This window comes from Coregonus lavaretus (genome assembly GCF_964263955.1).
Source record: "Coregonus lavaretus genome assembly, chromosome: 26".
In the NCBI taxonomy this organism is placed as follows: domain Eukaryota; kingdom Metazoa; phylum Chordata; class Actinopteri; order Salmoniformes; family Salmonidae; genus Coregonus; species Coregonus lavaretus.
The window spans coordinates 13,554,166-13,615,113 of record NC_140013.1 but is presented as its reverse complement, the minus strand read 5'-3'; the positions used below and the strand labels follow the sequence as shown (position 1 = coordinate 13,615,113).

At 44.2% G+C, this 60,948-nt stretch overlaps 6 protein-coding genes across 12 annotated transcripts; 3 read left to right on the top strand and 3 right to left on the bottom strand.

The window, feature by feature from the left end:
* The first annotated feature begins 233 nt into the window (after positions 1 to 233).
* On the top strand, positions 234 to 1,953 carry LOC311101772 (endonuclease domain-containing 1 protein). Its single transcript, XM_084142958.1, has 3 exons — positions 234 to 623; positions 892 to 1,048; positions 1,390 to 1,953. The coding sequence occupies exons 1-3, from the start codon at positions 324 to 326 to the stop codon at positions 1,791 to 1,793; spliced, it is 861 nt and encodes a 286-aa protein (XP_083999084.1). The 5' UTR covers positions 234 to 323; the 3' UTR covers positions 1,794 to 1,953.
* A 1,160-nt stretch (positions 1,954 to 3,113) lies between these two features.
* On the bottom strand, positions 3,114 to 9,537 carry LOC311102254 (TRPM8 channel-associated factor homolog). The gene is given in 17 exon segments (XM_084143529.1): positions 3,114 to 4,319; positions 4,529 to 4,866; positions 5,478 to 5,696; positions 6,620 to 6,626; positions 6,630 to 6,833; positions 6,988 to 7,057; positions 7,059 to 7,071; positions 7,343 to 7,531; positions 7,534 to 7,789; positions 7,792 to 8,036; positions 8,039 to 8,072; positions 8,076 to 8,214; positions 8,216 to 8,317; positions 8,592 to 8,968; positions 8,972 to 8,982; positions 8,985 to 9,246; positions 9,458 to 9,537. Coding segments are annotated over 16 exon segments (2,685 nt in total). The 5' UTR covers positions 9,223 to 9,246; positions 9,458 to 9,537; the 3' UTR covers positions 3,114 to 4,076.
* Positions 9,538 to 9,695: 158 nt separating this feature from the next.
* On the top strand, positions 9,696 to 20,212 carry LOC311102250 (bifunctional polynucleotide phosphatase/kinase-like). Of its 5 annotated transcripts, none has more exons than XM_084143521.1 (19): positions 9,696 to 9,900; positions 10,199 to 10,233; positions 13,163 to 13,286; positions 13,618 to 13,664; positions 13,781 to 14,038; positions 14,241 to 14,507; positions 14,781 to 14,860; positions 14,989 to 15,046; positions 15,182 to 15,289; positions 15,431 to 15,502; positions 16,004 to 16,052; positions 16,219 to 16,289; positions 16,620 to 16,712; positions 16,804 to 16,900; positions 16,982 to 17,043; positions 17,126 to 17,235; positions 18,975 to 19,062; positions 19,337 to 19,404; positions 19,728 to 20,212. In XM_084143521.1, exons 3-19 carry the CDS (start codon positions 13,163 to 13,165, stop codon positions 19,846 to 19,848), a joined length of 1,773 nt encoding a protein of 590 aa, XP_083999647.1. In that variant the 5' UTR covers positions 9,696 to 9,900; positions 10,199 to 10,233; the 3' UTR covers positions 19,849 to 20,212. The 5 variants fall into 5 exon arrangements, with proteins under 5 accessions (XP_083999647.1, XP_083999648.1, XP_083999649.1 ...); XM_084143522.1 differs by having other exon boundaries at positions 9,801 to 9,900; positions 10,199 to 10,228; XM_084143523.1 differs by lacking the exon at positions 10,199 to 10,233 and having other exon boundaries at positions 9,801 to 9,900.
* Positions 20,167 to 37,633, bottom strand: LOC311102249 (complement factor B). The gene is made up of 18 exons (XM_084143518.1): positions 37,525 to 37,633; positions 36,262 to 36,510; positions 35,963 to 36,148; positions 26,968 to 27,141; positions 26,708 to 26,812; positions 26,449 to 26,579; positions 26,080 to 26,230; positions 25,746 to 25,877; positions 25,536 to 25,640; positions 23,672 to 23,809; positions 23,387 to 23,502; positions 22,499 to 22,634; positions 22,145 to 22,298; positions 21,880 to 21,956; positions 21,269 to 21,375; positions 20,875 to 21,007; positions 20,704 to 20,753; positions 20,167 to 20,510 (listed from the first exon to the last, which is right to left on the bottom strand). The coding sequence occupies exons 1-18, from the start codon at positions 37,580 to 37,582 to the stop codon at positions 20,346 to 20,348; spliced, it is 2,367 nt and encodes a 788-aa protein (XP_083999644.1). The 5' UTR covers positions 37,583 to 37,633; the 3' UTR covers positions 20,167 to 20,345.
* Positions 37,634 to 37,733: 100 nt separating this feature from the next.
* On the top strand, positions 37,734 to 46,044 carry LOC311102251 (membrane frizzled-related protein-like). Its single transcript, XM_084143524.1, has 13 exons — positions 37,734 to 38,707; positions 38,832 to 38,940; positions 39,215 to 39,346; positions 39,889 to 40,053; positions 40,221 to 40,440; positions 41,395 to 41,525; positions 43,207 to 43,332; positions 43,581 to 43,657; positions 43,799 to 43,947; positions 44,349 to 44,479; positions 44,621 to 44,755; positions 44,891 to 45,018; positions 45,470 to 46,044. Exons 1-13 carry the CDS (start codon positions 38,654 to 38,656, stop codon positions 45,692 to 45,694), a joined length of 1,782 nt encoding a protein of 593 aa, XP_083999650.1. The 5' UTR covers positions 37,734 to 38,653; the 3' UTR covers positions 45,695 to 46,044.
* Positions 46,045 to 46,147: 103 nt separating this feature from the next.
* nudt8 (nudix hydrolase 8) lies at positions 46,148 to 49,605 on the bottom strand. 3 transcript variants are annotated; one of them, XM_084143526.1, is made up of 5 exons: positions 49,326 to 49,605; positions 47,571 to 48,476; positions 47,244 to 47,376; positions 46,948 to 47,025; positions 46,148 to 46,830 (listed from the first exon to the last, which is right to left on the bottom strand). In XM_084143526.1, exons 2-5 carry the CDS (start codon positions 48,473 to 48,475, stop codon positions 46,645 to 46,647), a joined length of 1,302 nt encoding a protein of 433 aa, XP_083999652.1. In that variant the 5' UTR covers position 48,476; positions 49,326 to 49,605; the 3' UTR covers positions 46,148 to 46,644. The 3 variants fall into 3 exon arrangements, with proteins under 3 accessions (XP_083999652.1, XP_083999653.1, XP_083999651.1); XM_084143527.1 differs by lacking the exon at positions 49,326 to 49,605 and adding an exon at positions 48,606 to 49,308; XM_084143525.1 differs by lacking the exon at positions 49,326 to 49,605 and adding an exon at positions 49,199 to 49,248.
* Between the last annotated feature and the right edge of the window lie 11,343 nt (positions 49,606 to 60,948).

The window sequence follows — 60,948 nt, the reverse complement described above, 5'->3', positions numbered from 1 at the left end:
AAAAGCATTACAGCTGGTCTATGTAACGTACACACCACCTGAGAGAACCATGTATATTTGGATCTACCCAGTCCCTGTGACCTTCACGTGTCAAGCAAGCAGAGATAGAGGAAATTACAGTGTAACAAGTGGAAAAGCCGGTTAAAGGGGCAGTGCTGTTTAAAGGGGCAATGCTGGTTAAATGGACTATATAGGTTCAACCATTGGGCTCTGCTTCAGAGGCACAGCTTGGTGCAGGACAGGTGAGTGGACAGACACATCTAGTCGAGACCAGAGAACACGAGGAGAAAGCAATCAACTAGGAAGTAGGAACGTCCCATCCAATGATGCCAGTCCCGGTAGCCCTGTGTGTCCTCCTGGCTGGAACCCTGTCCCTTGTTGAGGGGGATGTGGTGGCCAACTTCGAGGAGGTCCCAGAGTGTGTGGAGTATTTCTACCAGGGGAAGGTACCGGGCTGGGGCGCTGCCACTCCCGGCGCTGCCCGCCTGTGCCAGCGCTTCTACAACAGGTATCACTTTGCCACGCTGTACGACACCAACCACCACATTGCTGTGTATTCAGCCTACCGCTTCCAGCCCAGCAGCGGAGGGGGCAGGGAGAAGCACTGGTTTGTGGAGCCACAGGTGGGTCATGAGAACAGGACAGATGTGTCTGTGGCTAGACACTGACATGCAATAGGACGGTCTCAACAACTCACATCAATAACTATGTTGGTGACCCAAATACAAAAAAGCTCTAGATCATCATGTTTGTTGTGTCCTGTGTTGTACGATATGGAGGCAGATTGTTGCCAAAATAAATGGCTAAAAAGTTTAGAAAAATAAAATTCTATTTTCTGTTTGAATTGATCTGAAGCGTGGGGTTGTAACAGCAGTTTATTTTCCCTCCCAGCTTGTGAACCTTACGTGGGGTGCAGAGATGAAGGATGAGTACTGGCTAGGGAAGGATCACCCTGGGGTTTACCTGGGCGAGAGACAGGCGCTCAACGAGGACTACACCCACTCTGGCTTCGACCGCGGCCATCTCAACCCCAATGGACACCATGCAGGTAGTCTCCTACACAATACAGACTCTGTTTTAAAAAGATTTCATGCAACAGCATTTCAATGCTAATGTTGTTAGGATTGTTTCTTAGTTCACTGTGGACTACTGTGATGATGGTAGACTGTTGAACTTAAAGTTAAGTACAAGGTAAACCCAAGTATGAATGCAACCCAGCAAACACGCAACGTTGCCTCAAAGTTGACTCCAAGTGGGCCTCAACATGCCATTGCTACTTTGTAACACTTAGTAATTAATCTCATGACAAATTGCTTAAACCTACAGTATATCTCTCCTTTTCCTCTCTCCTTAATCTCACACGGTCACTCCCTTCCTTTTCTCCCCAAGTCCCCAGTCGTAATGCCACCTTCACCCTGACCAACGTGGTGCCCCAGAATCCCAAGCTCAACCAGAACGCCTGGGTCCGCCACGAGTCCCAGCTCACAGACCTGTTCAAGGCCCAGTGTGCCCAGGCCTACGTGCTGGTTGGCGCCATCCCCTCCACAGACAACTGGATTGTCAAGAACAACGTCCGACGCGTCAACATCCCAGAGTACATCTGGAACGCCTACTGCTGTGTGGACAACAACGGTAAGCCTGTCCGTAGCGGTGGCGCCACCGCCCTCAACACCGAGCAGAACCGAGTGGACCAGCACTCACTGCTGGAGCTGAATGGTTTCCTGCAGCAGTACTCTAACACACCAATAGGGGAGTTGTTCCACAACAACTGCCAGGCAGTGACCGAGGAGTAGTATCCCACTCATTTCTATTCATGATTTGACAGCAGCAAGGTGAGCTAAAACTTCAGTTCACATATCAGTACCAGTCTTTCAGCCCAGTCATGTGCTTCCTACTGTGAAAATGAAATGATGAACTACAGTGGATAAATAAAGAACTATGTTTGGAGAGATACACATTTTATTAGTCTTTATATGTGCTTTCTGGGAATAAGTGAGAATAATACAGTTGAAGTCAGAAGTTTACATACACTTAGGTTGGAGTCATTAAAACTCGTTTTTCAACCACTCCACAAATTTCTTGTTAACAAACTATAGTTTTGGCAAGTCGGTTAGGACATCTACTTTGTGCATGACACAAGTAATTGTTTACAGACAGATTATTTCAATTATAATTCACTGTATCACAATTCCAGTGGGTCAGAAGTTTACATACACTAAGTTGACTGTGCCTTTAAACAGTTTGGAAAATTCCAGAAAATGATGTCATGGCTTTAGAAGCTTCTGATAGGCTAATTGACATAATTTGAGTCAATTGGAGGTGTACCTGTGGATGTATTTCAAGGCCTACCTTCAAACTCAGTGCCTCTTTGCTTGACATCATGGGAAAATCTAAAGAAATCAGCCAAGACCTCAGAAAAAAAATGGTAGACCTCCACAAGTCTGGTTCATCCTTGGGAGCAATTTCCAAACGCCTGAAGGTACCACGTTCATCTGTACAAACAATAGTCTGCAAGTATAAACACCATGGGACCACGCAGCCGTCATACCGCTCAGGATTGAGACGCGTTCTGTCTCCTAGAGATGAACGTACTTTGGTGCGAAAAGTGCAAATCAATCCCAGAACAACAGCAAAGGACCTTGTGAAGATGCTGGAGGAAACAGGTACAAAAGTATCTATAACCACAGTAAAACGAGTACAATATCGACATAACCTGAAATTCTGCTCAGCAAGGAAGAAGCCACTGCTCCAAAACTGCCATAGAAAAGCCAGACTACGGTTTGCAACTGCACATGGGGACAAAGATCGTACTTTTTGGAGAACTGTCCTCTGGTCTGATGAAACAAAAATAGAACTGTTTGGCCATAATGACCATCGTTATGTTTGGAGGAAAAAGGGAACGCTTGCAAGCCGAAGAACACCATCCCAACCGTGAAGCACGGGGGTGGCAGCATCATGCTGTGGGGGTGCTTTGCTGCAGGAGGGACTGGTGCACTTCACAAAATAGATGGCATCATGAGGAAGGAAAATTATGTGGATATATTGAAGCAACATCTCAAGACATCAGTCAGGAAGTTAAAGCTTGGTCGCAAATGGGTCTTCCAAATGGACAATGACCCCAAGCATACTTCCAAAGTTGTGGCAAAATGGCTTAAGGACAACAAAGTCAAGGTATTGGAGTGGCCATCACAAAGCCCTGACCTCAATCCTATAGAACATTTGTGGGCAGAACTGAAAAAGCGTGCGAGCAAGGAGGCCTACAAACCTGACTCAGTTACATCAGCTCTGTCAGGAGCAATGGGCCAAAATTCACCCAACTTATTGTGGGAAGCTTGTGGAAGGCTACCCAAAACGTTTGACCCAAGTTAAACAATTTAAAGGCAATGCTACCAAATACTAATTGAGTGTATGTAAACGTCTGACCCACTGGGAATGTGATGAAAGAAATAAAAGCTGAAATAAATCACTCTCTACTATTATTCTTACATTTCACATTCTTAAAATAAAGTGGTGATCCTAACTGACCTAAGACAGGGAATTTTTACTAGGATTAAATGTCAGGAATTGTGAAAAACTGAGTTTAAATGTATTTGGCTAAGGTGTATGTAAACTTCCGACTTCAACTGTATAATAATACAAATTATTTAACAAGAGGTACATTTCTTTAGCTTTGTATACAGTATCAAAAACATATACGACTTCAGAATAAGGTGCCTTACTGGGCACATAACTACATTTGGAATGAAATTGACCCTGTAAAACATCCAACTTATGATGAATAAGGCACATGCGAGGACTCTTCTGAAGTGCAATAGAATATACAATTGCATTTATAGAAACAATAGACCCCCAATATCCTCAGCCAGCCCTTTGTGATGACTTCGAAAACCGTTACAATTATTTATTTATTTGCACAACAGACGCAACCATGATTCTTGCAGTAGCATTTCTACACCAGGCCAGCAAAGCCCTAGTCACTACTCCTTTACCTTAACCTGTCACCAAACGGTACCTACCCTTCACCAGCAATCCCTGACCTGTTACCCCCAATATAAGGGGGTGACCTCCTCTATAGGTCAGCCATACTGGGCCATAGGGTGGTTGCTCCACACCGGAAGGTTAGAGAGCTTTTCCTCTGTAGCGGGCTTAATGGGCCAGCCCCAGGCCTTGAAGAAAGGAGCCAGGTTCCTCTCTACCGTAGGGGAGAAGGTCTCAGCATAAAGGTTCATCTTGCCCTGGTTGTCATTGGGCACGTTCTGCATGGTGTGGTAGGCAGCAAATACCTTCTTGAACGCGTCCCAGACAAACTGGTCCTGGAGCTGGTGGGAAGGAGGATGACAAAGAGAAACTGTTTACTCAAACTCAACCCTAGATAAAGTACATTTTTTGTAGATGTTTTACTGTAGCATCTATACTTTCCTATCTATCTACACATGCCTTTTCACAAGCACTAATTGTAGGGTTTGTACACAACATACTCTGCAGCAGGGTGTACTATACAGTATATGTCACTACAATCTCCTGTCACCTGCATGTAGGTCTCCAGTGCCACCCACATGTCCCAGCTGGCCAGATTCCTGCCCTCTTTAGCATACCCCTCGGCACGGCTCTGTCGGTTGGCCAGCACCATGTTGGGGTGGGCCTGATCCTGATTCACCCCCAACACCTCCTCGTGCACGTACACGGACCACAGGTTACACGTGCACTCAGTGGTGTGCGAGGGGAACTCCCAGACTACTCTCTGCTGGTTGTGGCCCAGCTCGTGGATGGCTCCCCACAGGCCCGAGCTGCAGGCTGCCACTGGGTTCATCAGGTCTGGGGATGAGGATGATTGTATCATGATAGGGTAGCCTGCATGCATGAAGCCTGTAGGGGGGGGGGGGAGAGAGAGAGGAAGGAGAGGGTCAGCTCAATGTCTGGATACTGTCAGGGCAGAGGTTGTGCAGCCCACTGCTATACACTCTTTTTTTTTTTTAAGGGTTCCAAAAGGGTTCTGCGGTTGTCCCCATGGGATAATCCTTTTTGGTTCCAGGTAGCTCTGTGGAAAGGGTTCTACATGGAACCAAAAAGGGTTCTACCTGGAACCAAAAGGGTTCTACCTGGAAACAAAAGGGTTCTACCTGGAACCAAAAGGGTTCTACCTGGAACCAAAAGGGGTTCTTAAAAGGGTTCTCATATGGGGACAGCCGAAGAACCCTTTTTGGTTCTAGATATAACCTTTTTTTTCTAAGAGTGTAGGTCACTCTTGCGTACAACACATTTTCTACAGCACAACAACTCGCGCATTTAGAAACTGTAAAGGTACTGTCCTACCTGACTCAAAATACATTTTAGAAATGTTGGGTCAATGTCTTTTCAGATAATCTCTCTTTTTCCTGTTCATATCCAACAATTACACAATCCCTAGTCCCCTACCATAGACAATTCCAGTCATGACTGTTTGTCCATGCTAAGAAATAAGAGGGACAGACGCTGACCGGCCACAAAGCGCTCCTTGCAGGGGAACTTGGTGGGGACGGCGGCCAGGTCAGCTATCCCCCTCATGATGTCATCCCAGAGCGCCGCCACCAGGTCAGGCCGATCCAGACCTCGGACCACGTCAGAGTGGACAGTCAGGATGATGTTCTCAAACTCCATCTCTGCACAGGGGGAAGGGGCAGTCCGCTGAACTGCCCAGTCTGCAGGTGTGGTCACCCCTAGAGAGAGGAGAGAGGCAAGGTTTGGAGGAAAATCCTGGATCATTTGACAGAATGTATCATTTTAATGAGGTGTTATGACCAGGATGTGTGTGTCTTCATGATCAATCAATCAATCTCATCTCAGCTTGGTATGCCAATTAGAGGAAACCCATGGGCCTAGCATAGGTGAACAACATACATTAAATGGCCTTCATGATGACAATTACCAGACATTTGGTACAGTATCATTTCCTACCACAATGATGAGTAGCACATTGCAAATCAATTCTCATAACAGCAGGGATTTCAGTTTTAGTAACACAGCTGCAATTACACAGTCTATCTGAGAGCATAGCTGTTCTAAGCTTAGTGTATCTCTGTATTCTACAGATGTTTCATGCAGAACAAAGGCTGTGTCATTTCCTCTTTAATCTCTGGCAGCCGTCATTATCGTACATTCAAAATGGCAACAGCGAGCAGGAAGCAACTTAATTATGTATTAGGAATACATGAATAGCAGATCTGAATACATGAATACAACTCCGGGAAATGAATAAAGCTTCCATTCAATTACAAGAAATTGGGTACAAAAAGAGGTTAAACGATGTGAAATATTATGCCTGGATGAAGTCAAAAGGGTTCCAGACAGACATATTGTAAATGAGTAAATGAGGGGACTGGATGGAGTAACGTAATTTGTTCTCTTTATGGTGTATGTACTTTATGTTATATTTTATTTACTTGGTATTATCCAGGTTAGTCTCATTGAAATAAACTCTCTGTAACACTTTTATAGTGCATTATAACACTTGCTATAAACTGTCATAACAACTCATGAGTTATAACAACTCATAGTTATAACACCCTTATAATACATCACTTGGATGCATTATAAGACCAAAGTGTAAAATGCATCATAGACCCCCACCTCCCCGTCCGACCAGTCTTTTAGTAGGGGGCTGGCACAGCCCCTTGAATGATTACCTCCACCCCCTCCACCTGGGTCTTAGGAGGGGCGATGAGATAGAGGAGTCCGCCCCACAGGTTCCACACCTGCATCATCTTTGAGTCTATGGGGAAGCGCTCATGAACCACTGGTGCTCGCCTCAGCTCGTTCGAATTCCCAATGTTGTCAGTCTGACAGCCTATCTGGACCTGATGGTAACAGGGGCATCAGTCAATCAATCAATCAATTCACAAAGTGCTTTTACATCAACATGTAAAGGGCTTGATCTCAAAACAAATAAAACATGATTTGATTCAATAGATTTTAGAATTATAAGACAAAACAAAAAGCAGTATTGGATACCTTCCAGCCCTGGTTGACGATTTCTGGTGGCATGGCCATGTATGTCCTCATCCCAGGGGAAAGGTACAGACCACTCTTCTCCTCCTAAGACACAATGTTCAGTAGCGGTTATATTCAAACATAACTATATATAATAGTGATTGTATGGTTAGAAACATGTATTCCCACACTAACCAATGAACTTGCACATAAGCAGAGAAGTTATGGCGAAAAATATTTTCTCGCACCCATTTTAGCTAAGCCATTACTCATGGTGTGTTTCATATTGGTTCCCAAGACTAAACCATCTCCATTAGACCCAGTATCCTCAATTTTACAGGTCATGTCCCATAAGAGAGAACAAGAGCCAACTAACCTGCTGTTTTACAGTTGATTATGAGCCTGGCATTGGACAAGGCAGGCATCATGGGCTGGTCCTTGATCAGGTAAGGCAGTAGGGCGTCTGGGTCCTGGCACACCTTGTACACCTCCGCGCCCACACTGAGCAGCAGTTGGTATTTGGCGCTTATCACCGGACAGCTGTGGCACACCTGGGGAATGCCGCTTCCTTCAGCACGTCAGTGAGCATGGCCACCACCGAGGTGTAAGAGGCACAGTCATGCGCCCACATGTGCAGGTATTTGGCGCAGTTGCCGCCAAGCTTCTTCAGACCCGCCTCCTCATGCTCCGTCAGCGTCTCGCCCTGGGTCACGTGACCGGCAAAGCGGTGCAGCAGGTGGCGGAAGTGGAAGCCCTCGGAGCAGGAATGACCCAGGACTGGGGCCTTGTAGCAGCCTGCGTCCAGAGTGTTCCCCAACAGGCCTTGAGGCCCATCTTGTTGAGGATGTGGTTGCCTGCGTACCCTGTCATGGCGTTGTGGCGCGGGTTGGTCTGGGCCCAGTACCAGGTGATCAGCAGGACCCCGCCCTCGGCCTTAAAGTCCTGGATTTCGTCGGCCTGGGCGTCGCTGTAGGAGGTGCAGACGTAGACGCTGAGCTCCTTCCTGAAGCCGCTCTTATCACAGGGCAGGCCAGACTTGCTCAGCAGGGTGTGGGCGGCGCCGAGCTGAGCAGGACGCCTACCAAGCCGTTACGACCCTCGTCTAACTAGCACACAGCATTGAGCATGAAGGGGGACAGCTGCTCTCGGCCCAAGTATCCCTCATGGGTGACCACGATGACTCGGCCCTGGCCATAGTATGCCCCGGCCAGAAAGGCCCTGCCGTCCTGTGTGGTGCCGATGGGGAATGCCGTTTACCAGCACCTCTGAGCAAATAGCCCCGCGCTGGATATCAAACTCAGTCACGCCCACCAGCAGGAACTCCAGGTCATCCTTGAAGTCCTTGCCTATCCTAGGGAAAGAAGAGAGTGAAAGTGTAGATATGATGTGTCAAGAGAACTTAGACACATAAAAACAGCTCAAATAAAAAAAAAAATTCAACATTGATTTAACCAGGTGATTTCTGGAGTTAAATAAACTCTTTCTTTTTTTTACACCTGGTTATAGGAGGAGGTGATATGAGGCAGAAAATACCACCATGTATACATTTCTGTTTTACTACAGTATCTCTATATTAATATGCCACCGCCTCCTTCTCTTCTCTCTATGAAGTGCCCAATACTTACGCCACAGCCAGCCAGCTGGAAGGGATCTGTGGAGGCACAGGGAGGGTACCCAGCTCCCCAAGGTGCTCCGAGAAGTAGATGCCAGCCACGCTGGACACCTTGTTCCCAGGGAAACACAGCAGGGTGTTGTGTTTGAGTTGTCCCTCCGCCCAGCTCCACACCTGGCCAGCCATCAGCAGCCTGCCCCCCGCCTTCAGGAACCCCACCAGCTCCTTCACCTCTGGGCCCACACAGTACGCATCCATCACATACACTCCCAGGCCCTCGCAGAAGCCCCCCACCTTGGGTTGGAGGCTGGAGCAGCTCAGGTTGTCGGCCACAGCCTTACAGCTCTGGTGGACGCCCACGGTAGTGCTGTCACAGGAGGAGCCTGTCAACTAGGTCAGGGCATCTCCACCAGGGCAGGAAAGGCGGTGAGGTAGCCCTCGTGGATCAGCACCACCACCCGACCTCGGCCGTAGAATGAGGCAGCCATCAGGACCTGGACATGGGCGTTCATGGCCAGTGGGAAGGCTTGGTCGCCGATCAGAACTAAGTCGCTGGGTACGTTTGGCCCGCTGAGGTCTAGCTCCTTGACCCCCCTCATCAGAACAGTATAGGCCTCCTCACGGGACATGCTGCTTTGGGTCATGGCTTAGTCTGTAGGCTGCCGATCCTGTAAGTGGTGGAGAAAATAATGATTTTAAATGACAGATATGTATAAAACAGTATAAGTACTGGAGGTTGACAGTCCATGTACATGCATTTAACTCTTTAAAACTATTGCTATGACATAAAAACAAGTTTCTGATTTTTACTTTGGAGTAATCTCTACAACAAAGCATCATAAATAGTTCAGAACAAACAAAGGCATCTGTAAAACCTACCTAGATACAAAGGAAAACCAACAGCTGAAGATCAGTGTCAAGCCGAAAATGGAGTTCAGAGCAAGCAGAGCACTAAGCATACCTGGAGCACAGTCTGAATGAAGGGAAGAAAGAGATCATCACAACATTGGCCACTGTGACCTGAGGAGACAGGGCAGGGGAAAGGGAGGCATCTGTCAACAGTGAGTCCGTATGAATACAGTGTGCTCACATGGGTGGAGTCAGTCAGATACCAGAAGAGTTGCCTAATACATCAGACTGAAAAGAAGTAGCCCTAAAAAAGAGTCTCTACATCCACAATGTTGAATACAATGATATTTAAACTGACTTTACCGGTTGTCCGTCCTTTTGACGATAGGAAGTGGAGATAAAATGTCCACAGGAAATTATTATTAACCAGAGTTTTTGGGTCACCGGTCTGGCTCTGTCGGCTTGTATTTCCGGTATGTATTTTTAATCTCCGATTCATTGCACATTATGTAAACAATAGCCGAATGTACGCGAACTTTGGACCGAAGCACGTTTCCTTGCAATCAACTGGATGTGCTTGCATTTTACTGCAAATTCAAAGTCGGCAACGTTCAGTCTGTGGTTCGGTTAGGCCATTATTTACAGATTGTGCAAGTGTTTACATCGGGTGCGAATTGCATCAGTCATTGAAACTACAAACTGAAAATACCATACAGACCAGTGTACTGAAAATCGAGTTAATAACATTTCCCTGTGGATATGTTGTCTCAGATTACCTCCGACGAAATCAGCGGACAACAGGTAAAGTAAGTCAAAATGAAGTTTATTAAACATTCTGACAAATGGGGGACTGTTCGAAATGTTGAGCCTACATGTTAGAGATCAGTGTGTATTCCACTCTCGGATTCTAAAATGGACTACCAGAAGAGCTATTAGAAAACCCTGCCTGCCAAAAAATCGGGTTGTCTAAACAGACATCTGACTATCCAGGTTAATGCAGTTGGGCAATTCCACTGTAATGGAAATACACAAGACACAAATGAATGCCAAAAAAAATTTTTTATTTCAAAAGTTCAATTAGTAACTTTCATGAAGAATAAAAAAATATTAATCGAAAACCAGATGTTTTAGGCGTAGTTATAGGGAAACACGTCAATTCTGGTCTTCATTTTGACAGTTTGTTGCAAAAGTGATATTTTTGGTCTTTTAGTAGTAAATCTAGCTCTTTTTGCACCTAGCTGTCAAACTCATCTCACAGACTGGGCTCATACACTAGACGTAACATAGGAAATGTAAATCCGGGACACTCAAATTAGTATATGTTACGTTTGGCATGGTTACATGAGATAAAGGTTACTTAAGGCAAAAACGAAAGGAGGGTGGGCCTATAACTCGAACGTCTAGCAACACAAAGGTTGCGTGTTCGAATCTTATCATGGACAATTTTAGCTAATTAGCAACTACTTATTACTATTTAGTTACTTTACAACTACTTTGCATTTTAACTAACCCTTTAACCTATCTCCAAGTGCTGAGCGATTAACCAAAATGTCAGTTATTTTTCTGTTTTTAAACAACAAATTGACTGATGTCAGTTAAATTATTTGAATTCTATGTCGTTCGTTTTTTTTCTGTGATCCCACTGGACACATTGTGCTGCAGTTTCTCTAGAGATAAATCAGATCATGCCCGAACTGTGTGAAGTAGTAGGGAGTTGTAGTTTCCAACAGGCCAATGTTCTACATAGCGCAGAAAACGTGATAATAAACTACAATGACCACAATCCATTGCGTGGCTACTTGTCTGGTCTGTTTCTTTTACGCCTGCCATGTAAGAGAATAATGCGAGATCAAGGGATACATAGAGACAAGGTATTGGTATTCATCAGTCATAAAAATATGCCTTATTTACTTTGAATAACTACTAAAAATAGTGATATTTGTCAGACAGCTGTCTGACAAAAAAGTAGTCAAAAAACTAATATAATATACACAACTGAAATATTGTATTAAAGTAATGTGAGTAACTGATGGTTAATAAGTGATAAGCAGTCATGGGAAGTCACTACCATCATGGGACTTTTTATTAATTGTTTTATTCTGTGTTACAACATTCAACCCACATAATGCATAGTGTCAAAGACTCCAGTCACCAAAGTCATAGACTTTCTCTCTGCTACCGCACGCAAGCGGTACCGGAGCGCCAAGTCTAGGACAAAAAGGCTCCTTAACAGCTTCTACCCCCAAGCCATAAGACTGCTGAACAATTAATCAAATGGCCACCCCGACTATTTACATTTGTTTTTAAACTGCTGCTACCAGGTGTCTATTATTTATGTATAGTCACTTTACCCCTACCTACATGTACAAATTACCTCGACTAACCTGTACCCCGCACATTGACTCGGTACTGGTATCCCCAGTATATAGCCTCGTTATTTTATTGTGTTACTTTATTATTTGTTACTTTAGTTTATTTGGTAAATATTTTCTTAACTTGAACTGCATTGTTGGTTAAGGGCTTGTAAGTAAGCATTTCGCGGTAAGGTCTACACCTGTTGTATTCTGCTCATGTGACAAATTTAAATTTGATTTGATTTGAAACAGCTTAACCAGCTCTGCTAGGGCGAGTAAAATGGTCAGAGTGAGGTGTTCTCTCATTTGTGTCTGGAAGTAGCTAGCCAGTTAGCTTGGATGCTTGACTGCGGTTGTGAGGCCAGAACGCTCGGATCAACCCTACTCCTCGGCCAGAGCGTCCAGTGTACGCTCCGAGAGCGAAACGCTCTGAATTTACGAACGGAAAAGCGCAATCTGGCACTCCAGATTTAATTTACAAACGCACCTTTAAGAACACACCCGAAGTCGTAAAATGTCTAGCTAGTAATTTGTTATGCTAACAAGCTAGCAAGAGGTTGCATAGCAACAGCATCAACTTCCGGTAGACAGCCGAAGCGCTAGTACGCTCAACTGAAATGATACCGTTCGTTTACAGTATACTAAAATGAACTAATAGTATGTAGTATATACTAATTAAGTATGTAGTATACAGTATGTTAGTATGGGTATTCGATCAGAAGATACTATGTCAATGTGCTAAAGCAGTTAGCGTCTATGAATGGGGTAAACCTCGGCTAGTCAGATGTCTGTTTTGACAAACCGGTTTTTCGGCAGGCAGGTATTCTTATAGCCCTTCTGAGACTGACTCCACCCATGTGAGCAGTCCTATTGAGGAAAACGAATAGTTAACTTTAGGGTATGATGACAGAGTGACAAAACATGGGAAAAACAAGCCCAGACTAGGGTCGGAACCATAAATGAAATGGATGTTTCTAAACGAAAGTGTTTTTGTGACGGACCAATTAAAGTTGGCAAGTGCCACCTTTAAAGTGTTCTGCCTATTTCTCGGCAATATTCCCTTCTTCCTCGTGTGTGGTTGTGAATTGAAAACGTTGAGTACACTTTTGAATTCACCATGCAAAGCTTGGCTTTGGCTCATGCATGACTTAAGACGAGAAGAATCCTCTTACTCATACCAGTAGCTAGCGTTTAATTTATAAAGCTACAGTAGCTATAACGTTAATCGTTCGACACTTCGCAAAGTTACGTTTAGAATTGCTGCTCAGCTCTTGACTTCAGTCAAATTTGGCATGGTTAATTGACGTTACACCCATTGCAAACCGATATGTTATGGACACCCTTACGTTATTTGTTGTTCTCTACTGTCTCGTCTTTGCAGATGCAGCAGTGCACAGTAGTCAGTGCATCCGGAGTTCGTGTCCCATTAGCAGATGGCCGAGCCGTGATCCTAGGTCGTGGTCCAGAGACTGGAGTTGTTGACAAGAAGTGCTCCCGACACCAGGGTAAGAGGACTAGCTAGCTAACGTTAGATACGTATCAATGGCTATGTTCAGATTATTTATATTTACTCCCCAAATGTGTACTTGTTCACTTTCCTTCATGGATTTAAAAGGAAATGAATGGTATATGGAAACTCCATCTAGCCCATGCTTACACCGATTCAATGCTTTTAAATATGTGAAGAGTAGTGATTGAGTGTAGGCTTCAGGAGAAAGGAGAGATTATTGGATGCATATTTCTGTCCGCATAATTTTAAATGCGGTGTCTGGTGGGATTACTCCAGCCAGCTATCTAAACTGCACAACTATCTAAAATGTTTCATATTCCTTCTAGTGAAGCTGGTGGCCTGTTATGCAGACAAGGAGGTACTTGTAACACAGGTATGACATTATTACATTGTGCCTGTTGTTGAGGCCAACACTCTCTTTTCTTAATTTTACACTCTGCTTAACCTGTCTGTAACTGCTGTCAAAGTAATAATAGTTTTCCTCTTCAGCTTGGTCCAAACCCCTCTTCCTTGGGCAGTGAGAGTCTTGGTAGAGGCCAATCTGGCCGACTGACCCATGACAGCACCCTCTACCTGGTCAACCAGAGCCACCCCTTCAGAGTGCAGTTCTCTGCTTCCAATGAAACCTCCTCATCCTCTGCCCAGAAGGGGAAGGCTGTAGAAATATTGAAAGCGTCGGATAAGACAAAAGGAGGGACAGGTCCCAAACGCAGCATCAAAGACTTCTTTCCTTCCTCTCCCAAGAAGGTATGAGAACACGTTCATCTTTAACAGAGAAAATGGCATGCATTATGCATTGTAATTTGTCTAGCAATATTTTGAGTAACCAAGAGGACTGAACGTATCACTTAAAATGTTCAAAATACACCCATGTTTTCTCAATGCCAACCTCAATTTACTTGAAGTTTCATTTGACCATACCGTGATTCTGTTTTTGTTTTTCACGCAGTCATCCAAGAGGCCACACAGTTCTGAGGAGGACCCGCAGGAGAAGCGTCTGAAGACTGAGGGCTCAGACAGTGGGGGCGAGGACGAGGCTGAGAAGCTTGCTGAGGAGAAGCTCCGACAGCTCCAGGAGATGTCAGAGAGGGCTTCAGGGGCTAGCAGAGATGGTGTCCAGCAGCAGGCATCAGCCTCAGCATGTTGTCAAAGCCACTGGCAACAGATTGGAAACCTCATGCTCTACACGGCTGCTGGCGTCACTGGAAGCACCAAGGTAAGAGCTAACTAGGTAACTCTGTACAACTCCATATTTGATTTAAGCCAATGAGTCTTTGTGTTATGTTTGAATGAGATGCTGAATAGAATATAACTTTTATTGTCCATCCAAGGATGAATATTCTTTAGGCCTATATTTGAGCACTTTGGTCATATTGTTGCCACCAGCAATACAGTTGTTAAAGTTTGCTTTCAACCAAGCAGTACAAACATAATTACTTTTAGTAACGTCATTTTTTAAAAAGCCGACCCATCTTTCTTCCTGGCCCAGATTGCTGGATTCGACATTGACGGCTGTATCATCACCACCAATTCTGGCAAAGTGTTTCCCACCAGCCCAGATGACTGGAGGTCAGCCAGTATTCTGTTCTGGCTTTGCATACGACCTCCTCTCACTTTGCTCTCTCCTCATCACTCTTCTTCATCTATTGACTTGTGTCATTTCCTTGCCTCTGTTTGTTCTCTTATCTCCTTCACAGGATTCTCTTTCCTGAGATCCAACCCACACTGGCCAGCTTATTAAAGAAAGGCTACAAGGTAGAAGCAAACATAAATGTATTGTCAAGCATGGACACGGCAAAGCTGTTTTATGAGACCTATTTCTTATCCATCCCTTTAATGGTAGTTTGTGCGTAGATTAATAGCTAATGATGTTCCTGTTGTCCCTCCCAGGTTGTGTTCTTCACCAATCAGATGGGTATCTCTAGGGGGAAACTGAAGCCTGAGGATTTCAAGTCTAAAGTGGAGAACATTCTGAAGACATTACAGCTCCCCGTACAGGTTAGTCAATAAACATTTACACACAAAGATAGAGCTTGGAAGCAGATACTGTATTGTATCTGTGTTTTTCAGTGTTTTATTGTTTGTAATTCAGACGTTGACACCTCGAACTGTGTGTGTGTGTGTGTGTGTGTGTCTCAGGTCTTTGTGGCGTCTGGTCCTGGGATCTACAGGAAGCCAGTGATGGGAATGTGGGAGCACCTTTGTGAGAAGGTGAGACCAGAAGACACGCCTCATATCAGACATTGTGAATAGGGATTACAGGTAGACGATGATTGTATCCTTCTACAAAAGACCACAACACGGGTGTGTCCCAAAAGGTTCACCAAATCAGCTCCCTTTGGCATTGTCTAGTTGTGTTTGTCATCCACTCAGACCACATTACCCTGGTGAGTCATGACAGACCAGTCACTGCTTCAAGATTTACACTACATTTTAGTCATTTAGCAGACACTCTTATCTAGAGCAATTTACAGTAGTGAGTGCGTACATTTTCATACTTCAACAAGGGCATGGTGTGGGAAATAAATAGAATAGAATGGAATAGAATAGAAATATCAGATTAGAATACAGTAGAAATATTAGCATAGGATAGAAAAGTACTTTAATTTGTCCATATGCTTCCAGCTAGAAATTTATTTTTCCCTGCTCCCAACCCCCCCCAAACAACAAACAAACATGGTACACTATGTTTCTGTGTTTTTCCTCTCTCAGGCAAATGGCGGTGTGGCTGTAGACAAGAGCCAGAGTCTCTATGTGGGAGGTGAGTCAACAACAACACCCCATAGCAACATAACGTCTTCCTCTTACTTAGCCTATTCTTATCCTGACTCTTGTAAGTGATGTGCTGCTTATGGACACGTTTGATGAACGTGTACTCGCCCTCCAGCAGCTGAGAGCCTGAGACCTTTCTCTCTCCTCTGCCACAGATGCAGCGGGACGCCCTGTTAACTGGGCTCCTGGCAAGAAGAAGAAGGACTTCTCCTGCAGTGACCGACTGGTGAGAGGACCTGTACTAACCTCTAGACCAGTCTGTTCAACCGTCCACCAGTCTGTCCTGACCTCTAGTTCCAGCGCATCTTCATACTCACCAAACAGAAAAGTGTCCCAAATAGTGGGTTGAAATAAGGAATTTGAATATGATAAAAATCAGTGGAGACAAATCAGCAGAGAAAAGTGTTCTGTGTCCACTGACTGTATGAAAGGTCATTCTTGCTATGGTGTAGATACACTTTATGACCAGGTGTTGCACAGGCATGCATTGCACATCTTAAAAATGCCTGACTGTCACTGATTTTCTCTCTCTCTCTATCTATCTATTCTATACTAGTTTGCACTGAACCTTGGGCTGCAGTTCCAAACTCCAGAGGAGTTCTTCCTGGGTTGGAAAAGCGCCCCCTTCAGTCTTCCTCCATTAGACCCTGTGAGTAACCTGGTGGATATCAGTGGTATTCTGTCTGCACAGAATACATATCTGAAGCTTTTTAAGCCTCTGTATGTGTCTCTCTCGCCAGAGGAAATGTGACTCCAACGCCCGTCTGTATGACCCGCCCAGTGCCTCCCTCACCTCCACCAAGCAGGAAGTCATCATTGCCGTTGGTTTCCCTGCTTGTAAGTGTGTGTATATATATATATATATATTTTTTTTTCCTCTCTCTTTACTGACGACTATCTCCCTTCTTTTTTATCTAGCCGGGAAATCAACCTTTTTCCACACACACATCGTCCCCAAAGGTTACGTGTACGTGAACAGGGTGAGTGGATTAGTGCGCTGTTGGATCTCTTAACATCCACACACGCGCATATACACACACTGACCTGACCTGTGTTTGTCAGGACACCCTGGGCTCGTGGCAGAGCTGTGTATCGGCCTGTGAGCGGGCTCTGAAGGAGGGCCGCAGCGTTGTGGTGGATAACACCAACCCAGACCCTGAGTCTCGCAAACGGTACTTGTCTCTGTGCTCCTACTAGTGTGTGGAGCACTTTTGGTTGTAATTCATGAACAACCTCAACCACATACAGTGGGGAAAAAAAGTATTTAGTCAGCCACCAATTGTGCAAGTTCTCCCACTTAAAAAGATGAGAGGCCTGTAATTTTCATCATAGGTACGTGTCAACTATGACAGACAAAACGAGGAAAAAAAATCCAGAAAATCACATTGTAGGATTTTTAATGAATTTATTTGCAAATTATGGTGGAAAATAAGTATTTGGTCACCTACAAACAAGCAAGATTTCTGGCTCTCACAGACCTGTAACTTCTTCTTTAAGAGGCTCCTCTGTCCTCCACTCGTTACCTGTATTAATGGCACCTGTTTGAACTTGTTATCAGTATAAAAGACACCTGTCCACAACCTCAAACAGTCACACTCCAAACTCCACTATGGCCAAGACCAAAGAGCTGTCAAAGGACACCAGAAACAAAATTGTAGACCTGCACCAGGCTGGGAAGACTGAATCTGCAATAGGTAAGCAGCTTGGTTTGAAGAAATCAACTTTGGAGCAATTATTAGGAAATGGAAGACATACAAGACCACTGATAATCTCCCTCGATCTGGGGCTCCACGAAAGATCTCACCCCGTGGGGTCAAAATGATCACAAGAACGGTGAGCAAAAATCCCAGAACCACACAGGGGGACCTAGTGAATGACCTGCAGAGAGCTGGGACCAAAGTAACAAAGCCTACCATCAGTAACACACTACGCCGCCAGGGACTCAAATCCTGCAGTGCCAGACGTGTCCCCCTGCTTAAGCCAGTACATGTCCAGGCCCGTCTGAAGTTTGCTAGAGTGCATTTGGATGATCCAGAAGAGGATTGGGAGAATGCCAGATGAAACCAAAATATAACTTTTTGGTAAAAACTCAACTCGTCGTGTTTGGAGGACAAAGAATGCTGAGTTGCATCCAAAGAACACCATACCTACTGTGAAGCATGGGGGTGGAAACATCATGCTTTGGGGCTGTTTTTCTGCAAAGGGACCAGGACGACTGATCCGTGTAAAGGAAAGAATGAATGGGGCCATGTATCGTGAGATTTTGAGTGAAAACCTCCTTCCATCAGCAAGGGCATTGAAGATGAAACGTGGCTGGGTCTTTCAGCATGACAATGATCCCAAACACACCGCCCGGGCAACGAAGGAGTGGCTTCGTAAGAAGCATTTCAAGGTCCTGGAGTGGCCTAGCCAGTCTCCAGATCTCAACCCCATAGAAAATCTTTGGAGGGAGTTGAAAGTCTAGAGGAGATCTGCATGGAAGAATGGGCCAAAATACCAGCAACAGTGTGTGAAAACCTTGTGAAGACTTACAGAAAACATTTGACCTGTGTCATTGCCAACAAAGGGTATATAACAAAGTATTGAGTAACTTTTGTTATTGACCAAATACTTATTTTCCACCATAATTTGCAAATAAATTCATTAAAAATCCTACAATGTGATTTTCTGGATTTTTTTTCCTTATTTTGTCTGTCATAGTTGACGTGTACCTATGATGAAAATTACAGGCCTCTCTCATCTTTTTAAGTGGGAGAACTTGCACAATTGGTGGCTGACTAAATACTTTTTTCCCCCACTGTACATGTCAGATTCTGGTAAATCCGCTACATGCATGAACCAAACCAGAGATCTTTGATTGAGTGTGTTTGTAGGGAATACCATGTGACTTCTATACATTGTCCCCCTCCAGGTATGTTGATGTCAGCCAGAGTTTGGGCGTGTCCTGTCGCTGCTTCAACTTCTCTGCCTCCCTGGAGCAGGCCAAACACAACAACAGAGTAGGTCTCCTCTCCCTCTACTGAACTGTATATACCAGACTACACATGATTCATTCTTCAGCAGTTCAGAGTAGAAGGTGATGTGAACTTGGGACCTGATCGTCCACATAGTATAGCCCAACCTGGGACTTAAACTACAACCATCTGGTTCAATGTCCACTTCGTAAACCTTATAAAGTACAGGCCATGTGAGACGCCCAGTTCAATATAGGCTCTGAGGTGCTGGCCTGATGCAGAGTGTTGTTCATTATTGGGCTCTTCCTGTGCTTTACAGTTCCGTGAGATGGCCCCCTCCACCACTAAGCACCTCAAAGTCAATGACATGATCTTCCACGGTTACAAGTAAGTGACATTGGATATTATCAAGGGACTTCACAGCATCACATTCTCAAAGTAGGGATTCACTGGCCTCTACATTGGGTTGAAAGGATCAGAGCACACTAATATAACATGTCTTTATGGCTGCGTTTACACAGCCAGCCCAATTCTGATATTTTGCCCAATAATTGGCAAAAGAGCTGATCTGATTGGTCAAAAGTCTAATTAGTGGAAAAATATCAGAATTGGGTTGCCTGTATAAATGCAGCATATACGTATGTCATGTAAAATAAATGCATGTCTGAAGGCATTTGCCCACTCTGAACAGACTTTTTCTCTCCACACAGGAAGAAGTTTGTGGCGCCCAGTCTCTCGGAAGGCTTTTCAGAAATCCTGCAAGTTCATTTTGTCCCAACCTTTACAGACAGCCAATCAGAGGCCCTCTTCAGGCAGTTCTCTGAAGGCTGATTGGGTGGCTGGCATTCTAACGGTATTCTAACCTAAGATTTGTCAGATTGTTATTGGTGCAGAGTCATTTCAGGAAAATAATCTAGCAGTTGTACGCTGTGGCTGTATGTAGACAAACTATTTTGTTACCTGCTGCTAATCAACAAATAATTGCTATTGCACTACATACATTTGAAGGTACCGATGTTTTAACTAAATGTAACCACATCAGTATTTTTGTTTGATTGGCTTGAGTTTCATATTTTCATATCATGTTTTCTTGTCAGATATACAGTACTTGTTTCCTGAAAGCCTAAAAGGTAAAAAAAAAACGTGAGAGATGTTTAATTAATTTTTTTATTTTAATAAATTGTTATTAATTTGATTTGTTTTATAATAGGTCCTATTCTGTAAAGTAGGGAAACTGAAATGCATTTTTTTCTGCTAGTAAGCCACCGTCCTAATATGGCGCTACTAAAGCAATATTTGAAGCTTTTTGTGAGAATCCTAGTTGAAACTCAGTCGTCCATAGGTAGAAACTCCAGCTCATTCCCCAGGTGCTGTTTTAACCACGGCAGCAAGTGGAAGACACTAACGTGGAAGTCCCTTGCATCAGGAGGGGGCCTGTCACTTATGTCTTGTGGCTCACACACATTCTTCGTGCCCCAGCTCACTACTCCCACCTGCAGGAAAGATAGAATAGAACTGTGGGTGTGGATTCATTCCTATAATGCCTGGTCATTGAATAGAGTCATACAAAAAGTAGACTTAGCTTGGCCTAATGGACCGAAACACCAGATACTGGTACATTGTTCTATATGCTAGTATGAAGTATGCTTATCATGGAGGAGATTTAGTGGAAGGGGAGTTTCTCACTTGAAAATACCGCAGTCTGTTAAGAAGGAACAGAGCGCCTCCAGAGTCACCTGTTAGGAAAAGTTGGATCATATCATGCATGAGAGTAACATAAAAGTTTATCATATATTATTTGTATATGAATGAATGTATGTGTTCCGAGTTGTGTAATGTGTATTCCTACAAAAATACCTTTGCATGTTACTGCATCTATATGATCGGTAGATCCGCCAGAGCACAGAAACCTGTCTGTCACATATTCATTCAGAGTTGCGTTGTGAGGAGTTAGGAGTGTGTTCTCAGCCTGTTTAATACAGTCAGCCCTCTGCAAATAGGAACATCAAACAATGGTGCTACTAATTAACACCGCACCCTTCACAAACATGCACATCAATTAGACATAATTTGCAGGCGTACATGAAAACAAACTCAGTCTTATTCACAAAGTACATTTGTAGAACTATTCACTCCTCATACACAAATAGTGGTAAATGCAGAGCCAACGATAGAGATTATACTGTAGAAGGCCTGTGGATTTGACCTATGACCTTTATGAATGTGTGTTTGGTTGTTGAGTACCACTAACCTTACTCCCTATATGAATGTGTGTTTGCTTGCGTTTCGCATCCTTGACTGAAGCCCCCTTGTTGATGAAGTAAGCCCTGGTCTCCTCCAGGGGCAGCAATGCTTTCTCTGTAGACACACACACACTCCATTAACCAGTTGTTATACACTCACCAGTTTATTATTTATTCGACCTCTCATCAACGAGCTGTTTTCGCCCACAGGACTGCCGCTGACTGGATGTTTTTTGTTTAGTACTGGATCCGGTGCGCCTGGCACTGACGATCATACCACGCTCAAAGTCGCTTTGGTCACTCGTTTTGGCCATTCTAATGTTCAATCGAACAGTAACTGGATGCCTTGATGTCTGTCTGCCTGCTTTATATAGCAGGCCACGTGACTCACTGTCTGAGCGATCAATTTTTGTAAACTGGCCGTGAGTGTATATACTAGAAATAGAACTTGAGTCAAGCCAAGAAATGATCTGATTCATGGGTGGAAGACACCAGTCATGGCCAGCAGTACTGTGATCAGGAACAAGTTCAAGTTGGTTAACTAGTTGAGTTGGGCTTGTCAAGCAAATAAATTATTGCACTCCTTCTGTTTGTTCAGGAGGAGTAGTAGTCATCTTACTGTGGTGTTCACATTTGGAGGTGGGACTCATCTTCAAGGCTCTGTTGGCGGGCTTGGTACACGGCAAGCAGATGGGCCTGTAGAGAACACATACCAGATAAACAACACAGGGAGGTACAGGAGTGCAATAAAGTACTCATGTTAATATTGTAACAATGTCATTGCTGGTGAATGATTTGACCAAGTAGATGGAATCGTGGTGGTTTGGAATGAGAACGATTTATAAGGGAATGATTTCATGAGCTAGTGTTGCTGCTTAACCCACCTCGCCGTCCATGACAGCTTGATTTTTTCAACCTTAACCAGAGCAACGTCGTAGTCATAGAACTCTTTCACGTTCTTGTCTCTGAGTCCATCAATGTTGTACTGTGGGTGCGGGATCACAGACAACACCTTTGCTACCTGCTTTCCTTCAAAATCTGGGGGACATTGGCATTACTTAGGGATGAAAGGTAGAATAGACATCACCTTTTTAATAATCGGAATAATCAGTTGTCTGTGTTATCTATAATCCGTGTTATACATTGGTATTTCTAAATGGGCAGACACATTGCCAAATGACCCATGAACATTTTGATGTCAATGCAGAGACCAATGTGTAATTAGGTAGGGTACTGACCATGCTTCACAGTCACTTTCTCTTGGTCCACTTTCCCCTCAAATCTGAACGCAGAAAAGCAGTGAGCTGCGGTCAGGATCCAGCTCTGGGTCACGATGGAGCCCTGGCAGGTCTCAGACTTAGCGCCAGTCTGAACCTGAGAGTAGAGGGATGAATAGAGTAGATTTAATTTACTGTAGATTCATTGGTACTGTATTTAGGTATGTCTTTGCGAGGGCATGGGCATCCGTCTGGACAGTGCCTCTGAGTTCCAGGGAGCCATCATCTCCCCCCACTACGACTCCCTCTTGGTCAAAGTCATCGCCAGCGGGAAGGACCTGGCTACCGCCAAGATGAACAGGGCGCTGGTGGAGTTCCGTGTCCGTGGGGTCAAGGTAGGGTCATTAATTACAGCCTTTTTAATCTCCTGCCGCGCGACTCAAGTGAAGAGAGTAGTATGAGGTGGATGGCTTCGAATCCTCATTCAATCCAGTCATCAATAATTTTTTTAACTTATCAAATAACCTTTTTTCAAAAGTGCTTGGAAGTGCAGCTTTTGAAAGTGCCCCGTTTTACCCTCACCTAAAACTCTGCATGTGTCATTACTGTATAATGGTCAGATATGTTTTTAGCACGAGATCCTTATTAAGGGAAAAGTGGCATAGTGAAAAGTGCTGAAAGTGGCAACTCTGGAGAAGAGAAGTGGAAAGCAGGAGCTCCATGAAAGGGATGTCATTAAGGCCAGACAGGTCATCAATGCATTTATGATGAATCTGATCCTGATGCTCAGTATGAAAATGTATGCACTCACTAACTGTAAGTTGCTCTGGATAAGAGCGTCTGCTAAATTACTAAAATGTAAAGTGTTTATTGTGTACAGTCGTCTATGTTATGTTAAATAAGGCTTACCGTGATGACATTGACATGCCATGGCCTGGTATAGGCGATCTTGGTGAGCCCAAACTCCTCCTGATTCTCTGACACATCTTCCTGTGCCACCCCACACATGATCACACTTTTATCACCTATAAATAAATGCATCATCACTATTACATTTTTGACTTCATTCTGCGTCGTTCAGCCATTCTATTGCTAAATATACTACATTCAAAGACTTTGATACAGAATTTGTACAAAAAAATTATCAAATGCACTTGTTACAGTAAATGTAATGATGACGCTAAGACAACCCACTGATCATGCTGTTGAACACTTCTCCCAGCTGTTTGTAGTCCTTCAGAATGAACAGGTGTTTCTCATCTCTCTTTTTAGAGGCAATCAGATTCAGCTCGTTCCTATTCATGTTGTCCCCAACACCAAACACATAGACATCTGCATAAAATACACACACACACACACACACACACAATCTGAGTAGATATACAGTGGGGAGAACAAGTATTTGATACACTGCCGATTTTGCAGGTTTTCCTACTTACAAAGCATGTAGAGGTCTGTCATTTTTATCATAGGTACACTTCAACTGTGAGAGACGGAATCTAAAACAAAATTCCAGAAAATCACATTGTATGATTTTTAAGTAATTAATTTGCATTTTATTGCATGACATAAGTATTTGATACATCAGAAAAGCAGGACATAATATTTGGTACAGAAACCTTTGTTTGCAATTACAGAGATCATACGTTTCCTGTAGGTCTTGACCAGGTTTGCACACACTGCAGCAGGGATTTTGGCCCACTCCTCCATACAGACCTTCTCCAGATCCTTCAGGTTTCGGGGCTGTCGCTGGGCAATACGGACTTTCAGCTCCCTCCAAAGATTTTCTATTGGGTTCAGGTCTGGAGACTGGCTAGGCCACTCCAGGACCTTGAGATGCTTCTTACAGAGCCACTCCTTAGTTGCCCTGGCTGTGTGTTTCGGGTCGTTGTCATGCTGGAAGACCCAGCCACGACCCATCTTCAATGCTCTTACTGAGGGAAGGAGGTTGTTGGCCAAGATCTCGCGATACATGGCCCCATCCATCCTCCCCTCAATACGGTGCAGTCGTCCTGTCCCCTTTGCAGAAAAGCATCCCCAAAGAATGATGTTTCCACCTCCCATGTTTCACGGTTGGGATGGTGTTCTTGGGGTTGTACTCATCCTTCTTCTTCCTCCAAACACTGCGAGTGGAGTTTAGACCAAAAAGCTCTATTTTTGTCTCATCAGACCACATGACCATCTCCCATTCCTCCTCTGGATCATCCAGATGGTCATTGGCAAACTTCAGACGGGCCTGGACATGCGCTGGCTTGAGCAGGGGGACCTTGCGTGCGCTGCAGGATTTTAATCCATGACGACGTAGTGTGTTACTAATGGTTTTCTTTGAGACTGTGGTCCCAGCTCTCTTCAGGTCATTGACCAGGTCCTGCCGTGTAGTTCTGGGCTGATCCCTCACCTTCCTCATGATCATTGATGCCCCACAAGGTGAGATCTTGCATGGAGCCCCAGACTGAGGGTGATTGACCGTCATCTTGAACTTCTTCATTTTCTAATAATTGCGCCAACAGTTGTTGCCTTCTCACCAAGCTGCTTGCCTATTGTCCTGTAGCCCATCCCAGCCTTGTGCAGGTCTACAATTTTATCCCTGATGTCCTTACACAGCTATCTGGTCTTGGCCATTGTGGAGAGGTTGGAGTCTGTTTGATTGAGTGTGTGGACAGGTGTCTTTTATACAGGTAACGAGTTCAAACAGGTGCAGTTAATACAGGTAATGAGTGGAGAACAGGAGGGCTTCTTAAAGAAAAACGAACAGGTCTGTGAGAGCCGGAATTCTTACTGGTTGGTAGGTGATCAAATACTTATGTCATGCAATAAAATGCAAATTAATTACTTAAAAATCATACAATGTGATTTTCTGGATTTTTGTTTTAGATTCCGTCTCTCACAGTTGAAGTGTACATATGATAAAAATTACAGACCTCTACATGCTTTGTAAGTAGGAAAACCTGCAAAATCGGCAGTGTATCAAATACTTGTTCTCCCCACTGTATATACAGTCTTGAGTGAAGCCTCATAGAACTGTATGGTTGTCAGTGTGGCTCCCTGTGTAACTGACCTAGCAGTTTGTCTTCAGTGTGGTCAAGAGCCGAGGTGCTGTACCCAAGCAGGGAGCGGATCTTAGCCAGGACAACCAGGGGACTACCCCCTGTGTTGGAGTACCCTACAGGGGCAGAGAAAATACACATGGATGCCTCTCTCCTCTCCCTACACAATGAACATTATATTGAAAAAGTTATTGAGTAGGTTTAACCCTCCTACAATGTACCATCTGTTTCAATGAGGATGACATTCTGCGTCTCACTGAATCGGGTCTCGTTCCTCTCTTTCAGGATGGCCATGCGTTCATACACACGGTGCAGAGCAGCGTACAGGTTGGTGCCAGTCTGGACCCCGTGGCCTGTAGGTGACAGGTATTGTATCAAACCACACCAGGCACTGTACGCTAATCAGTAATGTATGCTAATCAGTAATGTATGCTAATCAGTCATGCACATCTCAACAATTGACAACTGCTAAAGTATATCTTTCGAGGTTAGGTTGCATTTCCTATACAGTGTCATGGCTTCATAAAGCGCAGAAAGGGAGAGGTGCTGACTTACTTTTGTGATCAAACGCTGCCAGCCTCTTTAGGACACTTTGTACGTTGCTACTGGCTCGCTCATCCTTGCTGGACACAATGTCCACAATATCTTTAGCCTGGCTGGCATAGGAGATCACCTGGAATTTCAGCTCAACCTCGTAGCTGTCAAGCTGAGAGAGAAACATGTTAGTTAGACGTTAGCGTCTTTTAGCGGCATTTCATAGAATAATGTGTTGTTTATTATCCGTGAGAAGTTCATAAATTCTGAGGATTCTCAGGGCTGATTTTGCAGACACAGAAATGAATCTACATTGAAAGTGATTTTCAGTCTAGGACTAGGCTTAATCTGTGTCCTCAATGTTTGTGGGGACATAAATTAAAGTAAGACCTTGCGTATGAGGTCAGCAATGGCGCCCCTGGCCTGCTCAAAGTGGATCTTGGAGATGCTGCCTGAGGTATCCATCAGGATGAACACGTTCATACGACCATCAGCCACCCGCAGGGTCCTACCAAAGGTGCCTCATATAAAGCAGGGACAAGATAGGGGGTGTAATGATTTCAGCTTAGAGTCACACATATGACACACAGAGTATACAGAGATACAGCATACTCACACATGCAAGCACGTACACACTATAATGGATCACCTTTGTTTTTCTTTATGAACTCAGGAGACAGAACATCCATGACTCCAGACAGAGAGCCTCCCATAGCCTCTGCCACTGCACTGGGGGAGTCAAAGGCATACTGGGCTGTTTTGAGAGACATATTAGCATGTGCAGAACATTGACTCTGTAAATAACATTGGATTGAAGATTACAGATAAAAAGGTGACTGAAATTGCATAGAAATTGCATAGAAAGTAATGTATTAGTCTAGTGTAGCCTGGTCCAGTCAAGGCACTGACCCTGGCAGCGTGTCTCTGAGCCACTCCACTCCTTGGACTCCAGACAGACCCTCTCGGCTGAGCCTAGCAGGTCCAGACCCATCTGGCAGCGGTACTGGACCTTCTCCCCTTTCCGGAAGCGGCCCTCGGACCGCAGGGCACCCGGGGGCACACCTGGGTTCTTACAGTCATCAGCTGAAATGAGAAGATATTGTATGAGCCATGACACATGCACTAATCAAGACTAACTTAAAGAATAAGATCCAAAGGCCTTCATTTTACTGGTCCTGTGGTAAAGCATGTAGCAAGCAACACCAAGGTTGTGGGATCAAGTCCCGCAGGGGTCACATATTGGTATACTAAAATGCATGCCCTCACTGTAATGTAAGTTGCTTTCCATAAAAGTGTCTGCTAAATGGCATACAGTTGAAGTTGGAAGTTTACATACACCTTAGCCAAATACATTTAAACTCAGTTTTTCACAATTCCTGACATTGAATCCTAGTAAAAATTCCCTGTCTTATTTCAGTTAGGATCACCACTTTATTTTAAGAATGTGAAATGTCAGAATAATAGTAGAGAGAATGATTTATCATTCCAAGATTCCAAGATGGTATAGCTGTGCGGTCGTGTTTTCTGTAGTGTCCTCATGTAAATATCCTGTTTTTTTTGTTGTTGTCTTTTTCGTATATATTTCTCAATCTCCCTTTCCATCCTTTAACTAAATATACTTTCCTGCAACCCGCCTCACCCAATGTGGAGCGGATTTTGTTGTTTCTTCATACATTTTTATCCAGAACCTCTGGCTGAAACTAGCCAACTAGCCAGCTAACTAGCTACTTGCTATTAGCCACCGTTAGCGGTCTTCACCATTGTCCGTGGCCATGGCCTGCACTACCTACCAGCCAGCTCTAGCCTGGACAATTGTTGGACAGTCTGCACATCGCGCTATCGAGCCAGAGCATATCGGATTTTCTGCCGGAATCACTGAATCACTGGACCTTAACACCGGATCATCGCAACTAGCTAGCTGCAACCGAATGGCTGTTGTCGTTGTTGGCTAATCACCACTGTCCTGAAGCTAACCCCAGTTAGCCTTGAGCTAGCCTCGAGCCAAGCCCATCTCCCGGCTATCTACCTCTCTGTCAACCGGACGGGACCTCCTGGTGTTGACACGGAGCCCCGCCGATCCATCACGACTGGTCTGCCGACGTAATCGTCTGATGTGGTTTCAACAGGCTTCCCGTTGCGACGACCACAAAATCCATCTGCTAGCCCCGTCCGCTAACACACGCAATCAACAGCCGTGCCTCCAGCTCGCCTGTAGCGTAGCAGCCACTGAACTGCTCCCGGACTTACTTATTGCTGTTCACTTATGATCACTCAGCTACACAGCTGATGCCTGCTGGACTGTTCCTTTATACGGCACCCCATCCTGTTTAGCCTCAGCTCAAACTTTCGTCGCCATTACCTGCTGTTGTCTTAGCTCTCTCGAATAGCACCTGTGACTGCTTTATGCCTCTCTCCCATGTCAATATACCTTGCCTATTGCTGTTTCAGTTAGTTCTAACTGTACTTTTTCAATGTAGAGCCCAACCTGTCTCAGATAGCTCCTTTGTCCCACTCCCCACACACGCGGAGACCGGCTCAATCGGTGCCTCCAGTGATGCTATCTCTTTCATCTTTACCCAACGCTTAGGTTTACCTCCACTGTACTCATATCCTTCCATATCCTTGTCTGTACATAATGCCCTGAATCTATTCTACAACGCCCGGAAGTGTGCCCCTTTTTTTTCTCTGTACCCAACGCACTAGAAGACCAGTTCTTAAAGCCTTTAGCCCTATCCTTATTCTACTCCTCCTCTGTTCCTCTGGTGATATCACTCCTGCTCCCCAGGCGCTATCATTTGTTGACTTCTGTAACCGCAAAAGCCTTGGTTTCTTGCATGTTAACATCAGAAGCCTCCTCCCTAAGTTTGAGTTATTCACTGCGTTAGCACACTCCGCCAACCCTGATGTTCTAGCAGTGTCTGAATCCTGGCTTAGGAAGGCCACCAAAGATTCTGAAATTTCCATTCCCAACTACAACATTTTCTGTCTAGATAGAACTGCCAAAGGGGTCGGAGTTGCAATCTACTGTAGAGAGAGCCTGCAGAGCTCTATCATACTATCCAGGTCTGTGCCCAAACAGTTTGAGCTTCTACTTCTAAAAATCCACCTTTCCAGAAATAGGTCTCTCACTGTTGCCGCTTGCTACAGACGCCCCTCAGCCCCCAGCTGTGCCCTGAAAACCATATGTGAATTGATTGCCCCCCATCTATCCTCAGAGTTCGTATTGCTTGGTGACCTAAACTGGGATATGCTTAACACCTCGGCCGTCCTACAATCTAAACTAGATGCCCTCAATCTCACACAAATTATCAAGGAACCTACCAGGTACAACCCTAAATCTGTTAACATGGGCACCCTCATAGATATCATCCTGACTAATTTACCCTCTAAATACACCTCCGCTGTCTTCAACCAGGATCTCAGCGATCACTGCCTCATTGCCTGCGTCCGTAATGGGTCCGCGGTCAAACGAACACCCCTCATCACTGTCAAACGCTCCCTAAAACACTTCAGCGAGCAGGCCTTTCTAATTGACCTGGGCCGGGTATCCTGGATGGATATTGACCTCATTCCGTCAGTAGAGGATGCCTGGTTGTTCTTTAAAAGTCCTTTCCTCTCCATCTTCCTGCCCCATTCAAAAAATTCAGAACTAAGAACAGATATAGCCCCTGGTTCACCCCAGACTTGACTGCCCTTGACCAGTACAAAAACATCCTGTGGTGTACTGCATTAGCATCGAACAGCCCCCACGATATGCAACTTTTCAGGGAAGTCAGGAACCAATATACACAATCAGTTAGGAAAGCAAAGGCTAACTTTTTCAAACAGAAATGTGCATCCTGTAGCACTAACTCCAAAAAGTTTTGGGACACTGTAAAGTCCATGGAGAATAAGAGCACCTCCTCCCAGCTGCCCACTGCACTGAGGCTAGGAAACACTGTCACTACCGATAAATCTACGATAATCGAAAATTTCAACAAGCATTTTGCTACGGCTGGCCATGGTTTCCACATGGCTACCCCTACTCCGGCCACCAGCTCTGCACCCTCCGCTGCAACTTGCCCATGCCTTCACTCAAATTCAGATAGCTGATGTTCTGAAAGAGCTGCAAAATCTGGACCCCTACAAATCAGCTGGGCTAGACAATCTGGCCCCTTTCTTTCTAAAATTAGCCGCCGAAATTGTCGCAACCCCTATTACCAGCCTGTTCAACCTCTCTTTCGTATCGTCTGAGATCCCCAGAGATTGGAAAGCTGCCGCGGTCATCCCCCTCTTCAAAGGGGGTGACACTCTAGATCCAAACTGTTACAGACCTATATCCATCCTGCCCTGCCCTTCGAAATTATTTGAAAGCCAAGTTAACAAACAAATCACCGACCATTTCGAATCCCACCGTACCTTCTCCGCTATGCAATCCGGTTTCCGAGCTGGTCATGGGTGCACCTCAGCCACGCTCAAGGTCCTAAACGATATTATAACCGCGATCGATAAAAGACAGTACTGTGCAGCCGTCTTCATTGACCTGGCCAAGGCTATTGACTCTGTCAATCACTGCATTCTTATTGGCAGACTAAATAGCCTTGGTTTCTCAAATGACTGCCTTGCCTGGTTCACCAACTACTTCTCAGATAGAGTTCAATGTGTCAAATCGGAGGGCCTGTTGTCTGGACCTCTGGCAGTCTCTATGGGGGTGCCACAGGGTTCAATTCTCGGGACGACTCTATTCTCTGTGTATATCAATGATGTCGCTCTTGCTGCTGGTGACTCTCAGATCCACCTCTACGCAGACGACACCATTTTGTATACATCTGGCCCTTCATTGGACACTGTGTTAACAAACCTCCAAACGAGCTCCAACTGCTCTTAAACGCTAGTAAAACTAAATGCATGCTGTTCAATCGAACGCTGCTTGCACCCGCCTGCCCGACTAGAATCACTACTCTCGGCGGGTCTGACTTAGAATATGTGAACAACTACAAATACCCAGGTGTCTGGTTAGACCGTAAACTCTCCTTCCAGACTCACATTAAGCATCTCCAATCCAAAGTTAAATCTAGAATCGGCTTCCTATTTCGCAAGAAAGCCTCCTTCACTCATGCTGCTAAACATGCCCTCGTAAAACTGACTATCCTACCGATCCTTGACTTCGGCAATGTCATTTACAAAATAGCTTCCAACACTCTACTCAGCAAATTGGATGTAGTCTATCACAGTGCCATCCGTTTTGTCACCAAAGCCCCATATACTACCCACCATTGTGACCTGTACGCTGTCGTTGGCTGGCCCTCACTACATATTCGTCGCCAAACCCACTGGCTCCAGGTCATCTATAAATAACTTCTAGGCAAATCCCCGCCTTATCTTAGCTCATTGGTCACCATAGCAACACCCACCCGTAGTATGCGTTCCAGCAGGTATATCTCACTGGTCATCACCAAAGCCAACACCTCCTTTGGTCAACATTCCTTCCAGTTCTCTGCTGCAAATGACTGGAACGAACTGCAAAAATCTCTGAAGCTGGAGACACTTATCTCCCTCACTATCTTAAAGAATCAGTTGTCAAAGCAGCTTACCGATCACTGCACCTGTACACAGCCCATCTGTAATTAGCCCACCCAACTACCTCATCCCCATATTGTTATTGACATTGTTATTTATTTTGCTCATTTGCACCCCAGTATCTCTATTTGCACATCATCTTCTGCACATCTATCACTCCAGTGTTAATACTAAATTATAATTGTAATTATTTTGCACTATGGCCTATTTATTGCCTTATCTCCATAACTTACTACATTTGCACACACTATATAGATTTTCTATTATGTTATTGACTGTACGTTTTGTTTATTCCATATGTAACTCTGTGTTGTTGTTGTTTTTACCGCACTGCTTTGCTTTATCTTGGCCAGGTCGCAGTTGTAAATGAGAACTTGTTCTCAACTGGTTAAAAAAGATGAAATAAAATACAAATATTTCAGCTTTTATTTATTTCCATCACATTCCCAGTGGGTCAGAAGTTTACATACACTCAATTAGTATTTGGTAGCATTGCCTTTAAATTGTTTAACTTTGGTCAAACGTTTCGGGTAGCCTTCCACAAGCTTTCCACAATAAGTTGGGTGAATTTTGGCCCATTCCTCCTGACAGAGCTGGTGTCACTGAGTCAGGTTTGTAGACCTCCTTGCTTGCACACACTTTTTCAGTTCTGCCCACAAATGTTCTATAGGATTGAGGTCAGGGCTTTGTGATGGCCACTCCTAAGCCATTTTGCCACAACTTTGGAAGTATGCTTGGGGTCATTGTCCATTTGGAAGAACCATTTGCGACCAAGCTTTAACTTCCTGACTGATGTCTTGAGATGTTGCTTCAATATATCCACATAATTTTCCTTCCCAGTCCCTCCTGCAGCAAAGCACCCCCACAACATGATGCTGCTACCGCCGTGCTTCACGGTTGGGATGGTGTTCTTCGGCTTGCAAGCCCCCCCTTTTTCCTCCAAACATAACGATGGTCATTATGGCCAACAGTTTTATTTTTGTTTCATCAGACCAGAGGACATTTCTCCAAAAAGTAAGATCTTTGTCCCCATGTGCAGTTGCAAACCGTAGTCTGGCTTTTTTTATGGCGGTTTTGGAGCAGTGGCTTCTTCCTTGCTGAGCGGCCTTTCAGGTTATGTTGATATAGGACTCGTTTTACTGTCGATATAGATACTTTTGTACCTGTTTCCTCCAGCATCTTCACAAGGTCCTTTGCTGTTGTTCTGGGATTAATTTGAACTTTTCGCAGCCAAGTACGTTCATCTCTAGGAGACAGAACACGTCTCCTTCCTGAGCGGTATGACGGCTGCGTGGTCCCATGGTGTTTATACCTGCGTACTATTGTTTATACAGATGAACATGGTACCTTCAGGCGTTTGGAAATTGCTCCCAAGGATGAACCAGAGTTGTGGAGGTCTACAATTTTTTTTCTGATGTCTTGGCTGATTTCTTTTGATTTTCCCATGATGTCAAGCAAAGAGGCACTGAGTTTGAAGGTAGGCCTTGAAATAAATCCACAGGTACACCTCCAATTGACTCAAATGATGTCAATTAGCCTATCAGAAGCTTCTAAAGCCATGACATCATTTTCTGGAATTTTCCAAGCTGTTTAAAGGCACAGTCAACTTAGTGTATGTACATTTCTGACCCACTGGAATTGTGATACAGTGAATTATAAGTGAAATAATCTGTCTGTAAACAATTGTTGGAAAAATGACTTGTGTCATGCACAAAGTAGATGTCCTAACCGACTTGCCAAAACAATAGTTTGTTAACAAGAGATTTGTGGAGTGGTTGAAAAACAAGTTTTAATGACTCCAACCTATGTGTATGTAAACTTCCTACTTTATATTATTATATTATATAGTACTGCAAAAAGCATATGCAGAGACGTTGTACAAGCCTTTCTCATTGACCTGCTTTGGGGTTATAATGTATAATAGGAAAAGCGCCATTCATCTCTGTGCCTGTCAATCAATGTGTTTCTAAGATTCAAAAAGCTTCTTATACCAAAGTAAGTATTATACCGAAGTAAGCAGGGCTCTATGCACGCCTGTATGCACTTGAACACAATTGGTGCAGCTAACTCTCAACTAATAAATGCCAACTCCTGGACAGTCTGTGGTGCAACGTGGCGTTGGTGGATGGAGCGAGACATGATGTCCCAGATGTGCTCAATTGGATTCAGGTCTGGGGAACGGGCGGGCCAGTCCATAGCATCAACTCCTTCCTCTTGCAGGAACTGCTGACACACTCCAGCCACATGAGGTCTAGCATTGTCTTGCATTAGGAGGAACCCAGGGCCAACCGCACCAGCATATGGTCTCACAAGGGGTCTGAGGATCTCATCTCGGTACCTAATGGCAGTCAGGCAACCTCTGGCGAGCACATGGAGGGCTGTGCGGCCCCCCAAAGAAATGCCACCCCACACCATGACTGACCCACCGCCAAACCGGTCATGCTGGAGGATGTTGCAGGCAGCAGAACGTTCTCCACGGCGTCTCCAGACTCTGTCACGTCTGTCACATGTGCTCAGTGTGAACCTGCTTTCATCTGTGAAGAGCACAGGGCGCCAGTGGCGAATTTGCCAATCTTGGTGTTCTCTAGCAAATGCCAAACGTCCTGCACGGTGTTGGGCTGTAAGCACAACCCCCACCTGTGGACGTCGGGCCCTCATACCACCCTCATGGAGTCTGTTTCTGACCGTTTGAGCAGACACATGCACATTTGTGGCCTGCTGGAGGTCATTTTGCAGGGCTCTGGCAGTGCTCCTCCTGCTCCTTCTTGCACAAAGGCAGAGGTAGCAGTCCTGCTGCTGGGTTGTTGCCCTCCTACGGCCTCCTCCACGTCTCCTGATGTACTGGCCTGTCTCCTGGTAGCGCCTCCATGCTCTGGACACTACGCTGACAGACACAGCAAACCTTCTTGCCACAGCTCGCATTGATGTGCCATCCTGGATGAGCTGCACTACCTGAGCCACTTGTGTGGGTTGTAGACTCCGTCTCATGCTACCACTAGAGTGAAAGCACCGCCAGGAAGCATAGGAACTGAGAAGTGGTCTGTGGTCACCACCTGCAAAACCAGTCCTTTATTGGGGGTGTCTTGCTAATTGCCTATAATTTCCACCTGTTGTCTATTCCATTTGCACAACAGCATCTGAAATTTATTGTCAATCAGTGTTGCTTCCTAAGTGGACAGTTTGATTTCACAGAAGTGTGATTGACTTGTAGTTACATTGTGTTGTTTAAGTGTTCCCTTTATTTTCTTTAGCAGTGTACTTTGGTGCGAAAAGTGCAAATCAATCCCAGAACAACAGCAAAGGACCTTGTGAAGATGCTGAAGGAAACAGGTACAAAAGTGTCTATATCCACAGTAAAATGAGTCCTATATCGACATAACCTGAAAGGCCACTCAGCAAGGAAGAAGCCACTGCTCCAAAACCACCATAACAAAGCCAGACTACGGTTTACAACTGCACATGGGGACAAAGATCCTACCTTTTGGAGAAATGTCCTCTGGTCTGATGAAACAAAAATAGAACTGTTCGGCCATAATGACCATCGTTATGTTTGGAGGAAAAAGGCAGAAGAACACCATCCCAACCGTGAAGCACGGGGGTGGTAGCATCATGCTGTGGGGGTGCTTTGCTGCAGGAGGGACTGGTGCACTTCACAAAATAGATGGCATCATGAGGAAGGAAACTTATGTGGATATATTGAAGCAACATCTCAAGACATCAGTCAGGAAGTTAAAACTTGGTCGCAAATGGGTCTTCCAAATGGACAATGTCCCCAAGCATACTTCCAAAGTTATGGCAAAATGGCTTAAGGACAACAAAGTCAAGGTATTGGAGTGGCCATCACAAAGCCCTGACCTCAATCCTATAGAAAATTAATAGGCAGAACTGAAAAAGCGTGTGCAAGCAAGGAGGCCTACAAACCTGACTCAGTTACACCAGCTCTGTCAGGAGGAATGGGCCAAAATTCACCCAACTTATTGTGGGAAGCTTGTGGAAGGCTACCCGAAACATTTGACCCACGTTAAACAATTTAAAAGCAATGCTACCAAATACTAATTGAGTGTATGTAAACGTCTGACCCACTGGGAATGTGATGAAAGAAATAAAAGCTGAAAGAAATCATTCTCTCTATTATTATACTGACATTTCACATTCTTAAAATAAAGTGGTGATCCTAACTGACCTAAGACAGGGAATTTTTACTATGATTAAATGTCAGGAATTGTGAAAAACTGAGTTTAAATGTATTTGGCTAAGGTGTATGTAAACATTTGACCTAAACTGTATATGGAGAAAATCATGCAAAAGCTTACTTTATCTGGCACATAGGGTGAGAGCTTCTCACCTTGGTTATCACACACTGGGATGGTGCCTATCCAGTCTCCTAGAGAGGTGCAGTTCCTCTGAGCTGACCCAGACAGGGTGAAGCCATTGTGGCAGGAGAAACTCTGGCTCTCCCCTGGCTTCAACCACTGGTCCCTGGGCCAGAACTCACCATTGTCCAATTGGAGCTGGCCTGGACACATTATCTCTGTGAGAGAATACAGAGTGAGAGTGAGATGGAGAGACAGAGGAGAATACAGCAGTAGTTTATCAGATACTAACTCATCACTTGCCTCCTTCCGTATCCACCATAAACACTACCTTTACAGGATGCTCGCGACACTCGTCTGCCATTGGCCAGTCTCATGGTGGACCACTCCCCATCGGCGCTGCACACCCGTTGGCTGATGGGGTACGGGTAGTATCCTGCCTTACAGTGATAGGTCAGCACGCTGCCCTCAGTACCTGCCTGAGAGTAGGACACGTTGCCTCCTCTGATCTGCTCAGCGATGGAACAGTTCTGGGGCTGTTCCTCCTCAAAGTCCTCATAGTCTTCCCCCTGCATCCACACTGAAATACAGGCATACGTACGACTGAAATGCAGACAAATAACTGAAATACAGTCACATTACTGAAAAACAGTCACTTTGATATTTTAAGTAGAAATTGTGCACAAATATTGCATTTTAAAAGCCTGTTATATTAAATGAAGTGCCCTTCAATATAGACCACATGGAGAATTCAATAAATCAGATTTGTTATATGAATAAAGACTTGCTAATATGCCAAAATTCTGCATTTTGACATGTCGCTCTGTGAATCATTTACGTCTATCCCTCATTTTAAGGCAAACCCTGTGACATGAACTGAACTCTTGTTTTAATATGGTGAAACCTTCATTTTTTATATATTCTTTTAAAAGAAACATTGAACATCTAATAGTCAAATCATGTAAAAGCAGGTGAGCTGGTTTTACTCTTTTTGGCCATTTTCTGGTGTTTTGTGACAGAAAACTGAGCGGATCGAGCATAACACGTCAACCCTGTTACCCATAGATAGACAGGCTAGAAATTGTTAAACAATTTTTTTTTTTTGTGAAGCTTGCATTCAATTGCAACTCCCTGTTGCACACAACAAGCTTCCTTTCCCCGTCACAACGGGATTCATGGCTGATTTATGATGAAATCATCAACCCTGTTATGGTCAACCCTGTTACTTTATTTGGCACTTAATAGGCACTTACTATTGTCATTTTTTAAATTTAACATCTTCAGATGTTGAACATGCTCTTTCTGACAGAATGTTAAAAATAGGAGAAATCAAAAGGTTTGTTTTGACCAAGTTACACTTCTCAAAAGGCACCTAGTTGGTGGAACGACCCACACACATTACCGAAATACAGACGTACATATGACTGAAATACAGACACATTACTGAAATAGACATGACTGAAATACAGACATATGTCTGACTGAAATGCGACATTTACCTGAGATACAAACACATTACTGAGAGATCATGAATGGTCTTGTTTGTTACAATAACTTCTGACTCGTGTATCTCCCTGACCATCTCTGTACTTACCCTCTTTGACAGAGATTAAGGAGAAGGCCGCACACAACAACAGAGTGACAGCATACATAGCAAGTATCTGTTTATTCCTTTCAGTCTCTGTTGGTGTCTGACTAAAAATATGTCTACATGCTACTAAGTAGTTATCTTATTTGATGAGTGATTATCCATTAACGAACCACAGCAAACACAAAAGCATGGATTGAGTAATGTTTTCTCAGAACTGGGTGATTTCACATTTCATTTAGGATTCAACATTTTTATTCATGTATTGGTATCTTTATTTTAACTGTAATATATTACTTCGAGACTCAAATAGCCTATGATATTTAGAAATTGTTGCATCATCTACTGAGTCAGTAATAAAGGGGGTGACTATGAATGGAAAGCAGAAATGTGGTTGTAAAACAAAAACTTCAATCTGAGAGCAAATCCTTTTAACCCAGTTCCACTACTCCAGGGTCCCAACTTCACTCCAAGTTAGGGCCATGTTGCCAATACACTATATGATTTGTAAATTACTCAGTTTGTGCTTGCCATTGTTTGTGTGTGTGTGTTAGTGTGTGAGAAATGTTTTAGATTAGATTATCCTTACGCGTATTATAGAGAATTTACTCTGAGCGCCCCCACGCCCCACTCCTGCCCCAGAGCTCAGTCCTCTCAGCTGACTCGGCTTTGTGGAACACAGTGAAGCGAGTTCTAGGCGTCTTTTATAACAAATTACTCACACTCAACAAAACAAGAACAGATTGCACATCTACCTACCTCACACACACAGACACACCATGACTTAATAAAGTGATGAAAGGAGAACCGGACTATAAAGACCTGGGGCACTTTCACTGGATTTTAAACCTCAAATTGGTGGACTAAATATTTTGTTCTTGTGGGATTTATATAGATATATATTATTTTTTGGTATTTGAAACAAAATGATGAATCAATCACTCTGGAAAGATACAGGCCTCTTTTATCTGTCACATTGAGATTTCCTGCTGAAACGTTACCTTTTCACCTTTCACATTAAACAAACATGTTGTTGATGTGCTCTTAACAACAACACAAGACTACATTGGAGTGGGTATTAGGATGTGGATTTTCAATGTTTCCCTGGAAGACTGAAACTGAACTTTAACTGGAGATGACGGACCTCACTGAAGTATCTGTTTACTCAGAATCCTCTGTCATTTACAAGGTGAGGACAGCGACAGCTTGTGTGGGCCTGGAATTCTGGTTCCAATTTTTGATATCGACCTTGTATTTCATGGTGGAAGTTACTTGGCGTTCCATGTTATACCAATTGTCTTTGCTTTTCCCAGAATGTTTTCTGCAACCCCGCGTTTGAGCTTGAGGGTGAGCGTGAGGAGAAAGTGGAACGATTCAGTTCTGCCATGTCCCCAGAGCCAGTAAAGAGCCCAGCAGCAAGCAGTGAGTCTGACAACCTAGTTTCCCTGTTCCATAACATCATATAACACCGGAGTTGGATATACAATAGGATTGGTTGTTTCCAGATGCCAAGACCTATTCAATTTGACCTAGTTGTTGTCTTCCACCATTGGAAAGTGGAAACAAAGATTTTCTGAGGGACAGGAATGTTACAACAACTTAAAGTTTCCTCAACCACCCATGTCTTTCCTCCCTGTGTGTGTGTGTGTGTTGGTTTGCGTGTGTGTGTGCATGCGTACGTGTGTATGTGTCACAGGCCGAGGTGTGTTCAGTGTGTGTGTGATGCGTCTGCGAGGTCCGTGGTGTAGCTGGGGGGCCGTGGTGGTCTCTGTTGCTGCTGTGCTCCTGGTAGCAGCCCTGGGCCTGGCACTGGTGCTCATCTTCACACGTCAGTGACGGGGGGGATAGTGGGATGAGTGGGACCACACAGATACTATAAATCTATGTAATTCTATGGGTGGAACAGTGGGACCTCTGATCCTCAACAGGAAGTGTTCACCGAGCATAGTGTACATACATGGTGTACATACATTTCACTCATCTCTCAAAAAACCCGGGAAGAACCCTAATTTAAATAGACATAGACATAGACACCTATATAATTATGTACACAATGTCCTTATTTAAACAAAAATTGCCAATTCATACACTATAATCCTTCAAACTCAACTCTGGACCTAGAAGCCAGTTCCACTGCGTTTTTTCATTGTTGCCCTCTAATCTGGGAACGATTGTGACCTGGGACATCAGAAGAGTGAAATTAATTATCAGGTAGAACAGAAAACCAAGAGGCTCCGGACCTCGTAGGGTAAGAGTTGAATACCCCTGTACTATATGGTCCCTTGAGCATTGAATAGCATTGCAGTACTTCTGCACATCACAAGATTGTGTCCTCTTACTCGATCTCTCACTGTGTTCTTCACTCCACAGAACTAAAGGGGCAGAGTGTGGATGGGGAAGTGGTGTCGACCAATCCCCTGGACTTGTTGACTGGAGATGGACTGCCTCGTGGTCTACCCACAACCCCCACCAACCACAGTCATAGGGACAGTACAGTGGCCCCACAGCCAGCCAGATACCCTACCCCTGAAACTAGTGGGTATTTGTCTATTACAGTTGTATCCATAGAAATAGAATAAGTAGTTCTATTCCAATGATTGTACCTTACAGATACGTACTTACCGACAGATACTGTACGTACAATACAATAATAATACTGTAATACACTACCCTGTACTTTTCTCACTGTCTGTCTGTCTCAGGATGTGGGGGCGTATTGACAGACTCAGAGGGCAGCTTTAGCTCCCCCAACCACCCTGGGTCGTATCCCCCAGACTCTCTGTGTGTCTGGGTGATCCGAGCGCGGCCCCCATCCCTGGTCCAGATCCATGTGTCCTCTCTGACCATAGAAGGACCGTCCCCCTGCCTCTTTGACTGGCTGGAGGTTCAGGAGGAGACGGAGCAACCTTCTGTTGTCACCAGGTGGGTCAAACGTACTGTATCTGAACCTGTTCCAGGTAGAAGATGCCTCTAAACACAGATCTAGGATCAAATGTCCATTGCTCGTGTTTCTTGGCCCAAGCAGGTCTCTTCTTCTTATTGGTGTCCTTTAGTAGTGGTTTCTTTGCAGCAATTCAACCATGAAGGCCTGATTCACAGAGTCCCCCTGAACAGTTGATATTGAGATGTGTCTTTGACTTGAACTCTGTGAAGCATTTATTTGGGCTACAATTTCTGAGGCTGGTAACTAATTAACTTATCCTCTGCAGCAGAGGTAATTCTGGGTCTTCCATTCCTGTGGCGGTCCTCATGAGAGCCAGTTTCATCATAGCTTTTTATGATTTTTGCGACTGCACTTGAAGAAACGTTCAAAGTTCTTGACATTTTCCGTATTGACTGACCTTCATCTCTTAAAGTAATGATGGACTGTCGTTTCTCTTCGCTTATTTGAGCTGTTCTTGGACTTGGTCTTTTACCAAATAGGGCTATCTTCTGTATCCCCCCCCCCCCCTTGTCACTACACAACTGATTGGCTCAAACGCAATGTACTATTTCATAGTTTTGATGTCTTCACTATTATTCTACAATGTAAAAACAATAGTACAAATAAAGAAAAACACTTGAATGAGAAGGTGTGTCCAAACGTTTGACTGGTAGTGTATACTGAAGGGGATGTAACATATAGTGACTATCGGCACGTTTTACATACTTCTGAACCTAGTGCATGGCAGCCTCTTGAAAAAGCATACTCTTCATGACATACTGTGGCAGCTAGGTGGCATACAAGTTCTGTATAGATAGCAACTGCCTACTTTCTGGCCCTGAAGTTTGGTTTTGCGTTTCTGCTGTTCAGGGATTTTAGGTGAAGAATAAAGATACATTATGGTTGCCTTTTGGGGCTGACATTTTAAAAGTTAACGTTTCTCTCCACCCTAGGCTCTGTGGCAATGTGGCACCCCCTACTGTGAACACCAACAGCAGCACTGTGTGGGTGACTTTCCGCTCTGATGGGAGCATTGGAGGCAGCGGCTTCACCGCCCAGTACCATGCCATCACACCTGAACAGAGTGAGTACTGGGCCGGAGGTAGAATGAACAGATACACTGAACTGATCTTTGCTTTAGGAAACATGTACACTACCAGTCAAAAGTTTGGACACACCTACTCATTCAAGGGTTTTTCTTTATTTGTACTATTTTTTACATTGTAGAATAATAGTGAAGACATCAAAACTATGAAATAACACATATGGAATCCTGTAGGAACAAAAAAAAGTGTTAAACAAATAGCTACCCTTTGCCTTGATGACAGCTTTGCACACTCTTGGCATTCTCTCAACCAGCTTCATGAGGTAGTCACCTGGAATGCATTTCAATTAACATGTGTGCCTTCTTAAAAGTTAATTTGTGGAATTTCTTCCCTTCTTAATGTGTTTGAGCCAATCAGTTGTGTTGTGACAAGGTAGGGGGGTATACAGAAGTTAGCCCTTTTTGGTAAAAGACCAAGTCCATATTTTGGCAAGAACAGCTCAAATAAGCAAAGAAAAACGACAGTCCATCATTACTTTAAGACATGAAGGTCAGTCAATACGGAAAATGTCAAAAACTTTGAAAGTTTCTTCAAGTGCAGTAGCAAAAACGATCAAGCGCTATGATGAAACTGGCTTTCATGAGGACCGCCACAGGAATGGAAGACCCAGAGTTACCTCTGCTGCAGAGGATAAGTTCATTAGAGTTACCAGCCTCAGAAATTGCAGCCCAAATAAATGCTTCACATTCAAGTCACAGACACATCTCAACATCAACTGTTCAGAGGTGACTGTATGAATCAGGCCTTTATGGTTGAATTGCTGCAAAGAAACCACCACTAAAGGACACCAATAAGAAGAAGAGACCTGCTTGGCCAAGAAACATGAGCAATGGACATTAGACAGGTGGAAATTTGTCCTTTGGTCTGGAGTCCAAATTGGAGATTTTTGGTTCCAACTGCCGTGTCTTTGTGAGACACGGTGTGGGTGAACGGATGATCTCCGCATGTGTAGTTCCCACCGTAAAGCATGGAGGAGGAGGTGTTATGGTGTGGGGGTGCTTTGCTGGTGACACTGTCTGTGATTTATTTAGAATTCATGGTACACTTAACCAGCATGGTTACCACAGCATTCTGCAGCGATACGCCATCCCATCTGGTTTGGGCATAGTGGGACTTTCATTAGTTTTTCAACAGGACAATGACCCAACACACCTCCAGGCTGTGTAAGGGCTATTTTACCAAGAAGGAGAGTGATGGAGTGCTGCATCAGATGACCTGGCCTCCACAATCCCCCGACTTCAACCCAATTGAGATGGTTTGGGATGAGTCGGACGGCAGAGTGAAGGAAAAGCAGCCAACAAGTGCTCAGCATATGTGGGAACTCCTTCAAGACTGTTGGAAAAGCATTCCAGGTGAAGCTGGTTGAGAGAATGCCAAGCGTGTGCAAAGCTGTCATCAAGGCAAAGGGTGGCTATTTGAAGAATCTCAAATATAAAATATATTTTGATTTATTTAACACTTTTTTGGTTACTACATGATTCCATATGTGTTATTTCATAGTTTTGATGTCTTCACTATTATTATACAATGTAGAAAATAGTAAAAAATAAAGAAAAACCCTTGAATGAGTAGGTGTGTCCAAACTTTTGACTGGTACTGTATGTTCACAGTACATTAACACATAACATCAGCAATGTGTGTGTGTGCGTCTGTTCTCAGAGAGCTGCTCCAGGGAGGAGTTTATGTGTGACCACGGGCGCTGCATCCTGCCTGTGTCAGTGTGTGACGGTCAGCCCAACTGTCATGACCACTCTGATGAGGCCAACTGCAGCCACAAGCACAAAGGTAAGAACAGGGTGTGCGGCACAGTACACACTCAGCATCATAGTGACTTATCCGCATACATACAGCAGCTACAAGCAAAATAATGCCTATATGTAAAATGGTAGACTCGCGCTGTCATCCGTCTAAATCTTGTTCATCAAGTGGACAAAGTTGTGAAGAAGCCTGGTAATCAATTATAGTAAAAGGGCAATCGTTTGCTTATCTATGCAAAACTAATTATCATCGTTTTTTGCTATGTTGTTGAACAGATTGTGGGGGCCAAAAGACTGGACCCTACGGCTACCTGGCGAGTCCAAACCACCCAAAGCCTTACCCTCATCAACAGGTACTGTACCTACCTACACCTGTTCCAGCAAACCATCACCAACATGTATCTCATTGACATACCCAGCCATATACCCAGAATAGATTTAATCAAATCCTACCATGGTAAATTATGTTTAATCTACTCTTATCTCTCCGTCAGTTGTGCACATGGCGGATCTCTGTCGAGGAGGGTCATGTGATCAGGCTGAGTTTCCGTAACTTCAGTCTGGAGACTCAGGACGTGTGTGAGTTGGACTATGTGGAGGTGCATGATAGTGCTGCCACCGGGACCGGTAGAGTACTCGGACGGTAAGACGTATTATGTTAGCTTCACATTGTTGTTTTTTCATACACTACCAATAAAATAGCTCAGAAGGGTTGAAAAAGAAATGCTCAAAGCATGTACATCCAGTCAAATGACATTTTCTAAAATCAAGCATAGGTGTTGTATGACAATATATTACAAATATGTGTACCATAAAACATTCACAACAGTAACAGCACTTCCTTGATAAGACAGTGTACTGTAACCTGTAGTAGCCTAGCCTGTGTTGGGGACTCCTATGGTTGCAAAACAGAACATGGTCACAAACAGATCTGGGACCAGGCTAATTGTACCCTACTGTACCACAGCCTGTAACACAGTCCTACTGTTACTTCACCTACTGTACCACAGCCAGCTCAAGTGTTCCTTCTCTATCCTGTCCCAGGTACTGTGGCACCAGCCTGCCTCCTGAGCTGACCTCCTCTGGGCCTCAGATAACCGTGGTGTTTGTGGCTGACGAGGGTGTGGCAGACAGTGGCTTCAACGCCTCCTACCAGGCCATCTCACTCTCCGAGAGTGAGTCCCGCATCTAGTCTATTATGGCTCTTGTAAACGTAGAAAATAAGCCTATTTATTAAAACATCGAACAGTGGTTTAGTTAAAGGATTTACACTGGAAATATGAGCAGTGGATCACCCATTTCCTTGTTTGTGACAGGAACATGCAGTCCTACTCAGTTTGCCTGCAGCAGTGGGGAGTGCCTGCACCAGGAGTGGCTGTGTGACGGATGGACTGACTGTGCAGATGGGACAGATGAGCACGACTGTGACAACTCGACCTATCCCCCTTTCAGTGAGCCAACAATACAAAACACACATCATATTTGTATGATTCCTACATCAGTAACACAACTGCTAAGCTTTCAAGTAGAATGACTACATTATGACAGTAACCTTTTCTGTATCTTTCTCCATACCTCTTCCCCAGGCTCGTCCTGTGAGCCCATTGAGGTGGAGATGTGTCAGGGCCTGAGCTACAACCTCACCTCCTTCCCCAACATCTGGCTGTCCATCGCTGATCAGAGAGAGGCAGCCATGCTGCTCCGCCAGTACTTGGTGAGACCGCACACCTGGCCTGTCAACACACAACCACACAGAACAATATCAATTTCACATGAACTTGATATTTTCTTTAATGGGTTTTCAGTTAACTTGAACATGATTTGTAACATAATATAGGTGCATAGCAGTGGAGGCTGCTGAGGGGAGGACGACTCATAATAATGGCCGTAATGGAATGATATCAAACACATGGTTTTCATGTGTTTGATACCATTCCATTCACTCTATTCCAGCGATTACACTCCATTATTATGAGCCGTCCTCCCCTCAGCAGCCTCCACTGGTGCATAGTAATATGTTGTTTCAACCACAATAAACCAACTATACACTGAAAAATACCATAAAAGGGATGTGCAGACCCCCCTTAAGTGTTAGATTCTGATGGAGGTAGATACTGTACAGCCGCTCTCTAACTCTCTCCCCTGTGGTTTGTGGTTCCTACTAGGTGCTGATGGAGCTGGCGTGTTTCCAGCCCCTGCGCAGGCTGGTGTGTGGGATGTTCATGCCCCACTGCAGCCCTCAGGGTGGGGTGCTGCAGCCCTGCCGGTCAGTGTGCTCCTGGGCAGAGCAGCAGTGTAGTCAGGCCCTGGACATCTTCACCTTCAGCTGGCCCTTCAACTGCCACCTGCTGCCTGACTCCCAAGACCCTGTGGAGTGCTCCAGCCCCTGATGCCTCTGTAGTATAGCACTTGCCCCTTGAATTTTCTACAGTACAACCATAGTAATGAGAGGAAGCCAACAAAGGACTGACTACAAGAACTCTTAAGAATACCATCAAAGCTCCAATCTTTTCAAGGAACCTTGGAGACTTGCAGTCTCTCTTGGGCACTGTACATCATCATCATCTAAGGACCTTTACATGCAATAAAGAATCACAATGTTGCACTCTGCAGACTCAATATGGTGCTAGCCTTGTACAGCATAATACAGATGTATGGAACAAAACTGGTTGGAGTTTACGTGGGAATAGAAAATAAATGTACATATTAACAAAAACAATACGGAATTTGACATACTGTAGCGTGATGTTTTGCAAATGTGTGTGATTGGACCATAACTTTTTTGTATAATGAATTTGACTGAATTAAGTTTTCCTTTTCAACAACCAGAGACAATACCTGTATATTATACATCAAATGCAATGTTTTTGCACTATATTTATTTCTGTGTGCATGTCATATAAAATAATGATTGATCCTGTCCAGAATCCTAAGGAAATAACGTTTAAAAAATGATCGAATCATAAAACATTTTTGACACAGAAACATGGTGCCTTGCTTTCATTAGGTTAGTGAATGAATGAACTGTTGAGATTTGACCTTTCCAGGGAGTACTACAGGTTATTATGTCAGTATTACAAAATACAGTGACATTACAATCCAAAGTGGCTTTGAGATGGAAGGTGATTGTTCCTTACATGACCCTACCTAATATCTCATATATTCAATATATAACTTCTGACATGTATGCTTATATGGGATACATTGAAAGCAAGATGTCCTCAATTGATACATAAGCCCAACGATCGATTTCACATATGAAACACAATCAAATTATTCCATAATCACACATACACTATGCTTTACAAAAAACAGTAGTGATGGCTGGCATGATTGGTTGTCATGGTGGCACGATGAGTTTGAGCGTGTGTTCGAGGGCCACGGCAGTGAGGCCCCACACGCGGTGCTTCCCGTTGCGGATCACGGGCAGGGTGTATCCATAGCGCTCACCGGTGCGGAAGTTGGTGTATCCCCGATTCTGGGGACTGCATACGTGGGAGAGCGACAGGGTGAAGATCTCTTCTACCTGAGAGAGAAAGGAGAATGTCATTTTAACTCCATGTTAGATGGTATTCGTGTTAGTTCAGCCCAAAGGCAAACAGAGTGATTGTAACATTTGAAAACAGAGTTCTTGTAACTGTACCTCGGCAGGATTTGGCTTGAACGACAGCGCCTCCAGGGGGCCAAGGTTGGCCAGTACAGGGGCTATCATCATTCCAGACTGAGAGAAAATGTGCCATGATTAGGAAATGCGGCAGATCAACAATTTACATAATGAAGACATACTCATATTAAGAAATGTTTCACTGAAATTATACTACCCCATCTCAACTGCTCTAGAGCAGAGGGGAGCTACTAACTGTGTGTCAGTGCGTCACACAGAGAGGGATGGGGATCATGAAGGATTATGGGTAGTATGGGTAGGGTTAAGGTCCTCACCATATCCCTGAGTGGTTTCAGCACGCCCCACACTTGGTTTGTTGCCACAGTGACGCCCAGTTCCTCACAAGCTTCTCGCAGGGCGGTGTCCACAACGTCCTTGTCCGAGGGGTCACGCTTGCCCCCTGCAAAACTGGACATTCACACAGCACTGTCAATTTCCAGCCTTATATTCGACTTCATACAATCATTTACATGACAATGTTTTGTCAAAACACACAAATAAAGTTGTAATTTTCAGAGTTGTTAAGTTCTGTCATATGACATCATTTGTCAAACATTAAATATCCCCAAAGCAGTGGGAATGGTGCAGGAGTCTGTGGTTACCTGACGTCGCCCTTGTGTCTGCCCTTCAGTGCTGTGGATCTGAGGGTGAAGAGGAAGGCGGGCTCTCCCTCCACGGAGCAAAGAGAGACCAGCACGGACGCCCACTTCCCCTGGGCCTCACTGGCCCCCCTCTTCCCCCGGACGTCCTTCTCATACAGAGCCACATTAGGCCCCAGGCTCTGCCGGCAGCGTGCCTCGTTCACCAGTGAAAGGCACTCCCTCAGGGCAACCTCAGGGCAGGAGGCAGCAGCCTGGTGCAGTCCGCGGCTCTGGAGTGAAAGGCTTCGCTGGGGATCCACAGTCCACAGTTTGGGTGTGGACATAAGCAGTCTGTGAAAAGGGTCCTTGTGAATCTTGCCACTTTGAACAGGTCTGTAACTATTACGTTTAACACTAAATGTGACGTTCACCTTCACCTCAGCAGATAAACATTGGCTACCATTGTCAGTTTGCCTCCTTTGTAGAAGGCACTTGAGGTCGCTAGAACAGTCGGGGGCTTTAGAATTGTCCAAATGTTCCAATAAAGTGGTTTCCCAAGGGTCACATGCTACAAGCACCGGCAGTCGTGGTGTACGTTTCAAAGAGGCAAAGCTAGAGTCCTGAGACAATTGAGGGCGGTTGGGAGGGGTGGCTTTTTGTAAGAGGTGTTGAGGTGCGGTGTTTAGGAGACAACTCTCACAACCGGAGGTGCCTCTGCTAACAAGGTGTGAAGAAATGGCTGAAGAGAGGGATACTGCCTCCTCACCATCCCCCTGACAGAGACTTCTCCATGCTTTGGGTCCAGTCCACCTTTGACAGGTGTGCTCAGGTAGGGCAGGCACGCGGGGGTCTCTGACAGACAGCAGCAGGGGTCTCTGGGTCCTGACAGGGCATGTCAAGGCCAGAATCTGTGGACTCCTGAACATTCTAGAAAACAGAGATGAGACAAAATAATAATTTCCATTACTCCACTAAACAAGGCTCAATGGTTATGTTAATAAAAAATGTAAGCCTATTTTGACATGAGTACAGTACAAAGAAATAGGTTGTCCTCACTCTTCCCTGCAGCAGTGGTTCTCAAACCTCCCGCAGTTCCATTAATTTCCAGAGCTAGCACACCTGATTCAACTTGCTAATTAATCAAGCCCTTAATGAACTTAAGTGAATCTGGTGTGCTAACGTTGCTTCAGGGCTACAACACAATTGTGACACGTCTAGGGCTCCCCAAGGTGAGGTTTGAGAACAGCGATTCAAGACTACTGCAGAAAAGTGTAACATAGGTCATTTTCCTGATTGCACATTCTGTAGTTAACATTGTGCAACAACGCTGCAAATTGCTGTCTGCAAGCTAGCTGCTAGCCCAATGCAAACTCAATCTGGCTAGCTAGTTTTACAACCAACACTATTCAACGTTAAGTTAGCTAGTTAAGTTTCTTACAAGTCAGCTACTTTCAAAATTGTTTAAAGTTAACTATCAAAGTTGTCAAACAAATCCGATTCGGGTCATTGGTGGCTAGCTGGCTATAGCTAACGTTGCAGTTGTTGTAGCTAGTTATGTTCCCAAGCTGTCAAAAACATATTTCTAGCCGGTTAGCAAATGCTACCAAGTTTAGCATGCAACTAGTACGAAGAAATACAACGTTAATCACATCTCACAAGGATTCCAATCGTATTCGAGGTCCGGTAAGAAACGGAGATTAATGAAACCACCGGTGCGGCTACCAACAACCTCACTCAACAACTAAATTAAATATTATATAGCGGTAGTCGACTCACCTTGAACATCGATAGCTAGCTACTGCGCCAGGACCAAATATGTCGCTGAAAAAGCTTCTTGTCAATCACTTGCCCTCACAAGGTGAAAGGATGTCAACCATTTAGAGACGCCATAATACAAATAATAGGCCTGTCAAACCATTAAATATATACATTTGTGTGAAGTTACAATTTACAAAAGAGAATAGTTAGGAGTTTACTAATTCCTTATTTGAAGCAGGGCAATTCCACTGTGACATAATTTCTATGAGACTCAGCTTTTTCACTTAAAGTGTATGCCAAACAAAAACCTTTTGATTTTTAAAAATGTAACGAACTCTAAGCACAATGACTGCGTGAACAATTTATACTGAATATTTTACAGAACAACATTTACTGGAAGAACTGGGCAGATGCAAAGTTTGGTAACATAACTTGTTTTTTAAATTATTCTATGTGAACACGTTTTCCAAAAATTCTTAACCCATTTGTTCCCACATTTTCCCCCAGACTTGCCACTATGCAAATCTTATGCCATAATCCTAACACGTAATCCATATAGTTTTTTTTATGTGTGTGTGTATATATACACTACCAGTCAAAAGTAGTGTATATACACACCTACTCATTCAAGGGTTTTTCTTTATTTTTTACATTGTGGAAGAATAGTGAAGACATCAAAACTATGAAATAACACATATGGAATCATGTAGTAACCAAAAAAGTGTTAAACAAATCGAAATATATTTTATATTTGAGATTATTAAAATAGCCACCCTTTGCCCTGATGACAGCTTTGCACACTATTGCCATTCTCTCAACCAGCTTCATGAGGTAGTCACCTGGAATGCATTTCAATTAACAGGTGTGCCTTCTTAAAAGTTAATTTGTGGAATTTCTTCCCTTCTTATTGTGTTTGAGCCAATCAGTTGTGTAGTGACAAGGTAGGGGTGGGGGGCAGAAGATAGCCCTATTTGGTAAAAGACCAAGTCCATATTATGGCAAGAACAGCTCAAATAAGCGAAGAGAAACGACAGTCCATCATTACTTTAAGACATGAAGGTCAGTCAATACGGAAAATGTCAAGAACTTTGAACGTTTCTTGAAGTCCAGTCGCAAAAACCATCAAACGCTATGATGAAACTGGCTCTCATGAGGACCGCCACAGGAATGGAAGACCCAGAGTTACCTCTGCTGCAGAGGATAAGTTCATTAGAGTTACCAGCCTCATTAGGAATTGCACCCCAAATAAATGCTTCACAGAGTTCAAGTCACAGACACATCTCAACATCAACTGTTCAGAGGGGACTGTGTGAATCAGGTCTTCATGGTCGAATTGCTGCAACGAAACCACTACTAAAGGACACCAATAAGAGGAGACCTGTTTGGGCCAAGAAACACGAGCAATGGGCATTAGACTGGTGGAAATTTGTCCTTTGGTCTGGAGTCCAGATTTGAGATTTTTGGTTCCAACCGCCGTGTCTGTGAAACGCGTGTGGGTGAACGGATGATCTCCGCATGTGTAGTTAGTTCCCACCGTAAAGCATGAAGGAGGAGGTATTATGGTGTGGGGGTGCTTTGCTGGTGACACAGTATGTGATTTATTTAGAATTAAAGGCACACTTAACCAGCATGGCTACCACAGCATTCTGCAGCGATACGCCATCCCATCTGGTTTGGGCTTAGTGGGACTATCATTCGTTTTTCAACAGGACAATGACCCAACACACGTCTAGGCTGTGTAAGGGCTATTTTACCAAGAAGGAGAGTAATGGAGTGCTGCATCAGATGACTTGGACTCCACAATCCCCCGACCTCAACCCAATTGAGATGGTTTGGGATGAGTTGGACGGCACACTTTTTTGGTTACTACATGATTCCATGTGTTATTTCATAGTTTTGATGTCTTCACAATTTTTCTACAATGTAGAAAATAGTAAAAATAAAGAAAAACCCTTGAATAAGTAGGTTTGTCCAAACTTTTGACTGGTACTGTATGAAAAAAATTGTATGTGGACACCCCTTCAAATTAGTGGAGTCTATTTCAGCCACACCCGTTGCTGACAGTTTTATACAATTGAGCACAAAGCCATGCAGTCTCCATAGACAAACATGGCAGTAGAATGGCTTTACTGAAGAGCTCAGTGACTTTCAACGTGGCACAGTCATAGGATGCCACCTTTCCAACACCCAGTCATTCCCCAGTGATTTTACCCACGCACCTCTACTGCCAGGCGCACCAGTTTGAGTGTGCCAAGAACTGCAATGCTGCAGGGTTTTTACACTCAACAGTTTCCTGTGTGTATCAAGAATGGTCCACCACCCAAAGGACATCCAGCCAACTTGACACAACTGTGGGAAGCATTAGAGTGTATATGGACCAGCATCCCTGTGGAATGCATTCGACACCTTGTAGAGTCCATGCCCCGACAAATTTAGGCTTTTCTGAGGGCAAAAGGGGGTGCAAGTCAATATTAGGAAGTTGTTCCTAATGTTTTTTATACTCTGTGTGTATATGGATGCCTATGTGTATATACAGTGCTGTGAAAAAGTATTTTCCCCGTTTCTAATTGTATCTACTTTTGCATATTTTTGATACTGAATGTTATCAGATCTTCAACCAAAAACCTGGACAATTCTATCCGGTGTTGCTTGCCTTCCATATACAATTCGAAACCGCACTATGGATTTTATCCCAATAGCCAGGTGAGGGACAACTAAACAATTTCAGCCGTGGCAATATATTCATTTTGACAATAGATATTCTGCCTGTTAAAGGAACTGGGATATTAGTCCATCTACTGAGGTCGGATGGAATTGTCCTGAACGTTCTGTTAAAGTTTCTGTCAATGGTTTTATCTAAGGAATATACAGTTGAAGTCGGAAGTTTACATACACCTTAGCCAAATACATTTACACTAAGTTTTTCACAATTCCTGATATTTAATCCTAGTAAAAATTCCTTGTCTTAGGTCAGTTAGGATCACCACTTTATTTTAAGAATGTGAAATGTCAGAATAATAGTAGAGAGAATGATTTATTTCAGCTTTTATTTCTTTCATCACATTCTCAGTGGGTCAGAAGTTTACATACACTCAATTAGTATTTGGTAGCATAGCCTTTAAATTGTTTAACTTGGGTCAAACGTTTTGGGTAGCCTTCCACAAGCTTCCCACAATAAGTTGGGTGAATTTTGGCCCATTCCTCCTGACAGAGCTGGTGTAACTGAGTCAGGTTTGTAGGCCTCCTTGCACGCACACGCTTTTTCAGTTCTGCCCACATATTTTGTGAAGTGCACCAGTCCCTCCTGCAGCAAAGCACCCCCACAGCATGATGCTGCCACCCCCGTGCTTCACGGTTGGGATGGTGTTCTTCGGCTTGCAAGCACCCCCCTTTTCCTCCAAACATAACGATGGTCATTATGGCCAAACAGTTCTATTTTTGTTTCATCAGACCAGAGGACATTTCTCCAAAAAGTACAATCTTTGTCCCCATGTGCAGTTGCAAACCGTAGTCTGGCTTTTTTATGGCGGTTTTGGAGCAGTGGCTTCTTCCTTGCCGAGTGGCCTTTCAGGTTATGTCGATATAGGACTCGTTTTACTGTGGATATAGATGCTTTTGTACCTGTTTCCTCCAGCATCTTCACAAGGTCCTTTGCTGTTGTTCTGGGATTGATTTGCACTTTTCGCACCAAAGTGCGTTCATCTCTAGGAGACAGAACACGTCTCCTTCCTGAGCGGTATGACGGCTGCGTGGTCCCATGGTGTTTATACTTGCGTACTATTGTTTGTACAGATGAACGTGGTACCTTCAGGCATTTTGAAATTGCTCCCAAGGATGAACCAGACTTGTGGAGGTCTACAATTCTTTTTCTCAGGTCTTGGCTGATTTCTTTTGATTTTCCCATGATGTCAAGCAAAGAGGCATTGAGTTTGAAGGTAGGCCTTGAAATACATCCACAGGTACACCTCCAATTGACTCAAATTATTTCAATTAGCATATCAGAAGCTTCTAAAGCCATGACATCATTTTCTGGAATTTTCCAAGCTGTTTAAAGGCACAGTCAACTTAGTGTATGGAAACTTCTGACCCACTGGAATTGTGATACAGTGAATTATAAGTGAAAAAATCTGTCTGTAAACAATTGTTGGCAAAATTACCTGTGTCATGCACAAAGTAGATGTCCTAACCGACTTTCAAAACTATAGTTTGTTAACAAGAAATTTGTGGAGTGGTTGAAAAACAAGTTTTAATGACTCCAAAAAGTGTATGTAAACTTCCGACTTCAACTGTACCAAATATTTAAAAAGAGAAATGATTGGGATTCCATAAGTGGAGATGGAGTCCTCCATCGGGGTCTTAGTAGTGCAGATTTTGTTAATTTATTTTATAGCTTGAGATGGAGCTATAATTTGTCTATGATCTTCAAAGGTTTTGGGAGGGATTGAGATACATTGTCTAGATAAAGTAAGATATCGTCGGCGTATAATGAGATGACGTGATCCATAGAATTGAGAAATATTGGTGTAATTTCTTTCAATTGTCGAATTGCCTGTGCCAGGGGCTCCATAGACAATAAAAATAGCAGAGGTGAGATGGGATCACCTTGCCTGCTACTTCTGGTTATTCTGAATGGAACGGAACAGGTACTGCCTGTTATTACTATGTCTGAGGGATTGGCAAAGAGTATTTTAATCATATGAATGAAATTGGAGCCAAGTCTCATATGTTTCAAAAACGACCAAAGATATGACCATTCTAGTCTATCAAAAGTGTTTTCTGCGTCAAGAAATAGAACTGCCCAAGGAGCTTTGATTTCTAATGAAGCATGTAAGATACTGTATGTAATAGATGACAGAGTTTATATGAGGATAATACACTGCTCAAAAAAATTAAGGGAACACTAAAATAACACATCCTAGATCTGAATGAATGAAATAATCTTATTAAATCCTTTTTTCTTTACATAGTTGAATGTGCTGACAACAAAATCACACAAAAATGATCAATGGAAATCAAATGTATCAACCCATGGAGGTCTGGATTTGGAGTCACACTCAAAATTTAAAGTGGAATACCACACTACAGGCTGATCCAACTTTGATGTAATGTCTTTAAAACAAGTCAAAATGAGGCTCAGTAGTGTGTGTGGCCTCCACGTGCCTGTATGACCTCCCTACAACGCCTGGGCATGCTCCTGATGAGGTGGAGGATGGACTCCTGAGGGATCTCCTCCCAGACCTGGACTAAAGCATCCGCCAACTCCTGGACAGTCTGTGGTGCAACGTGGCGTTGGTGGATGGAGTGAGACATGATGTCCCAGATGTGCTCAATTGGATTCAGGTCTGGGGAACGGGCGGCCCATAGCATCAATGCCTTCCTCTTGCAGGAACTGCTGACACACTCCAGCCACATGAGGTCTAGCATTGTCTTGCATTAGGAGGAACCCAGGGCCAACCGCACCAGCATATGGTCTCACAAGGGGTCTGAGGATCTCATCTCGGTACCTAATGGCAGTCAGGCTACCTCTGGCGAGCACATGGAGGGCTGTGCGGCCCCCCAAAGAAATGCCACCCCACACCAAGACTGACCCACCGCCAAACCGGTCATGCTGGAGGATGTTGCAGGCAGCAGAACGTTCTCCACGGCGTCTCCAGACTCTGTCACGTCTGTCACGTGCTCAGTGTGAACCTGCTTTCATCTGTGAAGAGCACACGGCGCCAGTGGCGAATTTGCCAATCTTGGTGTTCTCTGGCAAATGCCAAACGTCCTGCACGGTGTTGGGCTGTAAGCACAACCCCCACCTGTGGACGTCGGGCCCTCATACCACCCTCATGGAGTCTTTCTGACCGTTTGAGCAGACACATGCACATTTGTGGCCTGCTGGAGGTCATTTTGCAGGGCTCTGGCACTGCTCCTCCTTGCACAAAGGCGGAGGTAGCGGTCCTGCTGCTGGGTTGTTGCCCTCCTACGGCCTCCTCCACATCTCCTGATGTACTGGCCTGTCTCCTGGTAGCGCCTCCATGCTCTGGACACTACGCTGACAGACACAGCAAACCTTCTTGCCACAGCTCGCATTGATGTGCCATCCTGGATGAGCTGCATGAGACTCCGTCTCATGCTACCACTAGAGTGAAAGCACCGCCAGCATTCAAAAGTGACCAAAACATCAGCCAGGAAGCATAGGAACTGAGAAGTGGTCTGTGGTCACCACCTGCAGAACCACTCCTTTATTGGGGGTGTCTTGCTAATTGCCTATAACTTCCACCTGTTGTCTGTTCCATTTGCACAACAGCATGTGAAATTTATTGTCAATCAGTGTTGCTTCCTAAGTGGACAGTTTGATTTCACAGAAGTGTGATTGACTTGGAGTTACATTGTGTTGTTTAAGTGTTCCCTTTACTTTTTTGAGCAGTGTAGTTTGTTAACAAACCTGCTTTGGTCCAGATGTACAAATTTGGGTAAGTAAGTTTCGAGACTGGATGACAGAATTTTAGAGAATAGTTTAATATCTGTGTTTATCAAAGATGGACGAACGGTAGTGAGCGCACTGGGTGGCGTCCTTACCTTTTTTTCATAAAAGCAAAATTAGTGCTGTATTTATATCCCTTCCAAATGAACCTTTGTGAACCGCTGTGTTAATCATTTCAAGAAAAAGTGGACCTAATTGGTTCCAACATTTTAAATAGACCTCAGGAGGAATAACGTCACTCACAACTAGGTGATTTGTCTTTTATTCATGTTATCCAATGCCCTTTAGAGTTCTTTGAGAGAGATTTGGGCTACCAGCAAGCCGGCTTCCTCAGTTGAGAGAGTTATATCTTTTAAAAAGGACTCCATCTGGCTTGGTGTGGATTTAAAATCAGAGGTGTACATTTCTTTATAGAAACGGGAACATCTTTGGTTGATTTAATTTGGGTTCTGATAGTAATTCACCTGATTCAGATTCAATAGTTGCACTATCCGTTAATTGATCATTAATGCGAAGCTTGTTAGCCAGTAGACGACTGGGTCTATTACATGACAGTAATGGTTGAGTCCAACTCGATGGATGGCAAATTCTGCTCTTTATCTTATCAATAGATTTAGTTCTGTCTTGACTTTGAAGAGTAGTCGTTACCTGGTCTGAAAAGTGTTTGTTGAGAACGCTCTAACATTATTAACAACTTTTCCAATACTGAATACTGGTTTATTCAGCCCAGATGCAAATGCAGTTGCATTGTTTTTATTAAAACCTTTAATGGTGTCCTATTAAATCCGAGAATCATCGACTGAATTTTTGTTAGTCATTTATAAATTCATTCAATTCAGTTTCAAATTGTTCACAGAAAGTAGGATTTTTGTAGTAAGGTTACATTAAAGCGCCATGTTGTGGCTCTTTTAGGAGGTTTTGAAATGGGATTCTGGCAATAATAAGCATGATGATCAGATGGGCTCGAATGTCTTTTTTCTTGATGAAAGAAAATAGAGGAGTAGATGATGATAATAATAATAATATGAAATCGATTCGGGTCACTGTTTTGTGCCTGTTTGAATAGAAAGTGTACTCTAATGGTTTAGGGTTATGGAAGTATATGTTGGAGAGCCTTGGTTGCATGTGGATTGTAGTTGGTCTTATGGCATTCATGTCTGTCCCAATAACCAGATTCAGTTAATGTTTTGTATTTATTATTTTAATTATATATACACTACCGTTCAAAAGTTTGGGGTCACTTAGAAATGTCCTTATTTTCCATGAAAACATACATGAAATTAGTTTGAATAGGAAATATAGCAAAATGAATAGGAGATTTAGTCATTGACAAAGTTAGAAATAATGATGTTTAATATAAATAATAATTGTGTCCTTCAAACTTTGCTTTCGTCAAAGAATCCTCCATTTGCAGCAATTACAGCCTTGCAGACCTTTGGCATTCTAGTTGTCAATTTGTTGAGGTAATCTGAAGAGATGTCACCCCATGCTTCCTGAAGCACCTCCCACGAGTTGGATTGGCTTGATGGGCACTTCTTACGTACCATACGGTCAAGCTGCTCCCACAACAGCTCAATAAGGTTGAGATCCGGTGACTGTGCTGGCCACTCCATTATAGACAGAATACCAGCTGACTGCTTCTTCCCTAAATAGTTATTGCATAGTTTGGAAGTGCTTTGGGTCATTGTCCTGTTGTAGGAGGAAAAATGCGCCATCCACAGGGTATGGCATGGCGTTGCAAAATGGAGTGATAGCCTTCCGTCTTCAAGATCCCTTTTACCCTGTACAAATCTCCCACTTTACCACCACCAAAGCACCCCCAGACCATCACAATGCCTCCACCATGCTTGACAGATGGCATCAAGGACTCCTCCAGCATCTTTTCATTTGGTCTGCGTCTCACAAATGTTCTTCTTTGTGATCCGAACTCCTCAAACTTCGATTTGTCTGTCCATAACACCTTTTTTCCAATCTTCCTCTGTCCAGTGTCTGTGTTCTTTTGCCCATCTTAATATTTTCTTTTTATTGGCCTGTCTGAGATATGGCTTTTTCTTTGCAACTCTGCCTAGAAGGTCAGCATCCCGGAGTCGCCTCTTCACTGTTGACGTTGAGACTGGTGTTTTGCGGGTACTATTTAATGAAGCCTGTGAGGCGTCTGTTTCTCAAACTAGACACTCTAATGTATTTGTCCTCTTGCTCAGTTGTGCACCGGGGCCTCCCACTCCTCTTTCTTTCATGCTGATTGAGTTAGAATAACAGACTGGAAGCTTTAAAAGGAGGGTGGTGCTTGAAATCATTGTTCTTCCTCTGTTAACTATGGTTACTCAGACAGCATTGAGGAGTACACCACATCAGTCACTGGCTTCATCAATAAGTGCATCGATGATGTCGTCCCCACAGTGACCGTACGTACATACCCCAACCAGAAGCCATGGATTACAGGAAACATCCGCACTGAGCTAAAGGGTAGAGCTGCCGCTTTCAAGGAACGGGACTCTAACCCGGACGCTTATAAGAAATCCCGCTATGACCTCCGACAAACCATCAAACAGGCAAAGAGTCAATACAGGTCTAAGATTGAATCATACTACACTGGCTCTGACGCTCGTCGGATGTGGCAGGGCTTGAAAACTATTAGACTACAAAGGGAAGCACAGCCGCGAGCTGCCCAGTGACACAAGCCTACCAGACGAGCTAAACTACTTCTATGCTCGCTTCGAGGTAAGCAACACTGAAGCATGCATGAGAGCACCAGCTGTTCCGGATGACTATGTGATCACGCTCTCCGTAGCCGATGTGAGTAAGACTTTTAAGCAGGTGTCAACATTCACAAGGCCGCAGGGCCAGACGGATTACCAGGACATGTACTCCGAGCATGTGCTGACCAACTGGCAAGTGTCTTCACTGACATTTTCAACATGTCCCTGACTGAGTCTGTAATACCAACATGTTTCAAGCAGACCACCATAGTCCCCGTGCCCAAGGACTCTAAGATAACCTGCCTAAATGACTACCGACCCGTAGCACTGACGTCTGTAGCCATGAAGTGCTTTGAAAGGCTGGTCATGGCTCACATCAACAGCATTATCCCAGAAACCCTAGACCCACTCCAATTTGCATACCGCCCCAACAGATCCACAGATGATGCAATCTCTATCGCACTCCACACTGCCCTTTCCCACCTGGACAAGAGGAACACCTACGTGAGAATGCTATTCATTGACTACAGCTCAGCATTCAACACCATAGTGCCCTCTAAGCTCATCACTAAGCTAAGGATCCTGGGACTAAACACCTCCCTCTGCAACTGGATCCTGGACTTCCTGACGGGCCGCCCCCAGGTGGTAAGGGTAGGTAACAACACATCTGCCACACTGATCCTCAACACGGGGGCCCCTCAGGGGTGCGTGCTCAGTCCACTCCTGTACTCTCTGTTCACCCATGACTGCATGGCCAGGCACGACTCCAACACCATCATTAAGTTTGCCGACGACACAACAGTGGTAGGCCTGATCACCGACAACGATGAGACAGCCTATAGGGAGGAGGTCAGAGATCTGGCCGTGTGGTGCCAGGACAACAACCTCTCCCTCAACGTGACCAAGACAAAGGAGATGATTGTGGACTACAGGAAAAAAAAGAGGACTGAGCATGCCCCCATTCTCATCGACGGGGCTGTAGTGGAACAGGTTGAGAGCTTCAAGTTCCTTGGTGTCCACATCACCAACGAACTATCATGGTCCAAACACACCAAGAGACAGTCGTGAAGAGGGCACGACAAAGCCTATTCCCCCTCAGGAGACTAAAAAGATTTGGCATGGGTCCTCAGATCCTCAAAAAATTCTACAGCTGCACCATCGAGAGCATCCTGACTGGTTGCATCACCGCCTGGTATGGCAACTGCTTGGCCTCCGACCGCAAGGCACTACAGAGGGTAGTGCGTACGGCCCAGTACATCACTGGGGCAAAGCTTCCTGCCATCCAGGACCTCTATACCAGGCGGTGTCAGAGGAAGGCCCTCAAAATTGTCAAAGACTCCAGCCACCCTAGTCATAGACTGTTCTCTCTGCTACCGCACGGCAAGCGGTACCGGAGTGCCAAGTCTAGGTCCAAAAGACTTCTCAACAGCTTCTACCCCCAAGCCATAAGACTCCTGAACAGCTAATCATGGCTACCCGGACTATTTGCACTGCCCCCCCACCCCATCCTTTTTACGCTGCTGCTACTCTGTTAAGTATTTATGCATAGTCACTTTAACTCTACCCACATGTACATATTACCTCAACTACCTCAACTAGCCGGTGCCCCCGCACATTGACTCTGCAACGGTACCCCCCTGTATATATAGCCTCCCTACTGTCACTTTATTTTACTTCTGCTCTTTTTTTTCTCAACACTTTTTTTGTTGTTGTTGTTTTATTTTTACTTTTTTTGTTTAAAATAAATGCACTGTTGGTTAAGGGCTGTAAGTAAGCATTTCACTGTAATGTCTGCACCTGTTGTATTCGGCGCATGTGACCAATACAATTTGATTTGATTTGATTTACCTGCAAGGAAACACTTGCCGTCATCATTGCTTTGCACAAAAGATTGCACCTAAATCAACCATTTATCGGATCATCAAGAACTTCAAGGAGAGAGGTTCAATTGTTGTGAAGAAGGCGTCAGGGCGCCCAAGAAAGTCCAGCAAGTGCCAGGACCGTCTCCTAAAGTTGATTCAGCTGTGGGATCGAGGCACCACCAGTGCAGAGCTTGCTCAGGAATGGCAGCAGGCAGGTGTGAGTGCATCTGCACGCACAGTGAGGCGAATACTTTTGGAGGATGGCCTGGTGTCAAGAAGGGCAGCAAAGAAGCCACATCTCTCCAGGAAAAACATCAGGCACAGACTGATATTCTGCAAAAGGTAAAGGGATTGGACTGCTGAGGACTGGGGTAAAGTAATTTTCTCTGATGAATCCCCTTTCCGATTGTTTGGGGCATCCGGAAAAAAAACTTGTCCAGAGAAGACAAGGTGAGCGCTACCATCAGTCCTGTGTCATGACAACAGTAAACCATCCTGAGACCATTCATGTGTGGGGTTGCTTCTCAGCCAAGGGAGTGGGCTCACTCACAATTGTGCCTAAGAACACAGCCATGAATAAAGAATGGTACCAACACATCCTCTGAGAGCAA

Bases quoted from the DNA above. Each gene is read 5' to 3' on its own strand.
- LOC311101772 (XM_084142958.1), top strand. From the start codon at position 324: ATGATGCCAGTCCCGGTAGCCCTGTGTGTCCTCCTGGCTGGAACCCTG. The intron at 624-891 runs GTGGGTCATGAG...TTTCCCTCCCAG, and splicing joins ACTGGTTTGTGGAGCCACAG to CTTGTGAACCTTACGTGGGG. The intron at 1,049-1,389 runs GTAGTCTCCTAC...TTTCTCCCCAAG, and splicing joins CCCCAATGGACACCATGCAG to TCCCCAGTCGTAATGCCACC.
- LOC311102250 (XM_084143519.1), top strand. From the start codon at position 9,952: ATGTACGCGAACTTTGGACCGAAGCACGTTTCCTTGCAATCAACTGGA. The intron at 14,039-14,240 runs GTATGAGAACAC...TTTTTCACGCAG, and splicing joins TTCCTTCCTCTCCCAAGAAG to TCATCCAAGAGGCCACACAG. The intron at 17,236-18,974 runs GTACTTGTCTCT...GTCCCCCTCCAG, and splicing joins GACCCTGAGTCTCGCAAACG to GTATGTTGATGTCAGCCAGA.
- LOC311102249 (XM_084143518.1), bottom strand. From the start codon at position 37,582: ATGTATGCTGTCACTCTGTTGTTGTGTGCGGCCTTCTCCTTAATCTCT. The intron at 25,641-25,745 runs GTACATTGTAGG...CTGCCCCTGTAG, and splicing joins CATCCTCATTGAAACAGATG to GGTACTCCAACACAGGGGGT. The intron at 23,810-25,535 runs GTCAGTTACACA...TATTTTATGCAG, and splicing joins CACTGAAGACAAACTGCTAG to ATGTCTATGTGTTTGGTGTT.
- LOC311102251 (XM_084143524.1), top strand. From the start codon at position 38,654: ATGACGGACCTCACTGAAGTATCTGTTTACTCAGAATCCTCTGTCATT. The intron at 41,526-43,206 runs GTGAGTACTGGG...GTCTGTTCTCAG, and splicing joins TGCCATCACACCTGAACAGA to AGAGCTGCTCCAGGGAGGAG. The intron at 43,948-44,348 runs GTAAGACGTATT...ATCCTGTCCCAG, and splicing joins ACCGGTAGAGTACTCGGACG to GTACTGTGGCACCAGCCTGC.
- nudt8 (XM_084143526.1), bottom strand. From the start codon at position 48,475: ATGTTCAGGAGTCCACAGATTCTGGCCTTGACATGCCCTGTCAGGACC. The intron at 47,026-47,243 runs GTGAGGACCTTA...ATTTTCTCTCAG, and splicing joins TGAAACCACTCAGGGATATG to TCTGGAATGATGATAGCCCC. The intron at 46,831-46,947 runs GTACAGTTACAA...TTTCTCTCTCAG, and splicing joins TCAAGCCAAATCCTGCCGAG to GTAGAAGAGATCTTCACCCT.